General features: G+C 31.7%; 8 protein-coding genes across 18 annotated transcripts in view; 3 read left to right on the forward strand and 5 right to left on the reverse strand.

Moving 5' to 3' along the window:
• Positions 1-438: 438 nt before the first annotated feature.
• Positions 439-5,178, reverse strand: LOC110628116 (probable trehalose-phosphate phosphatase F). Of its 2 annotated transcripts, XM_021774619.2 has the most exons (12): positions 4,935-5,178; positions 2,985-3,074; positions 2,431-2,900; positions 2,183-2,323; positions 1,988-2,059; positions 1,753-1,878; positions 1,624-1,680; positions 1,440-1,541; positions 1,284-1,361; positions 1,117-1,186; positions 928-998; positions 439-832 (listed from the first exon to the last, which is right to left on the reverse strand). In XM_021774619.2, exons 3-12 carry the CDS (start codon positions 2,689-2,691, stop codon positions 656-658), a joined length of 1,155 nt encoding a protein of 384 aa, XP_021630311.1. In that variant the 5' UTR covers positions 2,692-2,900; positions 2,985-3,074; positions 4,935-5,178; the 3' UTR covers positions 439-655. The 2 variants fall into 2 exon arrangements, with proteins under 2 accessions (XP_021630311.1, XP_021630320.1); XM_021774628.2 differs by lacking the exon at positions 1,988-2,059.
• A 14,823-nt stretch (positions 5,179-20,001) lies between these two features.
• On the reverse strand, positions 20,002-21,774 carry LOC110628768 (protein INAPERTURATE POLLEN1). Its single transcript, XM_021775572.2, has one exon. It carries the CDS (start codon positions 21,670-21,672, stop codon positions 20,737-20,739), a length of 936 nt encoding a protein of 311 aa, XP_021631264.2. The 5' UTR covers positions 21,673-21,774; the 3' UTR covers positions 20,002-20,736.
• A 256-nt stretch (positions 21,775-22,030) lies between these two features.
• On the reverse strand, positions 22,031-31,861 carry LOC110628890 (3-oxoacyl-[acyl-carrier-protein] synthase 3 A, chloroplastic). Of its 2 annotated transcripts, XM_043956228.1 has the most exons (9): positions 31,088-31,861; positions 27,520-27,668; positions 26,909-27,045; positions 25,686-25,791; positions 25,497-25,615; positions 23,008-23,072; positions 22,718-22,931; positions 22,302-22,532; positions 22,031-22,142 (listed from the first exon to the last, which is right to left on the reverse strand). In XM_043956228.1, exons 1-8 carry the CDS (start codon positions 31,267-31,269, stop codon positions 22,311-22,313), a joined length of 1,194 nt encoding a protein of 397 aa, XP_043812163.1. In that variant the 5' UTR covers positions 31,270-31,861; the 3' UTR covers positions 22,031-22,142; positions 22,302-22,310. The 2 variants fall into 2 exon arrangements, with proteins under 2 accessions (XP_043812163.1, XP_021631406.1); XM_021775714.2 differs by having other exon boundaries at positions 22,031-22,532; positions 31,088-31,858.
• Positions 27,533-36,072, reverse strand: LOC110628878 (flavin-containing monooxygenase FMO GS-OX-like 4). 2 transcript variants are annotated; one of them, XR_006350547.1, is made up of 8 exons: positions 35,395-36,072; positions 35,102-35,172; positions 34,632-34,784; positions 34,453-34,535; positions 34,183-34,318; positions 33,921-34,094; positions 33,312-33,574; positions 27,533-27,668 (listed from the first exon to the last, which is right to left on the reverse strand). XR_006350547.1 is itself a non-coding variant. In XM_021775705.2 (7 exons), the coding sequence occupies exons 1-7, from the start codon at positions 35,966-35,968 to the stop codon at positions 33,395-33,397; spliced, it is 1,371 nt and encodes a 456-aa protein (XP_021631397.1). In that variant the 5' UTR covers positions 35,969-36,072; the 3' UTR covers positions 33,192-33,394. The 2 variants fall into 2 exon arrangements, 1 of the variants encoding a protein (XP_021631397.1); XM_021775705.2 differs by lacking the exon at positions 27,533-27,668 and having other exon boundaries at positions 33,192-33,574.
• Positions 36,073-45,821: 9,749 nt separating this feature from the next.
• Positions 45,822-48,283, reverse strand: LOC110629472 (flavin-containing monooxygenase FMO GS-OX-like 4). The gene is made up of 7 exons (XM_021776460.2): positions 47,705-48,283; positions 47,498-47,568; positions 47,175-47,327; positions 46,989-47,071; positions 46,742-46,877; positions 46,485-46,658; positions 45,822-46,401 (listed from the first exon to the last, which is right to left on the reverse strand). The coding sequence occupies exons 1-7, from the start codon at positions 48,249-48,251 to the stop codon at positions 46,228-46,230; spliced, it is 1,338 nt and encodes a 445-aa protein (XP_021632152.1). The 5' UTR covers positions 48,252-48,283; the 3' UTR covers positions 45,822-46,227.
• Positions 48,284-52,126: 3,843 nt separating this feature from the next.
• Positions 52,127-57,314, forward strand: LOC110628899. Of its 6 annotated transcripts, none has more exons than XM_021775751.2 (6): positions 52,127-52,458; positions 53,388-53,462; positions 53,957-54,234; positions 54,593-54,772; positions 55,150-55,702; positions 55,821-57,314. In XM_021775751.2, exons 3-6 carry the CDS (start codon positions 54,124-54,126, stop codon positions 57,050-57,052), a joined length of 2,076 nt encoding a protein of 691 aa, XP_021631443.1. In that variant the 5' UTR covers positions 52,127-52,458; positions 53,388-53,462; positions 53,957-54,123; the 3' UTR covers positions 57,053-57,314. The 6 variants fall into 6 exon arrangements, with proteins under 6 accessions (XP_021631443.1, XP_043812173.1, XP_021631427.1 ...); XM_043956238.1 differs by having other exon boundaries at positions 54,000-54,234; XM_021775735.2 differs by lacking the exon at positions 53,388-53,462 and having other exon boundaries at positions 54,000-54,234.
• Positions 57,315-58,421: 1,107 nt separating this feature from the next.
• On the forward strand, positions 58,422-60,123 carry LOC110622917 (probable WRKY transcription factor 11). 2 transcript variants are annotated; one of them, XM_021767660.2, is made up of 3 exons: positions 58,422-59,429; positions 59,504-59,620; positions 59,842-60,123. In XM_021767660.2, the coding sequence occupies exons 1-3, from the start codon at positions 58,768-58,770 to the stop codon at positions 60,005-60,007; spliced, it is 945 nt and encodes a 314-aa protein (XP_021623352.1). In that variant the 5' UTR covers positions 58,422-58,767; the 3' UTR covers positions 60,008-60,123. The 2 variants fall into 2 exon arrangements, with proteins under 2 accessions (XP_021623352.1, XP_021623343.1); XM_021767651.2 differs by having other exon boundaries at positions 58,432-59,429; positions 59,495-59,620.
• A 6,050-nt stretch (positions 60,124-66,173) lies between these two features.
• Positions 66,174-70,013, forward strand: part of LOC110628940 (adenine phosphoribosyltransferase 3) — a 4,428-nt gene continuing 588 nt past the window's right edge. The window contains exons 1-4 of one of the 2 annotated variants that reach the window (XM_021775777.2): positions 66,174-66,616; positions 66,878-66,974; positions 69,257-69,349; positions 69,671-69,820. In XM_021775777.2, the coding sequence (XP_021631469.1) occupies positions 66,569-66,616; positions 66,878-66,974; positions 69,257-69,349; positions 69,671-69,820 (388 nt within the window). In that variant the 5' untranslated portion in view covers positions 66,174-66,568. Of the gene's footprint in view, positions 66,617-66,863; positions 66,975-69,256; positions 69,350-69,670; positions 69,821-70,013 lie in introns of both variants that reach the window. The other variant, XM_021775776.2, reaches the window with a different exon arrangement.

Raw genomic sequence — 70,013 nt, forward strand, 5'->3', positions numbered from 1 at the left:
TAACTTTTGGGGACGATATCAATGTTTCCATGGTATCTCCTAAGTCTATTTTTAATTATCTCAAAATTATTTTTTATTTTTTCACCATAATAACATATAAATCCACTATTATAATTCTATTTAATTTTATTTGATTTTTAAAATTTTTTAAAATATCTCTTAATATTTAATAATATTAATGTCTATAATTAAAAAATTAATAAAAAATTATTTTTCTTAATATGGATAAGTAAAGTGGTAAAAAATTATAAAATGGATGGAATATAGATTTTAATTTTTAAATATTTTTATATCATGCTTATATATCCTTTAGAAATATTTTCAATTTCTATTTATATCAAATATTTTCTGTAATATAATTAATTACAAAACATCAATTTGCTTAAAAAAATTAAAATAATATATATATATGCTTGAACAACAAATAACAGAAATGATAAATTGCAGACAACAAAGCCAATCATTCAACAGAAACAAATTATAGCAAAATTCAAACCTTACAACTGAAGATTTATAAAATGCTAATAAAATAATGTCAGACTCGGGTGAGCAAATGAATCTGCAGTAAAAGTTTGCAAATAATGCAGCTCCACCAAATGCCTAAAGTTTTTCCATATCTGTAAAATTTAACATTAATGTTTATAATAATATGTATTTATATACTCCATCTTTTATTAACGGAGCTTACCCCTTCTCCCAGCTTCTTCCATCTCACTAGCCAACACAGAAATTTCATCACCTCTGATGGATCCCTCAGGGAGTAAAATGCATTGGTTTCTTTTGGTGCTGAAGACACCAGAATTCCATACCCTCTATTTCCTTCTCTCAGAACCTGATGTTCAATCCAAAGTTCATACATATTTAACAATTTGTAGCAGTAAATAATATTACATGAAAAAATTATTTTAATTCCTAATTATTCAATACCTTGAATGCATCTTCGTCAGATCTGTCATCACCAATATAAATTGGGAGCACATCATCACTGTTACCCAGGCCTGCATTGCCATTTTTATAAATCATAATCAAATGATTTCATGAATGCATCTCATAGAGACCGTCTTGGATGTTACATGAATGTCATGTTAGATGTTGTCAAGGAATAAGATTACATACCAAGAGATTCAAGCAGAAATTCAACTGCTTTACCTTTATTCCAGTCAATCTCAGGACGTACCTCTAAAACCTAACAAACACACAAGAAACAAGTTCAGAATGCTATTATTTCAGTTCTACAGTAATAAAAACATTTGTTGTGGAGAAAACAATTATCGGTAGATTACCTTCCGCCCATGAGCCAGACGTAAACGAGGATACAGTTTTAGAACATCATGCACACGTTGTGCAATAATAGGCCAGTTCTGAAATCAATACAAGTAAAACACATCTTAAACTCCATAGCCAAACTTAAAAATGCACGAAGATTCAGCTTTCTTTACCTTCTCATCTACATTGCGGTAATGTACAGAAGCACAAAACTTGTGATTCTCAACTCTTGCGCCTTTGATATCTTTAGTATTCTCAACAAGGGTTGTAAAAACCTGCCAAGTGAATTACTTTACACACTGATAAGTTGGCGAAAGAATTATATCTAAATGAAACAAAACAATCAAACAGTACCACCTCATCGATCATGGGTATAAAATCTCTAGCAGGCTGGAGCAGATTCACCTCCTTGCCCTACAACAACATCACAACAGGCGAGTTAAATGTTATGGGTGTTGCATGACATATGGAATTCTCATCTCGTACCTGTTGGTCAGTAGATTTAATACAATCTGGATGGTTACTGGACACTGCCTCGTTGACAGGGCCCATGATGTCCATCCCATGGCTACCGGCATAATAGAGTTCTGTCAGTCCTACCAACTCAAATACCTGAATACGAAGTTGAGTTAGCATCCCATGAGTAACCAAGTAATTAACAGATTATTAACATATAATAAGGAAATGCAAATGTTTCTCTACGGAGGAGTTCTCCACCTACTTTATCACGGTTTCTTCCTGTAATAATTGCTGTTGGAAAATACTTAGCTACATTTCTTACAGCAGAACGCATCTGGAAATAAAACAATTGATTTTGATTCAATGTGATGGAAATACGAGGTGGTGAAACTGAACATTGAACAGAAAAAAAGGGGAGAAACCTATTAAACAGCTGGAAGATATTGGGAAATCTTACATCATCAGACATGAGGGCCTGATCTGGGTCATCAACTATTGGAGAAAGAGTCCCATCATAATCAAGAAAAATTGCAATCTTCTTGTTTTTTGCAAACTTTGTAATTTGCCCAAACGAGTTTAGAGCTGATGGGTACTTGAGCTGCAGATTCAGAAATAAGATGAAACAAAATTATGAATGGGAATATATAATAAGCAGAAATAATATATAACACCTTATTTATTTATCAAAAATTAGAACAAGCATACCATCCAGGAGAAGTAAGCAATCTCAATCTCAATCTCATCTGCAGCATCTTCAAAGTTGAGATCCTTAATGAGTTTCTTACGAGGAGGAGATGAGGATTTCATGGCATCCAGCCATCCATTGTAGTGAACCTCATCAAGCTTTTCAGGTTTTTTCCTGGGAATGTTGGAGGAAAAAGAAGCTCCAGATTGTGGGTAAGGCAGCAGATTTATTGGTGCCGGGTCAGTGAGAACAGGAGATGAATTATTTGAGTTGATGTCCATTGGATCCAGAATACTAATTGCAAAGCACTTCCAAATTGTAATATATCAAAGCGTTTGATACTAACAGCCACTCAGCCAAAACACAGAGATATGCACCTTAGACTTCCACTGATAAATTTTTATCCTACCATTTTATCAATGGAAAGCCACCTTTTCAATGTTTTCTTGTCGCTACTGATGGGAAAGCAGTTCATCTGAGCATAGGCTTCCTGAAAACTACTAAGCATTAATCTGACGTCTAAAATTGCTTCAAAATAAGAAATAGCTAGACATATTAACAAACATTTGTATACCTTCTCATCCCTAGAGTTCCAACGCATTTATAGCAGGTGGCCCAACATTATTTGCACTATGATTCTTGAGAAAGCGAAGGTGTTTAGCTTCTGTAAAATCCACGAAAAAGAGCCAAGTTTACTGAACTTTGCATTTTCAAGCAAGCAACCTTACTCAGCTAGACGTCATCTTGATATTTTCCAAAATAATGAAGATGATAGTGGTAACGCTAAGAATATTATCAAATCTTAAATAGAGTTGATATTATTAAAAATAAATAATTACTTAATGCAAGATTTTATTATAAAAGCAATGATTCAATTTATTAACAATTGTTATTTACCAAAACAAATAAAATCTTAACAGATTAGAGAATAAATATCAAACTAAAAGTGACAAGCAATACATTCTATGAAAATTTTACAAAAGTTTTGGAGATCAGTATCATTCTACACACATATTGATTATCATAGTTGTGCAACTTAAGAAACTAGCTTGTCCACACCATCTAAGACATCTGGATTCTAACATTTATAATAGATATAGTAATACATCGACAACATAAATATAAACTTATACCGAAAATTAAATTATTCGAAATCCACAAAACTCATTTCGAATCTGATTAAAAATTAATTTAAATCATTTGAATCTGTCACAGATAGTTATTATTATCCGAATAAATCCAAAAAATATTATTATAAAATATATTTTTTATATTAAATTAATTATTTATATAAACGGATTCGGTAGTGGATACCATATACATAAAATTCGAATTCAATCCGAATCTACATCGAGTATTATTTTTTTAAATTTGAACTCACTCCAAATTTAATTATAATTATTTAAATACGTTCTATTAGTGGAAAAGAATTTGATTGGATCGGGTATCCGAAGATAGCTGATAGATTGTCGTACCTATCTTTAATTCTCTTAATAGCTTAATCAATTTAATACTTAATCCAAAATTTAATAATAATTATTAGTAATATTATTTTATCTTGCTCTATTTGTAATTTTTTACAAAACCAATAGCCACTACTTGAAGCAGATGACAGTGAGAGAAATTTGAATTAAAGAATAAAATTTATTTTTAGGTTAAAGTGTATTAAGGCAAAACAAAATTGTAATACTTCATTAAAAAAATCTAAACTTTAATGTATTGGATTTAGTTAATGTAAATGGTGAGATTTCAAATTTAAATTTAAATATTCCTGCAAATTAGATTGCATTAAAAAAATTAAAAGACATTTTAAAATCTCAATATAACTTTAGATTTTTTTTTTCTTTTGTTTGGAAAAATCGAATCCAAAATAATTGGAGATTTCATTATATATATATATATATATACCTTGCAATCTCATTTAAAGGGCTGTCAAAGGATAAAAGACAAAAAAATATATATTTTATTTTGTATAATAAGATAAAATATAAATGGGCTGTCAAAATCAATAGTGTATTAAAACTGTGCATACCTCAAAATCCTTAATATATTCATCAAAATGAAGTCACAGAATCATTTCATCAGAAACCATTGGCTTTCAAAAGTCAAACAACTTCTGGCTATGGTCCCAAGAAAAATCCACAAAATAACAGGTAGACTAGGTCCGTCAAATACTCTTTATCATGCACTCTTTATCATGGGATAACCATACGTAAAGGATCTCTCCATTTACAGATTACAAGAAAAAAAAAAAAAAGGAATTTCATGGTGCAAAAACACAAAAAATTTTCACCTTTATGGATCTAAGAGAAAAAGGGTTCACCTTTAAATCATGGGTTTTGCATGTTTAAACAAAAATTAAGAGCTGGAGTTCAACATGGATCTTAGAAAAGGCTTCACCTTTGTTATTTAAGCTGCGGCTAATAATGAAGATAACAGCAATGCACATGAAACTCGAAAGAAAAAAATTCAGATTCCAGAAGAAAAATGATAACAGATACAAGCAGAAGAAACGTTTGCATACCTAATCGAACGTATTGAAAACGTGACCAGCGTCGTCGATTATCGTTTTCCTATGAACCAAACAGGGAAAATGAACTTTAAAATGCAGTTGTCAGATCAAAAACAGAAAATATAAGTATAGAAAAAAGGAAGATGGAAAGGCTGCAGGCACTGAGATAAACCCTAGTAAAGAAATGAAGAGAAAGGAAGGAGAAACTGAAAATTGAGAAAGCAAAAGAGAAGGGAAGAAAGGAAAAAGAAATGGGTAGGAAGGATGGAAAGGGAGGCAGGATGGAAAGGGAGGCGAAAAGAAAGGTATTTATAGTTATAGACTTAGAGAACCCATAGACTAACGTGCCCAACAAAGTAACCGCCCCTTTCCACTGCCTGGGTGCCAATCAGGAAGCAATAATTTAATTTTCAAAAAAATAAAAAATTATTATTTAGACATTGATGAAGATTTTAAAAATAATATTTACACCTTTCATCATATAATTTATTTTATTACACATATTAAAAAATATAATTTTTATTAATTTTTTAATTATTTCATCTTAAATGTATTAAATTTTATTAAATATATTTTTAAAAAAATTTTAAAATAAATAAAATTAAATAGAATTATAATAATTTATTCATATATTATTATCATTTAAAAAATAAAATGAATAATAATTTTTAAATAATAAAAAAATAATACAAATTATGTGATAAAAAAAGTATTTTAATTAAATTAAAATATTAATTATTATCTAAACCATTACTTACTATTAAAATAATTAATATTATAATAGATAATAGTGTTCAACCGACTTTAATTTTAAAGTATGAAAATTTAAAAATAGAAAACAAAAAGAAGGAGGTGATGATTAGGTGGAGAGTTTACTGGGCCCAGCTGAATTAGACGACAAAAACTAATACGTGTAGCACGATGGTATTTGTGAAGAGTAAAGAGTGATGTGTCTGCATGTCAGCTTGGACATGATTTTGTACAGTCAGATTGCGCACTTCAGTCAGCTTTCTTTCACCGTTGGCATTCTGCTTGCAGTTACAAATTCAAATTTAAAACTGTCATGGTTATTGTAAATGTGTTGTAATTTAGGAAAAATGGTAAAAAAAAATTCTTAACTTTTCATCTTTTAATAACTTTACACCGATTGAATAAAAAGAAAAAACAATCAAACCTTTACATTTATCATAAATTATAACTATCAATTTTATTTTAGTTGTACTAAAATTTTGAATTATTTTTAATGAGATTTAAAATACACACCTAGCACTTCAATTGTCATCTTGCATAATTCATATAATTAACTTTGCAATTGGAGTTAAACTAATAATTAATATCTTAAATCTCTAATGATCTAAAATTTCAATTTAAAGAATTGAATTTCCTATTTATATCTATCAATCTATCATATGCAATCCAAAGAAGAAGATTAGTTCTTCATTCCTCTATAGTTAATTAAGCTTTCATCTCTCTTTATAGCTATCTAATCATCTTGTTCTATAATCTAAATAGCATCCATGTATGGTTATTCATCAAGCAAGACTATGGCAAATGAGTACTATATTATGTGCATCAAATGCATATCCAATTTCTAATCTCTTATATAAAAAAAGAATTTTAAACGAAAATTTTATTATTATCCATTAAAAAAGGTAATAGTTATTAAATGTATGATATTTATTATTTGTGTTTGTGTGGATGGAAATTTGACAACATTGTAACGTAACTTTGTTTTTGCTACAAATTACCAATTGTAACTTTTTCTTTCAGATAGATGATGATATCATATATGATTTAAGAGAAAGGGTTGCGTCAATATGATGATTTTTTTTTCCCATAAATTGATGCTTTAGAAGCAACATTGACTTAGAATGATAATTATGACTATAATATGAAACCGTTGAAAATGGTACAAGAAAAGTTACTGATAAAAAACAAAAAACTCCACAACTTGTTGCTAAGTTCGATTTAAAGAATGTGTCATGTTTAGCTTTAAGTTAAATAACGAATTTTTGTCATTTACCGAAGGTATTAAATTATTTAATCTTAAGTTTAACTCTAGTTAAGCAAAAAATTGATGTGAATTTAAAAAAAATAAAAAAATTGATGTGAATTTAAAAAAAATAAAAATGATGACAACTGGCTATTGACGTATCAAAGTGTGTTATTTTATTATTTGATCAAAACTAATTGAGACTATGTGATCTAAAATTTAAAGATTTGCTTATATAATTATGATTAAACATTAGTTTTGATTTCTTATGTTTATTTTTTAAATAAATTGACCATAGATAATGCCACTTGTTCAAAAATCACATTATTAATGTTTTCTATTAAATGCCCAATAAATTTTCGCAAAAAAAAAGTAAGTCATTCGCAAACCTTATTTGACATTTAATCAAATAAGGGTATTAAATGATTAGTTAAATACTTTATATAGTGCCTCGGTTCAAAAAAATTAATCTTAATAAATCCAAAATCTACTTCTTCACTAATGTAGATTTGAATTTACAGAAACAGATTTGTGAAATGGCTAGTATGGTAAGGTTGAAGGAAATTGGTATGTATCTTGGAGTTCCTATGGTCCAGAGGCATGTCTCCAAGCATATCTTCACCCAAATATTACAAAGAGGTGATGCTTGCCTTGTAGGTTGAAAAGCAAATATGCTTTCTTTCTTTAGTAGGGTAATGACGGCCATTCTTTAGTAGAGTAATGACGGCCAAGTCGGTTCTTTCTTTTCTACTAAATTATTTGATATAGACCTTATATAATACTCACCTAACTTTCGAAGTATAGAATTTCAATTTTCCAACAGAATCTCTAAAGTAGAAATTGTATAAGGGTAAAATGAGTTTTTATAAAAATAACTTTAAGTATATTTGAAAGTATGTTAAAAAAGTGAATTTTAGAAAATTCTAATATTTGGCCGTTAGCAGATCCACATATAAAAAGTTTTTTGCCCGAAAATGGAGAGCATTTTCTCTCTATTTCAGGTAGAGGTGAGTCCAACCTAGCTCTTGATGCTTTTAAGTTTTATTCCTTCAATTCTTTTCAAAAGATCCACAATTTTTTTCATTCGGTTTTGAAATCAAGGTCTTGAGATTAAGAGCTTCAAGTTTAATGTATCCAAAACATCATCCTCCTCCTTTCTCCTTCTTGTTAGAGAAAAACCTATTTAAAGTAGGCTTTTAATTCTGTCCTTTTATATTGTTACCTTATTCTTAGTGTTGCATGTAGCATTTGCTCTTGTATGTGAGTTATGTGGTTGGTTTTAAGTTAAATTTCAGTTTACGAGTTTATTTAAAAAGGAATTATATTTGTATCTCCTTGATAATTGGCTTGCATGTTATAATTTTTGGATGCATGTTGCTGCTAATAGGTTGATTGAGCATTTTGGAACCTGTGATGTTGATATGGTATGGTTTTTAATGTATTGTTAAGTATTAATCTTGTTTTGAGGCTATTGTTAAAGAGCATAATTGGGTTCTACATTATAGAATACTCAGCTTCATCCATCAAACCTGCTGGTGTAGGTTGCCACCTTTGGTAACCTAACCTGTTCAAATGTTTCCAATCCATTTCTACATGTTTTCTATTATACTTTTAGGGATTTGTTGAAGTAATTTTAAGAGTTATAAAAGTTATGTTTAGTCCCTCATTCGGGTCCATCTATATAGGATCGGACTTGTAAGATTGTAGAGGCCAACTGTAAGGTAACTGCTAGAGAGCTAGGCTTGTGTGTACAAGAGGTGAGTAGAACTAAACTAAATCTTATTTTAATCAAATCAAATGTTTTAAGCATACTCATACATTACGAATGTTATGTATATTTGAATAGATTGTTCTATATTAGATTTACAAATATGATGTATTGCCTATTTAACTATTATTATGGATGGATATTAGATAATCTACTAGCTCTTATGACATGATACTATATGTTTATGTATGACAAATATGAGAGTACAGGTCGAGACACATTCTACATTCTTAGCATTACCTAAGAGAAAGATCGAGGTGTTCATTCTATACCCTTGACACTATGAATATATAATATTTATGAGGAAATACTGAGAAACACCAGTTATGGGCCTGACACTATTGGATTTTATAGAAGATTACTTGTGATAAGACCATCTTGTTGTGATTTGTTTATATTATGATCATATATATGAGCATATGTTGTATGAATGTGTTAGGAATAAAGAGCGAGTGAGTAAATAATTGGCGAGAATAGTTATAAAGGGTTAGAGATGCAAGTCATGTGTATTGGAGGATACAATAATATAGATTGTAGCAGGAGAATATTCATTGAATAATATCACAACTAATTCCAATTCTCTATCTCTCTCTATATTATCTTCTCTCCTTCTCTCTTTCTCTCCCTCTTTATCTCTTTTCTTCTAGAACTCTCTTCTCAAATGGAGGTTAGGCCAGGTCTATGAATAAGAGGCCTGACAACTTGGTGTCAGAGCAAATAGATCAGGAAAGTGGGACAACAGTTGTTTTACTTCTTCAGGGATTGCAAGCTGATTAGTAGGTAGTGACTCGTTCTCAGAAACTATATACAAGAAAAATAATTCAGGTATGAACCCTGAGAATGTTAATATGGTTATTATATCTTTGAAATTACTATTTTTCTATATTGCTATTACATATATTTGTAATTACTATGTAAATATCTTTCTCTAATTAGGATTACAGATAGCTAGTCAATTTGTCTATTTAAGGAGTATATGGTTTTTCTTTTGTAGGATAATCTTCTAGCTGATAATTAGGAATGTATAATCAAGTTTATTTCCTATCTAAGGGAAAGACTCTCAATGAAAAAATTCATTCAGCAAAATTATCATGGTATCAAATCCCACTTTCTGAGTTCTTAAGTTCTTTGTTTTGTCTTTTCCTTTGGTTTTATTAATTCTATTTATTGATCAATGTTTGAGGTTCTTTTGGTGTGTGGTTTTTGTGGTTATCTTCATGTCTTTGATCATAAAAGTTTTTTTTTCTTTTAGTTCTTCTTCCTGGTATTTCTTGTGCTCTTCAAGATGGCAACTTCGAATCACTTTGAGTTTTTTAATATCCATTTTACTGGAAAAAATTATTCCTCCTGAGAATTTCAGTTCCAACTATTTGTCATTGGAAAAGATTTATGAGGACATGTGGATGGCAGCAATTCAGCTCCTATGGATTCAAAGGAATTGGTTCAATGGAAAGTTAAGGATGCACGAGTAATGATCTGGATTTTAAGGTTTGTTGACCCTCTTATTGTTCCTAATTTGTGGCCATATAAGACTGCAAAGGCGATGTTGGATTATTTGAAAAAGGTATATAATCAAGTCAATATTGCCAGATATTTTCTCTAAATGTTTTCAATTAGAGAATGATATCGCTAATTACTTTCAGCAAAATCTATCTATCCAGGAATATTTTTCTAGTTTTTAGAACTTATAGGCTGAATTTACTGACATCATTTATGCTTATGTACCTAGAGAATCTCTTTCTATAATTCAAGAAATTCATGAACAAAGCAAGAGAGATCAATTTTTGATGAAATTAAGATCTGAGTTTGAGGTTGTTCGCTCCAATTTAATGAGTCGAGAAACTTCACCATCCTTAGACATTTGTTTTGGTGAATTTCTTCATGAAAAATAGTGTCTTCTTACATAAAATGCTTTTACATTAGAGAATGTTGTTATAATTGTCTTTGCGGCTCAAGGAACAGGGAAGGGTCGGGGTATGAGCAAAATTCAGTGTTATAGCTATAAAGAATATGTCAATATATGTGCCCTAGACCATTAATTTGGACATTTATATTGTTTATTTTTGTTATTAATAAAGAGGTTATGTAAATCAATATCATAGATACTTGTTAGAGAATAAAGTATTGGACAGATCCACACTGAAATCACTACATGGATTAGTGTCATTAGTAAATCTCATAATAGTTATAAATTAATTATTGGACTTGAGATTGTCATAGTTTCCAACATAATGACTATTATAATTTAATATAATCAAATGATATCTTTAATCGGATAATCATAAATATTATAATTGGACATGATATAAATTATGTAAAGGATATTGAACAATTAAAATAGAATTTGTCCCTCTTTCTAAGAGAGATATCTTCTGGACCCCTTGATAAAGCAGACTGAGAAAATGCATGGCCGTGCTCAAATGAATCGATGATGTGATAAATGACATTTGATTTTATCAGTCTACTTGGAGATCGAATAATTATAAGTTTGAACAATATAAGTATGACACTAAACATGACTTATATTCAAAGTAGATATCGTGTGACAACAGAATTAATGCATGTTTTGTTATAAGGCTTTAATTAGACAATCAATCCTTATATTAATTGAGTAGTTATAATGTCTAGCTAGAGGTAACTTATAACTTGCAGGCTTTAATAAAAATTGAGTCTACTATGAATTAATATGGGCCTATCGGACCGCACACCAAGAATGTATTATTGGGCGGAGCATTATGAATGGATTTAATGTGTATTAATCTCATAATAATAATAATAATAATAAATCAATTTGTATTTGATATGGATTGGGATATCAACCGTTTCTCTCTCTATTCTAATTTGAATTGGATAAATATATCAGTATCTGTTTTTTGTTAGACCACGTAACAAAAACACGTTCTTTAAAAGTAAGGGAGTTGAGAACTCACGAATTCTTCAGTAAAAAAGGGAAATAGAGAATCCCTGGCCATTTTCAAGAGCTAGTACTCTAGACGGCAAGCATTCGTGTGGATATCGGCAGAGAGTGTTTGCGAGAAGCAGCACTTAGAGTCCACTTGATATTTTGAAAGCTTCTAAAAGGTTAAAAATCAAACCCTTCTTTTCAAATTAAATGGATTACTTGGTTCCTAAGTGGTAATCTAAAGATCAAAATTTTTATTCTGCTGTGTATTTTGATTTGTTGTGATCTCTAGATTCACTAATAGAATATAGCCATATTGCAGCATTGTAGAAAGAAGTACTGCAATAATTGTAAACAACAAGGACACATTATAAAGGATTGCCCTACATGACCTCAAAATCGTAAAGCCAAAGTTGATAGTTCACAACACCTTGCTACTTCAGCTTTTTCTACTCCTCCTCCTGCTGAAGCTGTGGTTCTTACTCCTGATATGGTGCAGCAAATGATTGTTTCGGCCTTCTTTGCTTTGGGATTACAAGCTAATAATATTTTATCTTCTAAATTTTGGCTTGTTGATTCTGGAGCTTCAAATCACATGACCAACTCATCTACCATGCTTAAAAATGTTCGTAAGTATCATGGTTCTACAGAAATTCAAATTGTTAATGGCAGTACATTGCCTATTACTAAGGTTGGAGATCTTACACCATATCTCAGAAATATTTTTGTATCTTCAAAGCTCACCACTAGGCTTATTTCTGTTGGTTAATTGGTGGATAATAACTATGATGTACACTTTTCTCGTGATGGTTGTCTTGTGCAGGATCAAGTGATGGGACTGTACTTACGAAGGAGCCTAAAGTTGAACGATTGTTCCCATTTATTTTTTCTACTAGGGTATTTCTTCTTTTCTTGTGCTACTATTGTCTGTAAGATTGAAGTTTGACATAAATATTTAGGCCATCCAAATTTTGTTATCTCGTCTCACTTATCCACTTCTGATTTATTGGGCAATAAAGATCAATTTTCTCATATTTCTTATGACTGTTCCCCATGTAAATTGGGCAAAAGTAAAACTCTTCCTTTTCCTTCTACTGGTAATTGTACTGTTAAATGTTTTAATGTTATTCATACCAATGTTTAGGGCATCAATCTTATTATTTCTTATACTTACTGCAAGTATTTTGTTACATTCATTAATGATTATAGTTACTATATTTTGATATATTTTTTTTCATTTCAAATTTGATGTCTTCTCTGTTTTTAAAGATTTTTTGGCGTATGTTAAGACACAATTTTCCACTTGTATTGAAATATTGCAAACTGATTCTGGTGGGGAATATGTCTTATGAATTTCATAATTTTCTATAAGAAAAAGACATTGTCTCGCAAGGCTCATATCCATATACCCCATAACAAAATAGAGTTGCGAAGCATAAAAGTTGTCATCTACTAGATGTCACCAGACCTTACTGCTCGAGTCATCTATTCCATCTAAAATTTAGATTGAAGCATTGGCTACTACAGTCTATTTAATAAATAGATTGTTATTTTATGTATTAAATCTTGCCTCTCCCTATTTTTATCTTTATAATCAGCATTCTAACTATCATAATTTACATCCATTTGGTTGTGTTTGCTTTGTTTACTTGTCTTTTCATGAACACCATAAACTTTTTGCTCAATTTGTTAAATTTGCATTTATGGGTTATAGTCTTTATCGAAAGGGCTTTATTTATTATGATCCCAGAATTAACAAATTTTGTGTTTCTCTCAATGTTATTTTCTTTGAAAATCAATATTTCTTTCCTATGGGTGTTGAGTCTTCTTTTGTCCCTTCTTTTTCGCCTAACTTTGAAGATTTGTCCATTTCTCCTATTCATTTTACTTTTGATTAAATATTTTTCTCTAATTTTTCCAAAAAGAGAAAAAATATGCGTGAATATACAAGTTTCTGGACGTGAACAATAAAAAAAGTGAAAATAAAGAGTATATTGATAAATTCCAAACAATACAATTTTTTTCTATTTATTCTCAAATAATTAAAAAAAATATTTCCCTTCATTATTCAATATTTCATATTTTAATAATTTATTTTTCGATTTTTACCTTTCCCATAAAAAAAATTTTCTACGTTATTGAAATTAATTGTTTTGTATAATTTTCTAAAGGTGGATGTATTTAATATTAGATTAAATATTTATATGCAAATTTATGCAGAATTAATAAATGTTGACATCTTAATGTAAATAAACTTATATTCGTAATAATTTTACTTTTCAAAATTATTAATTAATAAATCATAATGTTTTAAAGACTTTTATATAAGTTTCTTAGAGCATTAACTGAAAAGTAGCTATATTTATTAATATAAATTTTATTTTTATTCAAAAATTTTGTTATGAACTATTGATCTTTATTTATAATTCATTAATTAGTTATAATAATATCATGGTGATCAGAAAAACGCTTATTAAGAAAATCTCATTTCAATGATTCATAATTAAAAAGGATATGCACAAATAAAGTAAGAAAATATCACTAATTATTGTTCACATTTAAAATATAAATAAAATAAATAAAATTTCAAACTCCACATTTCTTCATCTACTTAATATGAGATAATAATTAACTTCTGATCTCTGTTTTTCATAATTTTTTTCTGTTTTATTTTTTACGCCTATTAAAAAATAATTTTTTTATTAATTTTTTAATTATACATTTATTAAAATATTAAATTTTATTAAATACTAAAATATATTTTAAAAATTTTTTTAAAATAAAATAAAATTAAATAAGGTTATACTAGTCTATTTATATATTATTATAATACCCCTCGATCCTATATCTTTTATTCATTTTATTTTTTTACAAATATAAAAATATATAATTTTTTTATTAACTTTTAGATTATACCATTTTAAATATATTAAATTTTATAAATATTAAAAGATATTTTAAAAAATATCTTGAAAATAAAATAAAATAAAATAATATTATAATAATCAATTTATATGTTAGCTGATTGTAGTCTAAAAATAAAAGGATAATAAATTTAAAAAAGATAGATAAAAATTATAGAAAAAAAGAGAGTATAAAAATACAGATTTATTAATATCAATATTACAGTTGATAATCGCTAGGCTTCTATATCCGAGCAGCAGTCTAACTCACGTTCAAAGGTCAATATATAGTCCATCCAAATCCAATATGCAGACCGAACCACTAGCAAGCAGTTCTAAGTTTCATTCGAACATACCAAACCAAATAAGAAACAAGCTTATATGAAGGAGGTCTAAGTCATTAAAAGTGACGGTATACACAGGGGTGAGCATTCGGTCGGTTCGATTTAAAATCAAATCGAACTGAATAAATCGAAAATTGAAATTTTAGTGTTTATGAAAACCGAACCAAATTGATTTTGATCAGAAACCGAATCGAACCGAATCGGTCTGATTCGGTTCGGTTTGATCGGTTTTAATTTTTAATAATTTTTTTTTATTTTTTACACTTTATTTTTAATATTTTAAAATTTAATTAAAATATTTTAATCTTAATATGATTTAATTTCTCTGTATTATTGAAAAAATATATTATTATCACTAATCGGTTCGGTTCGATTTTTTTAGTTTTTTTCTGATCAAAACCGAACCGAACCGAAATAATCTAAATTTCTAAAATTAAAAATCAAACCGAATCGAAATGTATAAAAAACCGAACCAAAATTTTAAATCAATTCAGTTCGAACCGAAAAATTATATACAGAGTAATAGATTTTGAATGTCTGAAATCGTATTTGTATGACACTGAACGATATTAAATAGCCATCTAACTATAAAAAAAAGACGATAGTAAGTTCATAAATACGGCTCTATGTGAAATAACAGAATGTCAAAATATAAAACAACAGTTATATATTGCTAAAAAAAAGAAAAAGGATAAAGAGAGGGAGGAAGAGCAAACAAAACTAAACTCACACATATATGCTAATTCTACTATTTATTGATGATCAACCGTTTTAATAATTATTAATTATTTTAATAATATTAGGCTAATAATTAGCTTGACACTATAAAAAAAATTTTATAATTTATTTTTATTCTCTAAATATTAAATATTTTAATCTGAGTTAAAATACTAAAAATTACAGTTATAATTGTAGAGCTGTTATCTCCAACAGCCAACCTATTTTATATGTTTTTATGGATATCCAGCATCTTATAACGGTAACGTTGTCCCTTGAGGCAACTACAGTATATAAATTTATTTTCTGGTCATATTAAGATTCTTAGCACTATATATTTAAAGATTTTTTTTTTTGAATTTACCATTTTTGTATTAGTTCCCTAAAAATTAAATGCTGTAGATAGTATATAAATTTTCTTCTTAAAATACTAAAATTCTTATATAATAATATAATTTATCTCCTTAAAATGCAAGGATTCCTACTAATAGTAAATTTTTAGCACTATTATAAATAATTTTCCACCTTTTTAGTATTATCTTAAAATACTAAAATTCTCAATTGATATATGTTTATCTCCTTAAGATATTAGTAAATTTAATAAGCAGGAATAAAATTCATAAACAAAATTAATAAAATTATAAAATAATAATTATAAACAGTATTTTATTAATAAATATGTTACTTAATAAAAATTGGATAATCAAATCAAAGGAATAATTAAAAATTATTAATCACGAATTAAATTAAATCGAAATAAATCAAATATATTTTTATTAAAATAATCAAATTTTATCCTTTCGCTTCAAATTGATGGTAAAATATGAGAATTGAAAATTAATATGAAAACCATGGACTAATGTATTTTCTTGTTCCTCGATAAAATGTGACTTGTTAAATGAATATGAGACACTAAAGCCATGTTTGGACTCACCGATTGTAATCGATAATTTATAAATGATGCACGTATATTTTTGATAAATTATATTTAATTATTATAATTAATATGTAAAATAATTAATAAAAATATATATTAATTTTATATAAAATTAATAGTAAAAAATTTAATTATATTTTTTATTTTATTATAATTACACTCAATATTTTTTTGCTAAGTTAATTTTTTAAAATTATTTCATTTATATTTTATAATTATTTGTGCAGTTAAAAATTAACTAACGTGAACAAATAATTGATAATAATTTAAAATTTTAAAATAAAATTATAATAAAATTAAAAGTATAATTTTTTTATAATTATTTATTTTATTAATATTTTTTTAAGAGATGAAAAATAAAACTAAATTTATAATTTTAGATAAATTATATATTATTTTAACTATTTAACCAAGTTAAATTAAATAATTAAATATTTAATTCACAGTAATTTTTTTTTTAAATTTAATCTAAATATTAATATAATTTAAAAAAGTGATGAATTAATATTATATTTAAAATTACAAAAATAATTTAAAAAAATATTTTATTATTTTTAATACTCTGAATTATATTAAATATTATTTTAAATTATTTTTTATTATTTTTATAGCTAATGTATTTAATAAAATTATTTTTTTAGATTAATGCTAAATAATAAATATATTAGATAAATTTAAAAAAATTGATTGATAATAATTTTAATTAAAATAAATTATTATTATAAAATTATTGATAATAATTAAAAAATTAAAAAATAAATTTTAAATATATTTAATAATAAAAAATTAACATGATAATTTTATAAATTTTTTACTTTACTATTAACGATATATTGGGTTAAATATTAAAATATAAAATTTAATTAATAAAAAATAAAAATATAAAGTAAAACTGTAATAAAAATAAAATATAAATTTTTCTAATTAATTTTAAATTTTATTAGCGTGATGTAATAACTTATAAATAACGTGATAATTTTATTAATTTTTTAATGATATAAATAATAATATAATATAATTAAAATAATTTTAAAAAATTTTAAGTTTTAATTAAAAAGAATTATAGAATATAATTATAATAAAATAAATATACATACTTTTTATCATTAATTTTTTTATATATTAATAAAATGAATATAAAAATATTAATTTATTATACATCACGCATGATAATTAAAAATATTTTTTAAAATATAATTATTTTTTATGTATATACATAAAAATATTTTTTGAAAATATAAGTCTCCTTGGGTCCCAAGACCCTAGAAGGCTATGAATACTGATATTTTTTGAAAAAATGTGAAGCATTACCAATTAACAACCAAAAAATTACTATTATTTTCCATAAATATATTTTGCATAGAACCATAAAAATAATTATAATAATAATTATTTCCTCTACATTATTAATGTTTTGGATTTAATTATAAGGTTTTTATTTATTTATTTGAATTTATAAAAATAGCATTACCATATTAAATTGAGTTAATTTAGAAAGTAAAAACTCAGGAGAAGCACGACCCATGCAGAGCCACGTCGGATACACTGCTCAAACCTTGTCCCCATTGTAGAAGACAATACAGTTACATATTTATATATAAAAAAATTATTAAAAAAAAATCTGAACTTTTGCCCCAATACATATTTATATTCAAAATAAATATTTTTATTTATTATAATTATAATAAACAAACTATTAATTAAATAAACTTTAGAAATTAATTTAATTTATTATTAATTTTTTAAATTCAATTTAGTAGATAAATTAAAAATATTTAACTTTAATTATAAAATTTTAAATTTTAAACATAAATGTAAATTAATACAAATATTTAAACATTTTTTCCCAACATACCTTATAAAAGCTAGGTTAAATTATTATTCAAAATTAGTAACACTTTACTTTCTTTTTTAGTTATTTTTAAATAATAATTTATTTCTTAAAATATTAATATTTTAATATCTCTATTTAGTATCTAGTAAAATAAAATTATTAATTTTAACATATATAATTTAGTAATATAAATTATTTAATTTGGAAAGTTTGCTGACCGATGAGGTGGCAATGACAGGATAAGCAAACTCATGAGTTGGTTCTAACGGGAAGTTATTTGTTTCTAGTTTTATATATATATATATATATATATATATATATAATGTCTAAATAGTAAGATCAAGGATTTGATCCGTTTGATTAAAAATTAAATTAAAAATAAAATTTAATATTTATAAAAATTAAATTAATTATTTTTAATAAAAATTAAATTAAATTAATTTTTAACATAAATTAAATTAAATCGAATCGATTTAATTTAATTTATTTAATTTGAATTAATCGATTAAACTTTTTAATAAAATTTTATTTTTAAAATATTATTTTTAATATTTTAATTCTAATTGAATTATTTTAATTTTATTTATAATTTAATCTCTTTAAATCATTAAAAATAATATTTACTATTTATTAATTGGTTGGATTTAATTTTATCGATTTATTTTTTATTAAAATTAAATTAAATCAAATTAAAATAATTAAAATGTTTGAGCAAAGCAAAAGCTTAAGAAAGCAGTAGGGAGAAGGAAAATCTTTGGGAGTCTTTGAATGGAAGGTGGTATTGAGCAAAAGCAGCTCGTAAAGAAACTTTAATAAGAAAGAGTGATTTGCAATAACTATGCAAATTTCAAATCAAACAAATAAAAAGCAAAAGTAGACAAGTCGGTGCCCAAGTATCAACCATCTTCAATTCGTGAAGTAGTCGGTTTGAAATTCTAAAGAATTTGTTTTGATTAAGATCAAATTCAAAGCACATGGAATTTTTTTTTTTTTAAAAAAAGAGCAATGAATTTTTATTTATTTGGTTTATATAGGATAATTATTAACTATAGCTCATTATGACTTCACAATTCTAAAAATGGCTCCAATTCTCTTGTGTTGGTGCTTTTCTTGAGTTATTTGCATATGGAAGACTATCAACTTCCTAATTAGTCTCCCAATTTGTCTGGTGAAAAACAGTTTGATAATGTGCTTGAGTTATCAAAGAGCATCTTCTATTGTCTCAGTTTACATATTCTAGGCTATTCTTGAAGTCTCCTTAGGAGTTTTGCCAAAGGTGACCATGACAGACGATTTCTTCCTAGCAATGGCGGTTTGCTGTTACATGTATGTTAATGGAGTTTCTTTGGTCCTCTCTCTCATTGGAGTTGCCAATTTGCTTGAGTTTTTAATTTTTTTCTCCTGAACCTTAATGGGTTTTTTTGGATTTAGGGTTCAGGATTCTTTTCTCATAGATTATGGGATGTGTTTTTATTTATTTTTGGGCCTTAGAATTTATTTTGATTTTTAGATATATGGACGCCCCTTTGGTAATCAGGCCTTCGGCCTCAATCTTTTGGTACTTACGTATAAGGAGAGCTTTATTTTAATTAATGATTGTAGAGAAGAATCTCCTTTTGCAATACAATAACTGAATGCAGCATTAAACAATCAATGTTTAGATAAAACCTACCCATGGCATTCATGTTAGCTTGCTTACTGAACACACTACAATAGCCTTCCAATTACTTGTATATAGCTTTTAATCCAGCCAAAAGGCCCAGAAGCAACTAAAAGGTGAATGTGTGGGCTAATACAAAACTACAAAAACCCTTTTGATGGATGGGGTTATGGACTATTGGACTTTACGTGAAAAGGAATTTCATGATATCTAATAATAATAGTAAGTCACCAATATAATTGAAACCTAACATAATTTTAATATAGTTTGAGTGTACACACCTGGGTGCCATGCAGAATTTCTAATCTAATCTTGTGATTGTACCAAAAGAGCCGGACCCAAGCCTAACTTTAATGCCTAAACGACATCTCAACAGCAACTATCAGAGATTTTGTTGTTCAAGGCTTGAAGCCACTTAACTATATTTTACAAGTAACCAAGATCATTTAGCATTCACTAAATATCAAGTTGTACAGCTTTTTCTAATCCGATCAAAAAACTCAAGTTCTAATGCTACCCATGACACAGAAATTTAACACATTAGTATTCATATTTCCTGCAGCTTTAACCCAAATTTGCTGAATTGTTCCTCTTCTTTAATTGCCAAGGATCAATGTCCTCGTGCCAACAAGATCCTCTAGCTAAATGTACGGTTCCAGCAGAACCAATAACAAACTAAGAAACTGGAATTAGCAGCCATTCAGCAATACTGCAAAATTCCTGACAAAAGAATCTAAAGAATGATGGTAAATCGACTCAAAAACCATTGCTACGAACTTCCTCATTGATGGGAGTCTTGCACCTTTCGAATTCACGAAGAAAAACAGGGTCCTTAAACCCAATAAGAAACTGGGCCAAAGCTTCAAGAAACAGAGCTCCCTGATATATGCTCAATGCACCAACAATCTCTGATATTATACTCCTCCTCAACCGATTAGCATCCATAAAAACACTTACCAATTCCTCCATTTCTACCTTCATTAACTCGCCAACCTCTATCTTTTCTTTCTTTCCCTTATAACTTACCCAATCCTCTGCAACTCTCCTCACAAATCCTACCTGTGCCCTTTTCATCCTATCCACAAGATCAGGCACCATCAACCTCAACCCGCGCTCAATCTGCTCAATCTTGATTATCAAACTCTCTGAAGGGTCCTTCCACGACATCGTAGCCTGCCAGGGGCTATCAAGAACAACGCTTCTTACCCTATTTTCAAAATCATCATCATAGTTGTTTTCTTTATCGAGGAATGAGCGGAGGAGGTTGGTGAAGATATAGGGGTGGAGATCGCCGAGAAAGAGGAAGGGCTTTTCGAGGGAGTTCCTCCATGAAGGGTAAAGAAGGTAAGGGAGATTGTTGAAGTCGTTGGTAACGGCGAGGTCGAGGGAGTCGTAGTAGGAGAGGAAGTGGTGGAGGAGGAGGTTGAGGTGGGAGGAGAGGAGAGCCGGAGATGTGGGAGAGGAGAGGGATTGGTGGAGGAGTGGGAGGAGGGAGTTCTTGAGAGTGGTGAACCAATTGGCGTAGTAATCTTTGAAAGGGATTGTTGAGGGTTTGCCGCTGCGAGAGAAGAGGGAGAAAGCTCTAAACATCTTGGAAAAAAAATGTATTCGACGAAGGTGCAAGGAATGGTTTTGGGAGGGAAATGGAAGGCCCGTGCTATTCATGCTGGAAATAAATAAAAATAATGCCATGTTTGGATTACACAATATTAGGAATTGATGATTTGAATGTAGTTTTTAATAAAAGATTGTTAGTAAATTATTAATATAAATTGCATTATACCAACGGTAAGGTACCAATGTAGCATTATAATATAATTTAAAAAACATATAATAATTTTAATTATAATATAATAATATATATTTTATTATAAAATAATAAATATTAAATTAACTATTAAATATAAAATAATAATAAAAATATGAATAAATATAAATCAAATTTTAATATAATTCGCAAACAATATTTCTCTAATATTTTTAAATTTTTATATTAAAAATAACTTATATTTTATGATGTATTAAAAAAAGTAATTAATTTAAAAATAACTGATATAATGAAATGCCATTTCTAAAGCTTACAATGGTGTATCAAATTCAAAATACAAGGAGTTTTGAAACTTCAAATAAAAAGAATAAAGTTTACTAGAGGTCAAAAATAAACACGCCCACAAAGATCAAGCAAACAAAAGGGTATTCCTACATTTTGCATTCGCAATACCTCTGATTACCAGGAATACATGTAGAAATGGAGGCAAGAACAGTACAATTGCACCAAATTCTCTTTTCGCTTTTTATATTTATGATTAGTCAGTAGGAAATGAAAATATTTAGCCCCATCTAATAATTGCAGAACCCCAGGTTAGGCCAGCTCCAAAACCTGCAGTTGCAATAGTGTGACCTTGCTTCACCTTCCCACTTCGAACAGCTTCGTCCAAAGCCAATGGAATAGAAGCAGCACTTGTGTTACCATAATTTGCTAAATTTGATATGATCCTTTCTCGTGGGACTTCTAAACGTGTCGCAACTGCGTCAAGGATCCTCTGATTTGCCTGCAAAAATTAAATCTTTGTTATTCCTACATCGCCATAAGTACATGCTCACAATGTCAGGCATATCATTTAAACAGTAAGACAAATTTGGGAATGTTAGAGATGATAATCAATCTGGCATTCTATGTATGTCAATTTACCAGCACATTAAGTTAAGGTGTATTATGCGACTCTGTGATTCATACCTGGTGGAGCAGTAACCAGTCAATGCTAGACCCAGTGAGACCAGCCTTTTCAAGAGCAGACTCTATAGATTTTGGCACATACCGCACGGCAAAACGAAAAACCTCTTTTCCATTCATCTGAATGCAAGAATATGCGGGCCGCCTGGGAGGGAAGCCTGAAACTGTAGATCCCAATGCGTCCACTTCATTTGCTTTGATGTTGGCATTCAAATGTCTGCATAAAGGGAGTATACGTGATCTATCACAATGGAAGATGCGAATGTTTCACCAGGAACATAAGAAACACATACCTTTGGCCATCACCATCACTATGCAAGTCAAAACTAAAGAAACCATCATCTTCACTGTCACATGCCTGTAAAATTATACAGTTCAAAACTTAGCAGCAACAAAAAGATTGCTTATCTATAAATAAATAAACAAAACAAAAAAGAAGGGGTGCCCAGCAGGGGAACTAAAGTTCACAGAGATCTTAATAAAGATTTAGTTTGTAAGGAATGTCAAAATTCCAACAATTACAACAAAAATAGAATCAATAAACACAAGAAAAATTTCCAATAATTACCCAATAAATTCCTGATTTACAGTAAATCCAGCAAATAAAGTAGAAAAATCCAATAAACAACAAATGCAATCTATTGCACTTGTGCACTCCTAATTAATCCCTCATTAAAACCCACATTATAGGAGAAACCCAGTTCCCATATTCAGTAATTCCACCACATAAGACCAAAAAATCATCAAAAAATAAAAGAAAATCATATGAATTTAGAGATGTAAGCATAAGACTGAATCAACAAAATTCACTGTAACAGTTCAATGTATTACAGATATTTCTCACCCAAAAAGAGAAGAGAAAATATCATGGAAAATCAATTGCTCATGCTGTTGGAGTGGATGTTTTGATTGACGAGGGCACTAATGAAGTGCTACAGAAATCGGAAAATCTAGGACTTTAAACATGAAACTACTGAGGAGGAAGCTCGGGTATGAGCTGTAGCAGAAATTGTCAACTCCATGTCCATGGTGAAACTCTTTTGAAAGCTCAACGCTATCAAATACACCGCCTGCTGCAAGTACTGTCTTAAGTGAGCCCCAAGTTCATGTAGATAATCGCAGCAGTTCCCAAGTCTGAGCAGGACTCGGTACTTCCCATGCTCCATGCCAAGCCACCTCCGGAATCATGGTCATGGCCTTCACGTCAATTGAAGGATGGAAAATGTTAGTGATTGCATGGATGGCAAGGGAGAAATGGGCGCATGTAAAGGTGAAAAGGGCAAGTTGAGATGGTTGAAGTTGGACTTTCGAGACTGGAGAGAAAAGAGAACAGAGAAAAGGGTGAGCTTACTGCTTAGAGTTATATAGAGTTGACCAGTGTTGCAGATCCATGGCATTGGTATTGGTAGTTGGTGATGGTGGTCAGCAAGAAATGAAGATAAAGGTAGGATTTGGGTATTTAGGATTGTCCTAGAGAGTGAATTAGCCTAAGGGTAGTTTAGTCCTTGATATTTTTCTCTCTCAATGGACTATAAGAATTAACTTTGACTAACAGAAAACTCCTTTTAAACGGATGGAGGGACCTTTTAATTTTAAGAGAACTAAAATTCAGGTACTAAATCATTTAATTTCCAAAATCAAAGGATCATTTTTATGAGTTTTACTCAGGAACGATATTTAGTTAGAATATTTATGAATGATATTTACATTGTAAATTTAGTTAATATATTATTAATTAAATATATGTATTTTATTATTTATTTCATTATATTTTGTTATTTTATTACAGTTACTAAAACCATTACTATCATTGTTGAGTAAAAATCATTATTAAAATATATTACATTAATATTATTTTTAATAAAATATAGCATTAAAAATAATAATTTTAGTGATACAGTGCATTCAAATTTTACATGTTCCTATATATTTAATTTTCAGATTATTTTATATGAATCTTATAAATGTATTATGAATTATATATTTAATATAAAAATAATTTTAATATTTAATTCACATAAAGAATTAAAAATGCATAAAAATTTAAAATTCATTAGTAGTTAGCAGTGGATTAGGCACTCTGCATGTTTTATATTGCAGGTGGCATCTTTGCATGTTAAACGTCAGAGCTGCAGTAAACTCTAGAAGCAAAAACAGTGTATCACTTGCTGAGCTGAGAGTCAAGCAGAGGAGGAAATACGCCTTCAAAAATTAGAAAAATAGAACAACAGAATTTCTTCGAAGAGTGGACGTCGGAGGGGCAAGAAGAAAGAGAAGTCAAGAAGAAAGAACGAAGAAAGGGAGAAGAAGAAAAAATCAAGATGATGTCTTCAGAAGAAGAAAAAGAGATGATGATGAAATCGAAGAAAGAACCTGGAATTTCGTCTACCCATCCCTAGAGTTTGGATTGCTTCTTCTCTTTCTTCCTTTTCTTCGTCTTTTTTCTTCGTGTTCTCATAAGTTGAATCGCCTGGTATAGCTGAGGCGCGCCTAGGGGTCGCCTTGTGCTTGGGTGCACTTTGGCCGCCTGGGCTCGCCTCATGAAAGTTGTCCGCTTGGAGGGTGTTGAGGCGCTGTGCCGAGAGCCTGATGCGCCTTGCGCCTGGGGCGCGCCTCAGGCGCGCCTTTAATAACCATTTGGTACATTAACCCCAACACAAGGGAAAAAAAATCCACCAATGATATGAAGAAAATTAAATCACGAAGTACAATGAGGCATATCTAAGATAATACAATTACTATGCAGATGTACAATTTAAAAGATATGGACAAAAGAGCACACCTGTACAAGCACAGCACCTGCAGCATCCCCAAAGAGAATACAAGTTCCTCTATCCGTCCAGTCAACAAATCGAGAAAGAGAATCAGCACCAATTACCAATACATTCTGAAACGCACCTCCTGCGGTCAACAGCTATTCAAACCTTGATCAACTCATCAATCGTCACAGTGAAAGCAAACATTTTCTTACCCCTAATGTGACAAGCAGCTGACACCAGACCCAGTACGAATCCACTACATGCAGCAGTAATATCATAAGCTAAAGGATTTGTTTTGCAGCCAAGAGCCTTTTGGATCTGCAATTTTAGAAAAATAATATATAAGTTTCTTGTGATGAAAAGCTAATATAGGGTTGGAGTAATTGAGGTACTAGTGCCAAAAGCTAGGAATTTGTTACCCAAGAATCAGAAGCTAAAATCATCCACAAGTGAATTATGAGCTTTAAATTTTTAATGGTTTAGAGACACAAAAACAGGATAACACTCATTTTTTTGCAACACTGATAAACCAAAATTATTAACTAACTTCCCATGCAAAAACATATTTTATCAAGCACACAAATCTAAGGCAATATGGAAAAAGAAGAAAATGGAACACAAGATTTTAAAAGGTTTGAGAGTAAAGTCTATGTCCATAAGCAAGATACGGAAAGAAAATTTCATTATGATGAAAATAACAAGTTATGATTGCTCAAACCTTTCCAAACACTAATCCCAGTAGGTTTATCCAAACCCTCACAGTTTGCAGTAATAGGGAAGTTTTACAATATTTATCTTGGTCCATACATGCACCACCAACAAAGTGGTGGGCTTTGGGCTTAGGCTGAATATTCTATATGGGGCACACGGCGCACCAAATCATGCCATAATTCAGACCCATGAAAAAATATATAATGGAAATTTCAACCACATCATAACAAAACATTTCAATGTGTGATCTGAAAATATGAGTCACTGAATTCTCAAAATGCGGCTCGAATAGAGCTCTTCTGAAATCTGAATATGCATTTAGAATAAACTAGCATGGCAGCTAATAAAATAATGAAACATCTAGATTATGCTTAGCAAATAAAAAAACAAAGCATTAAGCAATATAACAGCAAAATACATCAAACTTTATATATATATATATATATATATATATATATATATAGAGAGAGAGAGAGAGAGAGAGAGAGAGAGAGAGAAAGAGAGAGATTCACAAAAAGTACAACTGTGCATGGCTATTCAAATGTATGGAAACCCCCCTTTTGGATTCCATAGTCTTACACATACACAGCATTACTCGGACAAAAAGAAAAGAAAAAAAAAAGTGAAAGAAACAGTGAATCCATACTGCCACTCTTCAAATATGAGAACCGTTGTATATTCATCTACATCAAATTTATTGCTAAGTCCACTTGTAGCCACATACCTGAGGAGCACTACCAAAGAGATTCTCTGGTGTAGATGTGCACATCAAGATTAGGTCCACATCATCAGGCTCCACCTCTGCCATCTGAAGAGCCTTCTTAGCTGCCTCCACAGCTAGAGAAACCAAGCTATCTTTGCCTGTAACAATGGTGCTGAAATTAAATTAATCACCACCTCAAAAGCAAGAGAATTGAACAAAACATCTGCACCTCGCACTTTGTAAACAACTACCATAGATAAGGTTACCAATAATGCTCATGGAAACACAAATCATCCATTGAACGCTACCATACTACAAAATCAATATTTGGAGATATAGCAACCACTATATGTTTTGGAGACACTTTACCCTAATAGGAGATGCCCAATTTGTATAAAGAGATATCATAAAGCAAGAAACAGGAAATGGCTATCGTGTGATTACATGTCAACCAAGACAAGTACAACTTCACATGGCCCAAAGCCCTAAGTCATCTAGATGGATGCCCTTCACCAAGGATCAAGCTCAGCTTTCAAGAATTTTGATTGAGAGACTAAGTTACAAGCCTAGATGTTACACTGCTCATAGCCATCACAGATACAACATATATGCACACCCAAGTAAGGAGTAACCTGTGAGCACTCTTCGATTTCGAATCCCAGTTTGAACTGATATCCATTCATCATTTGTATCAACTATTTTTGCAAGATCATCATTTGAAACCTGAAGGGTGGGTACTGCAGAGCCACTTCCTAGTAACTTGCAGCCTTTACTAATGAGTCTGTGCAAATATAGAGATTGAATTTATAAGAGTGTAAGAGAACTGTAGTAAATAAGATTAACATTTTAAAAACACAAAATCTCAATCCATTGGTTTATTTGAGACATCTATCCCCAGGGTGCCTCATGCACAAACGGGACACAAGTACAAAACACACAGGTGAGCACGAGAGCCAGAAATGCTCAATTTAGAAAGCACAAACTGCAATAGACCTAGATGATGCAGTCAAAGAAGATTTATTTAGGAGTTATGTTAGCTCAATTTTTCATCTAAAATTTAGAAGTTTAGATTTCTACCATGTAGGAATTAATTTATTATTCAGGATGTTTTATTTTATTTTATTTTTTAGTATGCGTGAATTTGTTTAGTATTCCCAATTAGTGTTGGTTTATTATTTGCTTATTTAGAGATTCCTAATCCTAGTATTCTTAGGACTAGCTGTTTAGGTATTCACTAGAGAATTTAATATGATTATTGTTCATTTTGAGAATTAATGCAAAAATTGAAAATTGTTTCTTATCCTTATTGAGTATTCTACATCAATTTGGTATATTCAGATGTTTCCAAGGATGTCAAGACAAGAATGGAGTAACTTGTTTCAATCTTATTGCTACCACCTAAGAAGATAGATTTGCTTATTCTTCAAATTCTGTTTTTGATCTTCAATGCTTTAAAACTCAAGGTTGAATTTTCTCCATAGTCCAACAGAAGAGAACGATGCAGTCAAGAAAGATTCAAATAGAACAATGTTGATTTAGTTTTTCCTTGTAAAATTAAGAAAATTAGATTTCTTTTATTTAGGAATTCTGTTATTATTTAGGGATTAATATTTTCATTTTGTTTTGGTTAAAAAGTTCAAATTTGTTTAATATTGCTAATTAGTATTGATTTAGTATTTTCTTATTGTAAGGTTCCTAATCCCAGTACTAGTATTTTCTTAATTTAGCAGAAAGTTTGTTATTATTATTATTGATTTTGAGAATTAGTACAAAAATTGAGAATTGTTTTTTATCCACTTTGAGCATTATATTGTGTTTCTAAATTACCATATCTTGTGCTAAAATCAAATGCCAGACTAGACAATACTCCACCACATAAAAGGAAACATTCCAAGTTCCTAATTGCACTTGTATAGATAAATAATGTAATAAACCTCAAAACTATTTTTGCCAAAACCCCAGTATCATCTTAAACCAAAGCTTGGTACCTAATGGATTAGAGGAGCTTCATGACTGTGATGAATTAAAAGAGGAGCAAGGGGGCTGTGATCTCCATTGACTTTAGTTGGCTAGTGTTAGAATTGATGATGAGATTACAATTTACAATTAAGGGGGAATGTCATGGAAAGTTGAATTTATTTAACATGGGATTTGTATTTCTAAATAGATAGAATAATTATGTCTATATGTTCCTATGATCATAGGATTTGATATATTCCTATTATAGTTGGAGAATCCCATCATTTATAATATCATACCATATATGTCTTGGATCTTTCGTTATAAAAGGGAACTTTTTATATTATTGAGATAACCCAATTCAATAAAGGTGTAACCCTTTGAGGTTTGTGTCCGTGGATGTCGAACCACGTAAATCTTCTTATATTATTATCTTCTATTTTTTATTCTAAATTTAATATGGTATTAAAGCCTTCAAATTTTTATGATTTTTGTTTGGGTACTGTTTATCAGTACTATTCACGAGTACTATTCATCATCACTATTGGCACTATTCATTAATACTATTTATGGGCATTGTTCATACCTATGTTTGTGTTCGATTGTTATGTTTTGTTCAATTCTAAGAGTTGTTTTGCAGTGATGTTTTCTCCCCAGTATTACCTTTGGAGAGGAATTTTGTGTTGATGTTCCTTTTCGATATTGCCTTTGGAGAGGAAAGTGCAATTCTGAAGATTATTTTGTATTTTGATATTTTTTGTAAGTGCCTTTGTATGAATAGTTTTGAATATGCTCATGAGTTACTAGTCGGAAGCTGTTATGAGAAAGTCTTTGGCTTTTACTTAGAATCTCATTAAGGGGGAGTGTTAGAATTGATGATGAGATTCCAAGTTATAATTAAGGGAAATATTATGGAAAGTTGAATTTATTTAATATAGCATTTGTATTCCTAAATAGATAAAATAATTATATCTATATATTCCTATGATCATGGAATTTGATATATTCCTACTATAGTCGAGAATCCCTTCATTTATAGTATCATACCGTATATGTTTTGGATCTTCCATTATAAATAGGAAACCTTTTGTATTAGTGAGATAAGCCAATAAAGATGTAGTCCTTTGAGGTTTTGTATCCATGGATGTAGGCTCTCACGGTCAAACCACGTAAATCTTCTTGTATTATTGTCTTTCTCTCTCTTTTATTGGCTAGTAAAGATGTAGTTCTTTGAGGTTTTGTATCCGTGGATGTAGGCTCTCACGGTCAAACAACGTAAATCTTCTTGTGTTATTGTCTTTCTCTCTCTTTTATTGGCTAGTAAGCTTCATCTCAAGTCGGAACACCGAGGACTCCAATTTTTAATCTTCCCTGCTCGTCAATAGGCCAACTCTTATTAAGCATGTATTTACAACTTGAAGCCAGCATAAGGTTGTTGAGTTCATGAAGCTAGCAAGCATCCATTTTGCCTACCGAGGGACAATAAAATATATTTAGAAGCTTGTTCCTATACTCATGAAACTTCACCACTGAGAAACATCTCATCCAGCTATTTTTTTACCATTAAACTAGTCCTCCAAGAAACTAGAATCCCAAAATAAGACGTCATTAACATGCCTAGGAGCTAAGACAACTGAAGAATGTTAAACAAATTGGAATAATTTTTGTTCTGTCAGCAATTCAAATTGGTTTCAGCATCAGATTAATCTAAAAGAAATATGATACCATGAATAAGTAGAGCCCCTCATAACTGTTAATCACTTACATGAATTATAAATAATCAATAATAAGCAAGTCCAATATATAGTTTATTACGTTCTCAACTTTCTAGGACCTGCTTAAACCTACTTCAGAATGAAAGTTTAAAGATTTGGAGAGCTGTTCTATAGGATATTGACCTCAACAGAATCCGTATATCTTTACAGTATCCAATCTCAACCTAACAAGACTAAACCCTTTTGTTTAACTTAAAAATTACCGTACATGATATTTGTTCTCCATGTCTTTTACACACACATATATAAATATATGTATGATTGCTTTCAATTCTAAGTGTCAAATTGTATAAATTTCATTACATTCGACGAGCAAAGCAGAACAACCAGGAAAGATCCGCCATCAAAGAAATTTAGTCCAATTAACCATTCAAACAATCAAGTGGAGCTAATGCAATCGAAACCCAAGCAAAGACCCATTTGCAAAGATACAACAAAGAAGTTGTTCAATCACCAAATTACTTACCTGGGAACTTGACATTGAGAATTAGAAAGCTTCTCTGCACCTTCAATGGAGCTGGAGCAAAACACCCTCTTGGATATATTCCCAGAGGAGAAAAACCCAGATGCAGTAATCCTTATCGAAGGTTTAATTCTCCTCCTAAGGCTTGGAACTGAAGGAGCAAAGAAACCAGATGCATTTGCCATCTATTCTACAAAAAGCCTATACCAAGAAACTCAAAATATCTATTCTAGCGAGAGAAAAATGAATGATCTTTATCTTCAGCTCATAGATGAGATAGCAGGAACGACAAGACAACTGTATATAGACGCATAGCCCATAAGACTAGAAAGAGCACAAAATAACCCCAAAAAAAAAAAAAAGAAGGATTGAAATTAATAGATATGCCGGAGATTGACACAGGAATTGGAAGCTTGATTGTTTGGTTACTACTTCGGAAGAGCCGAGGATTAAAGAAGAAACGAGGAGATTGTCTGCAAATCCGAATTTGAGGAAACTCCAAAGCTCCTTCCTCTTTCTCAAACTCCTTCACTGTTTCTCTGCGTAAGATCAGTCATAAAGTGCTTTTGCTAATTTTCGAGATTTAATTTTTGTCGATACTAACTAAGTTTTGAGCATTGCCTGCACTTGGCACATGAGCAGTGTTTTGGGTCACGTGGCTGGTTCTCATTGGTGGAATGCTAAGAGTTCTATACAGTGCCTCATGGGAGAGTGAGGACAAAGCAGACATTGGGGTAAAAAGTGACATTAAAATTTTAATTTTTATTAATTGAATTTAAAATTTCTTGTTAAATTTAGTTATTTATAATATTTAGAAATAATTTTTAAAATTTTATATATAAAAATTAAAATTTAGTTACTAATCATAATGTCGAAATTAAATAAAAACAAAACCTTGTAAGTTTTCATTACTTATTTCAAAATTAGATGAAAAAATTTCGATTTAAATTGTTTTTCTATTTTATGTTCATGTATAAAATTTAAATTAATTAACTAAAATATATATTTATTTTATACATGTTATTAAGTTTTTGCTGTTTTAACTTTATTTTGTAGTATCCTAATCTGTAATTTTGATGTATTAATTTAGTTAGATGGTGATTGTTATTTTTAAAGCATAATTTTAAAATAATAAAAAAATAAGGTTTGATGATATAATCTAAAAGTTTAAAATTTGTACGATTGCTCAAATTGTTAAAATTAATTAAAGTTGTATTAATTAAGTTTTAAATTTAAATTTTATTCAAAATCTCTAATAAAAAGAGACTCTCATCCTTGGCATTTTCATTATTTCATTTTAATAACTTTTGGTTATTAAATAATGAGAGAGACTGCAATTCCTCAACCTTCACAAGCCTTGCTTTAATGGAGATTTTGTGTTCTGCTGGTTCCATCTGATAACCTCCGGATCTTTCCTAACCCAGGAATAAGGGTAGATCTAAAAAAAGGCCACAAGTCCAAAATCCATCAGATTGTACGCTCGAAAGACGGCCCGACTTCACGAGCCTGGGCCAAATGACCCAAGACAATCCGGGTCAGATACGAGCACAAGCCCAATAGAGGAGTAGGCCCAATCACTCACCAACCTTGTTCGCATGCGTGTCCGGGTGAATTAAATGGCCGTTATGCATGGAGCAGGTGTCTGACACATCTGTAGATACGGAGCTGAGTGACAAGGAAAGGAAGCACTATTCTTTCAAGGGGTAGACCCGCCGCCAGGGAGCCCAAAAAAGAATCAGATCCATATCATAGGGGACGAGGGAGGACCAGATCTAGCATATTTGCTAGATCTGAAGCCCAAGAAGATTTAGAGTTATCACCATCCATAAAATCTTGTGCTCTGTGATAATTGATTTCATTTCTCGCTTCAATTCAAAGCTCGAAGGTTGATTTAGACGAGTTCGAATGACTGTCAAATTTGTGGAATAATTCTTCTCTATTGAGAATTTACAAAAACCCAATGATTCATAGGTATGAGAACTGGAACCGACAAACCATCAAAGACCCAGAATTTTCATCCCAACTCCGACATTGTTAATGCCGCCCGCATCCACACAATAACAAGTTCGACATTTTAAAATGAATATATTTCTAGCAAAACTTCCCATTTACGAGATCAATTATGATATAAAGATTTATTGGTGCAAAATATTTACTGTGGAATCATCCATTTTTCAACTTTTTTGTCCAACTGGTGGTTTAATACAAGTAGTAGAAGATTTGATACCTGCTGAGTGCAGAAAGCTTATTATGCAAGGATTCGTTTGACTCCCTTCACTTAGGGTTGCAAATTTTGTTATTATCTCCACTTCAGGCATATTTCTTGAAGTCCTCATAGGCTTGAAAGATCAGGTGGTCATCTTCCCATTTGTCGCGATATGTCTTCGGCCGGACGGTAATGTTCTTCATAGCAAAGTAGTACATTTGGTTTCTCCATTCTTCAAAGCCTGGACATTGGCACTGTGCAGCAAGCCAATTGCTGTATTCAGCCTGCAATGACAAACCAAATTAACAGAATATCAGGTAATATAAGCATAATATGTTTAATGGTTGCTAAGGTGGCATCTCCGCAACCGCATTAACTAAATCTAAGTTCTCATTTGAATCCAAGTATGTTATTTCTGGGTGAAAAACGAAAAAAGAATGTAATCACCGGCCCCTAGATCAAGGAGAGATGACATTAAAAGCCTTTGTATTCTGATCGATACAAAGCCTCTAGGCTAAGCAGGAGATAGAAAATCAGGTTCTAGCAATGAGGTTGGTGTCAAGAACTACTTAACAGGATTGGTACAAAAACCAAAAGAGGGGGCAAAATTTTGCCAAGCACGAAGCCTACCTGATAATTAAACAAGTTATGGGTGTATCGCTTAGGTATGCCAGAAGATTCAAGTGTTGAGTAGAAATCCTTGACATCTTCCATCATCTCCTCTTGAGAGGGAAGCAAAATTCTACCAGATAAAACACCAGCGATCCACTTGCTTTGAAATTCAAACGTAAGGAAAGGGGCGATCTACCACAAATGATATGCAAAAAGATTATGTCCAGCAATAAAACCTAATAAACAATCAAAATGAAGGGAAATAATCACAGAGATCAACCTTCCATGGTATCCCAACAAATGAAAGCCATGGGGCCAAAACAGGGGGGAAAACATGCTTGTACAGTGGCCCTACACGATTGTCATTCACAGTCACAATGCCATGGGTTTTGAGGAAAGGGAAGTGATACTTGTACCTTAAAACAGAACAATTGTCATTTTAATGTTCAGCAGTTTGTGCTTACTCTCGTCTATTCGTGTTATTCAGCAAGCAAACATATATACATGACACCACTGGTTCTAAACAAAGCAAAATTGAGTGAAAATATACCCAGTGCAATGTAGAATCACGTCTGCAAGGATAGTACTTCCATCTCGGAAAACCACAGAACCATCTTCATGAGAACTTTCAATCTGCATGATTTTGAAAAATAAGAACCATCTTAGATCAAGCTGTCTCCATTCAAGCATCGGACTTTAACCGCCATTTTCATGGATCAATAATTTTACCATAGAATGAAGATAAATATTATCAAATCCGGGCTTTTTCTCATATGTACCATCTTGAACTGATCTGGATGCAACGTGGACCTCTTTGGCAACTCCAGCTATCTCAGTGGATAAATCAGCAGCACTCCAGGCATTGCCTATTATAATTACCATCTGCCCATGGAGATGATTTGTTTAACAAAAGAGTACAATTAATTACAAAAGAATGACAGACATACAGAAGAGATGCAACTGTTAGAAGGCGCAACAGAAGTAACTTTTTACTGCCATGGCTTCCATAGCATAACTCTTCAAAGCTTGAGGTACTTCAAAGCTTTGTAATTGTATAGAAACTATCCTTCACACAGACCACATTGGGGTGCTGATACATTTGTTCGCATTTAAACCAGTATAGAAAAATCCATGCAACTAACACCAGAAGAGAAATTTGCACATCAAATATAACAACCAACGAGAATGCTCACGCATACCTGATCCCTAAAAGGTTCTGGAGTACGATAGTTGTGGCTGTGTATTTGCCTTCCAGGCCACAAATTAACGCCTGAAAAGAAAATCAGAAGAGATAAAACACAGTTAATACAACTGCATAATAATGAGAAGAGAACAATAAGAACCTAACTTTACTGGCCTACACTCTGGAAAGGCTTTTCTTCCAGAACTTTTAAGTCGAATTCATAAGGCAGACAGGCATTGGTTTAAGAAAATCGGGGGAAAATGAGAGATACATCAGAGTAAAATTAACCAAGCTATACGCAAAAAATACCTGGAATTTCAGCTATACGAGGCTCTGTGTGATGTCCATTGCAAACAACCACAGCATCAAAAATCTCATCAAGGAAACCAACATGCCCATACTTATCTCCATCACCCTCGACTCTCTTCTTGTGTGACTTCACTTTCCATTTGAAATCATCAATCAGCTCCACGCTAACCACCTCAGAGTGAAACCTAATCAACTCTTCAATCCTAAACTTCCTAGCAAAGTCTTGCAAATACAGCAAGACTTCTCTGTGACCTGGAAACCTTCTCGCGTCTCTCGTTTCACCCTGTCCTCGGGCCACAAACGGGAAGTCCATAAATCCCATCAACTCTCTCGGCAAGTTGGTTCGGAGGGACTCGTAGAGGCTGGAGTGAATAATGGGTCGGAAGGGGTCGAGACCGAGAAGGTCAGTTTCCACATGGGGAGTGTACACCCAGGTACCACCGATTTGGTCATCTTTCTCGAACACTACCACTTGATGACCCTCCCTGCGAAGCTCTCGGGCAGCCACTAGACCGGCGGCACCAGCGCCGATCACGGCTACTCGGCAACCGCGGGGCCTAAATGACGGCGCCATATTTTGTGGGCATTTGAGGAGCGATTTACGCTTTGCTCGGAAGAAATGTGGACGGACAAGAAAAATAAAAGAATCTTTGTTTTCGATTCATATGTTTGGATAAGCCAAAAATATAGGGCGACAAAGAAAATAAAGTTTGTTTTTCTTTGGAAAGGATAATCTAAATTTTACCATAATTCACATATTAATCTTTATACTTTTAAAATCAAATACCCTTATATTTCTATATATATATATTTTTTAAGTCGGTAATTATATTAGAAAAAGAACAAAAAACAAAATAAAAAACATAAAGGATCCACTAAATCCGAGCCAATAAATTTCTTTCATTCTATTACTTTTACAATCAAAATAAAACTCATTTATAATAAAAGTAGGCGGAGATAATTAACATGAGGACAAATATAAAAAAAAAAAAAAAAAAAAAAAATACTTTAGCAAGCAAGTGAATCACCCTATTTATTTAACACTTAATTCAAAAAAAAAATTATTAAAAACACGGCCATCGGTCTTTTAATTTAAAAGAAGACATGTGGGTGTAGATTTATTATTAAATATTTGAAAAGATAAATTTCTTTTTAAATTATTTCGTATTTTATTCATATAAATTATCAAGAAGTATTTTAATAAATTATAATTCAACGGCAAAAGTTTTTAAATTTAGTAAAATTTAATGTTTAGATTACAATTAATGTTATGATACTAATATCATCAGGATTTGTAGTTTATTATATAATAATAGATGAAGAAATTGTTTTGAACTGAAATGTATGATAAGAGGATAATTGAAAAATTAAAATACTTAATAAAAATTGTAGTTGTAGTTAATATATTAAATTTAGAAGAGACATCAAAGATGTTTTAATCCATATATCAATACCTAATAGATTACAATATTATAATATAATTTATTTTATTAATTTTTAAATTGATGTGGCCGAAAAAAATATTATGCTGCAATTGGTTAATTTATAAGAAAAAGAAATGTGAGATGGTTACCATCTACGATACTCACTCGACACTCAAATTAGTAAATTAAAGATAAGGACGAATGTAATATAATATTTTGAACTTAATAGTAGTTATGTAAGAATTGTGTATCTTGATCTCTGTATCCATCTGCTTTTATACTATCGGAAAATGGAGTTAGTTATTACATCTCCTAAAAATCCGACTGGTATCAACCAGTGGATAGAGGATTCCATGATTATAGGTGTAATGGGGATCTATTGGATTGTATTTCTTAATGGTAACTTCTCATGGAGTCTTGCCTTGTAGTTGAGAGAGCGGGTCTTGATAAAGAGCTGAGACATGCGGTGTTCGGATCTTTTTTCCTTCGGTGGGACCGAGTATCATCTAATCAGATCCTTGCCATATAACTCTGTCTTGAGTGCTAGCTCATGGCTTGCCTTGAGCAATTATTGTGCTATATCAGAAGTCTCTCCACAGGTTTTTGATTCTTTAGATTCGAAGGGAACAATTATTTTCACGATCTGGAGCATGTGACCTATATCCTTTATCATTATTTTCGCTAAGTGCTTATATACTCGGTACTCGACCATAACCCTTGTCCGACTATAGCCAAATAGTAGTTTCTAAAAAATTGCTAAGGGGTTACCACTCGACCAAAAGAGAACTTAGTAATATTGCCTTTATTAGAAAGCGACTAAAACAGGCTTGCTAATTGAACATATCACCCAATCACTGGCCTAACTAGTATAAATAACTTAAAAAATTAGAAGAACAGGTCCGACACCTGAACATGTGGTCTTAGACTTTTTGTGGAATGGGATTAACACCCAGTTGCATGGCCTGCCTAATACCCGCTTTGTGACCTGGACATAAAATGCATTAGAAACTTTTTACAAAACGGAACTAATGTTCTGTTGCGTGACCTAGCTGATACTCGCCTTGTGGCCTTAGCATAAAACGTTTTTTAAACTTTTTGTGAAGCGGAACTAACACTCGATCATGTGGCCTAGCAAGTATCCGCCTTGTGACCTTAGCATAAAATACCTTTTAAACCTTTTGTGAAGCAAGACTAACACTCAATCATGTGGCCTGGCGGATACCCACCTTGTGCCCTTGGCATAAAATGCCTTTTAAACCTTTTGTGAAGCGGGACTAACACCCAGTCATGTGGTCTGGCGGATCCCGCTTTGTGGCCTAGGCATAAAATACCTTAGAAACTTTTTGTGAAATGGGACTAACGCCCAGTCATATGGCCTGGTGGATACCTGCCTTATGGCCTTGGTATAAAATGTCTTAGAATTTTTTTTTAAAATTGGACTAATGCCCGGTTGCATGGTTTGGCGGATACTCATCTTGTGGCCTTGGTATGAAATGCCTTATTTAGTGGGATTAACACCAGAATTATGTGGCATGGCGGAACTCGCCTTATGGCCTGACATAAGATGCCTTATTTAGCGGAACTAATACCCGGATTAGGTGGCCTGGTGAAACTCGTCTCATGGCCTTGGTATGAGATGCCTTATTTAGCGGGACTAACATCCAAATTAGGTGGATTAGCGGAACCTGCCTTATGGCCTGGTATAAGATGTCTTGTTTAGCGGGACTAACACCCAGATTAGATGGCCTAGTGGAATCTGTCTTGTGATCTTACATAAGATGCCTTATTTAGTAGGACTAATAACCGGATTAGGTGGCCTAGCGAAACCTGCATTGTGGCCCTCTTCTCGTCTCCACATATACCTGCCTCTTTGGCTTTTGATTTTGCTTTTGACTCGTCCTTTTGTTCTCTCTCAATACTTGGACTTCATCATCCAGCTTGATGTATTTTTAGGCTTTATACATTAACTGTTGATACATAACGGCTGAGTTTTTTATTAGAGAATCCCTGAACTTGATGTTGCACATTCTTTTTTTCAATACTTCACATACTACCTCATAATTTAATTCTTCCACCTATATTACTTCTGCATTGAAACGTGAGATAAAACTCCTTAAAGACTCTCCATCTCCTTAGCGAATTTTTGGCAAGTCAAAGGAGAGCTTTTTATGAGCTATATAAGTAATAAACCTAGATTTAAATAACATAGCAAATTATATAAAGTTCTGAATTGAACCTGCCTCAGATGTTAGTACCATTTATGAGCCAAACTTGTGAGTGTTGATAGAAACTCTCGGTACAACACAATGTCGTTGGCATTTTGAAGTTACATTGTTGTTCTAAAGATCACCAGGTGATTTCTGAGATCTGTTGTTCCATCATATTTATCCAAGTTTGAGAGTTTGAACTTGGTAGGAAAAGTCTCTGCTAAAATCTCTTCTGAAAAGGGTGAGGCATCGCCGAGCCTATAATCCTCCTCCTGCTCCTGGTACCTTTACACAGCCCGTATCAACTTTCAATCGACGTACTTTGGAGCCTCGTCCGACGATTCTTTATCCTACGGCTTGGCCTTTCCTTTAGACTATGCTTGGGTCACTTCTGTCCAAGTGCTTGAGGTATCAACGGAGGCGTTCTCCCTTCCCCTAGGAGCCATAAATGAGGTCTCCTCTCGAGCCTTATACTACCTGAGAGTGGCAACCTTTTTATGTATTGAAGTATTTGCTCATTATTTAGATTGCTCATATCAGCCTCATTGACCATCGATGGGGTGTTTTGTCTACTATCAAAAGTAAAGGAAATGATTATGCCCTTGTTGGCAAGAGCTTGTGAATTGTCAGCTATTTTAGAGAATAAAAAAGAAAAAAAGTTCATTTTTAAAAGGAAAATAAATGAAAGATCGATTTCTACTCCAATTGAATAGAGACAATCCAATGGAATGTTCCCGGCAACAGAACTAAATGATGTGGCTGAAAAAGAAGTTGTGCTGCAATTGGTCAATATACAAGAAAAAGAAATGTGAGTTGGTTGGCGTCTACAGCAACCACTCTAATGCTCAAGTTAATAAATTAAAGACGATGGCGAATGTAATGTAATGCTTGAACTTAATAAGAATTGCGTATCTTGATTTTTGTATTTGTAACGACCCGGAAACCGGACCGCTACCGGCGCTAGGATTCAGGTCGGCTTAAGGCCGCCAGAACCCGTAGCAAGCCAAACATACATCTTGTGAACCTGTTCAATCCCATACATGAACCAAAACATACATAAAAATTAAAACTTTTCTTTCATTCAAACATTTCTTTACCCAGCCTAGCCTGTGCATGCATAAACATAACATAAACCCCTCATTGGAGCCCTCAACAAAAACTCCAATGGGATACATAACATATAGCAGGCTTGGGTTACATAAACATCATAAAACATTTATCTCATGTATTTAAGGGATTACAACAGACTCTAGTCAAGCACACTATAAAATTTACATTACATTACATAACATACTTTTACATTATGAATAAACCATGTCCACAGCTATGCTATTACATAAACTTCTCTTACTCTTCTGACTTCTCTATCTACACGGTACCTGCAAGACTGGGGTTAGGGGAGAGGGGTGAGCTAAAAAGCCCAGTGAGCAAAAAGTAAAAACATGATATTAATTCCTCCATTTTTAGGTATTTTATTCTCCATTTTATTATTATCATTTGCTTTAATTCCACACTTTTTAGGTATATTATTATTCATTTTATTAATAACATTAAATAACATAACTTTTACTTTACATGCTTTCATGAAATGCAACACATCACATTTAATCACATAAAGGATGGTATTGTCACCATTAGTCCTCAACATCTCCAAATTCCAGGGGCGTAGAATGGGCCTCACTGGACTTTCTCTTACATAACATAACATAACATTCCAAAGTGCCAGGGGCGTAGAATGGGCCTCACTGGACTTTCTCTTACATAGTACCAGGGGCGTAGAATGGGCCTCGCTGGTCGTCCATAACATATCATCATAACATAACATCAGAGGACTATGGATCATCCAACAACCATCCACATCAACATCAAATTATGCAATGCAACATATTCGTGAATTTCTAATGCAAACATCCTGGAACATCGCATGGCATTAATGATGCATGAGTATGCTATCAGATTCATTCATTTGTTCATTTATTCATTACTTAAAAACTTAGGGAAATAATCCCACTCACCTGGTGACCGAAGCTTTAACGACGGACTCTGAAAGACTATCTCACAACCGGGGGTCTCGGGTCCTCGGGTCCGAACCTACACAGGTGGACTCAAATGAGGCACCAAACAACAAGAACATAACTCTAAACATACCCCCAAAAACCTCCTAGAAACACCTCAAAACAATCCTAGAAAACATGCAAGAAAAGGCTGGGAAGGGCACTTTCGGCGGCACCTTCGGCGGCCGAAAGTCCCTCCAGAGCCGAAAGTCAGGCAGGTTCGGCGGCACCTTCGGCGGCCGAAACTCCCAGACAGAGACGAAACTCATGCATGTTCGGCGGCACCTTCGGCGGCCGAAAGTCTCGGACAGAGCCGAAACTCCAACTTTCGGGGGCAAGCTTCGGCAGCCTAAAGCTGCCTCACAAGCCATGTTCGGCGGCCGAAACTCCCTTCGGCTGCCGAACCTGGTTTCTGCCAAAGGGCAGAAACTTGGTTCCTCTTGCCTCCAAGTTCCCCAAACTTCCTAATCATGCATAAAACTCTTCTATAACACTCATACACAAGCATGCAAGCTCCTAGGGGCCTCCAACAAGCTTAAACCCCAACTACAACACACAAGCAAGCCACATTGCACATAAACACACATTAAAACCATGGATTTCTCATAAAAACTCATCAAGCCCACTCATGCATTTCTACCCCAAAAACTTGCATAAAACTTACTTAAAACACATATAGAACTAGAGATCGGCTCTTACCTCTTGAAGATCGAGAGAGAAACGATCCTAGCTCGAAGGTGGGGAGATTCGAGTTCTTGAACCTCAAAGCTCCAAAACTTGCTTAAACTTTAAAACTCTTCAAAAACAAGATGTAACTTGTTAAGATCTAAAGGATTTGAGGGAAAACACTTAAAATGACCAAAAGAGAGCTAGAACTTACCGCCGGACGGAAGGGGAGAGAAAACCTCGCCCATTTCGGTCACGGGGCCTCTTATAGGGCTGGTTCTGCCACCTTTCGGCGGCCTAACGTGCCCCCACATCTCATGCATGTTCGGCGGCCGAACATGAGGTTCGGCGGCCGAACCTTGAGTCTTTCAAACAAGGCTTTCGGAGGCCTAAAGCGCTCCCAAAACCCCACCATGTTCGGCGGCCGAACTTAACTTTCGGCGGCCGAACCTGGCAAAGTCTCCTTGGTCTATTTCATTTAAATCTCAATTTCTTTTTGCTTAAAAACATAAAATACATTAAAAACATTTCTTAAAACATGGTTTTACCCTTCTAGAGGTTTCCGACATCCGAGATTCCACCGGACGGTAGGAATTCCGATACCGGAGTCTAGCCGGGTATTACAGTATTCATCTGTTTTTATATTGTTAGAAGATGGAGTTTGTTATCACAACTTCTAAAAATTCGATTGGTACCTGCCAGTGGATAGGGAATCCTATGATTATAAATGTAAAGGGATCTGCTGTATTGTATCCACTAACAGTAACTTTTCATAAAGTCTCGCCTTATAATTGAAAGGGCGAATTTTGATGAAAAGCTGAGACCTGTAGTGTTCAGGTCTTTTTTTCTTCAGTGGGATCAAATATAATCTGATCAGACTCTTAAAATAAATTTTATTAAATATTAAAAAATATTTTAAAAATAAAATAAGATTATAATAGTTAATTTATATGTTATAATAGTTTAAAAAAAGAAATAAAAAAATATAATATTTATATTATTTATAACATTTATATAAATTTAAAAATCATAAACTTTTTGGACTTTGATTCTTTTAATTAAGTTTTTATTTTATTATACTTTAATTAAACTAGAAAGGTGCTTTTGCTTTATAAACCTGAAAAATTAAAATAATGAATTTAATATGCAGCGTAACATTAATTATATTTAAAATATATATATATATATATATATATATATATATATATATATATATGTTTTTCTCCTTTTAAATTGATTTGTATTAAAATTAATTTTAAAAAATTAAAAAAATTATGAAAAGTTTCTTTCACCTTATAAATTAAAATAATAATTTTAATATGTGATGTACACTTACATATTTTTTAAAAAAAAATAAAATAAAAATATTTTTCCTTTTAAATTGACTTTTATAAAAAATATTGAAAATAAAAAATTAACAAAACCTTTAGAAATATAAGTTATAAAATAAGAAATACGAGTAAAGTTGAAAAAATGTTAGTTGCATGGATTTATTTAGAAAGTTTTTAATTTTTTATATATTTATTTTGTTAATTTGTCATAAATAAAATTACATTATATTTTTCTTTTTTGAAATAGGGGGTTGGGGGAGTCGAACCTTAGACCTTTTAAGGCTACAGGATGCACTTTCCACCAGGCTAAGCCTTGGATTGCAATTACATTATATTTTTGTAACTATCTTTCTAATTTTAGTTCCATTGTTTGCGTAGTGAGTTTTTTTTATGTTTTTAGTTTAATATTTTGTATACTAATGCCTTATTTGGATAAATTAAAAAAGTGGAATGAAGATATCAAGAGGAAAATAAAAAAGTAAATAAATTTATTTTTTTATTTGAAAAGAGAAGAATATTTTTTTTAAAAGCAAAACTACTAATTGTATTAATAAAATTCCATCAAATAAAAAGAGATATGATCTCAAACAGAGAGACGATTATACCTAATAGATTCTCTAGTCAAAGTATGAGCAGTTAGAATAGTATTACGACAAACCCATCTAACAGAAATATCAATTTTAGAGTATAACAAAGATTTACAATCATTCAAAATCAAACTCCTATATAAGATAATTTGTCAAAAATGCTCATCAAGTGTCTGTTTAAACCTCTGTATAAGATAATTTGGCAAAGATGCTCCTCCTTCTTTCTTATCTCTCGAGTATAAATTATTAAAGTCTCCCGAACAAAGTTACGGAAGAGAGCTTCTACGAGATAAAACTTAAATAAGGTTCCGAGACTGACGTCGTCGTTGTGATTCCGGAAACTCATAATGACTAATAAACCTCCATTGAACATTACCTTCCCAAACAACCGAATCAATAAAATTTAAAGAAAAGTCAACCACAGAAACAGATACATGACTCTTACATATTAACGAAAGGCTTCATTCCAATCATTGTCTATTGATTGAGAAGCAACCATCAAAATGTAAAAAGTTACGAAAAAATTCTATACGAGAACTAAGAGCTTTTGTTTCCATCAAAAATAAAATTTTCGGTTTGTAACTAGTAACCAAATCCTTCAATGCATTAACTGTCCGAGGATTGCCGAGTTATCGGAAGTTCCAACACAGGACGATCATTGCTTTCGGCTATCTCGACCTTTTATGGGATGAGCCGCTTTACTGTTGCCTGTCAAATTAAAATTCGCAGGGGTGTTGTTAGAGGCATCCTGTTGAGAGAAAGAAAAACCTGTAACAATATTATGTTTAGTGTTTCTTAACCTTTTTTTAGCGTTATTATTTATTCGGACTGCAATCTCCTCATCGAGCTTATCAGAACTACCTTGCCCCACAGAATTCTTGTCCATGTCCATAATATGGTCCTCAGTCTCCTTATTTACAATGGGTTGACTTTTGCCAAATAAGGAGTATTGCCTATTATGTGCTGCCAAATTAATGTTTTGAAAATTGCTAGTTGATGCCAATCTTGCCACAAATCCCGGCGGAGTAGAATTGCCGGAATCATACAGCCACAGGCTTGTCGGTCTCTGGTTCCGACGAACAGGTGCTCTGAGGAAATCACCCCAACTAAACTTGATATCTTCTTTCTTCAACCTCAGCCGCAAATTACAGAAAGTCTCCACATGACCCAGTTTCCCACATAGATAGTAAAAAATAGTCAGCTTTTCGTATTGAAACTTCACAGTAAACACAATACCATCATCTCCAATAAACTTCTTCTGCCGTTTCAAAGGTTGCCAAATATCCAAACAAACTTTAACTCTCATAAGACACCCGGCGACATAGCTGAAACATTTTTCATATCATACTCTTTATAGTGACCAACAAAATCCACAACCAATTTAGTCAACGTCTCGTTATAATAACCAGAAAGGAGGTCTTTAATCAGAACCCAAAAATCAGAATGAGTTAGAGGGATATGGAGAGGATTTTCATTACTTTGTATCTCCTTTCAAACAAGAAGGAATCGATTGTACTACCAAGAGCCCTCATTCCCTATATTTTCAAAATCAACATTATTAAAAAACTGAAATAGATATCTTTTGCCTCTAATTCCATAATAGATACCCCTCTAAAGGATGTCATAAATCTGCCAAAGAGGTCTGCATATTCTGAAAATTGATTGGATTATATGTGAGAAACATCCACACCATACAGAAATCATAAGTGACGATCAGAATATCTCTAGAGCTCTTAATGGGGACAACAATATCTTCTTTTTCATCGATAGTCAATTGACGCAGATCATGTTCCATGGGGAAGGAGAAAAAAGAAATTAAGTTTAAGGAAGTGAAAAATGCGAGAATATCGAACCACAAAAGGATCACTAAGGGAAATTTACATGGAAAGTTGAAAAGAGAAGAATAGTTTAAAATTACTATTTTCTTCTTATTTTACAAATTATAATTTACTATATGAATAGAAATTCATAATAATAATATAGTATTTATAAATTTTAGCATATATCACATACAAAAAATTGTAATCATAAATTTTTTAAGCCTAGGCTGCTGCCATGAGAAAAAATGTAATAAAATAAAGGACAAATATGTAATTTTTCAAATTAGAAATCACTTTTTCACTTTGATTTTTTATTTTATCTCCGATCGACGTACGCCCCCACTCAGACCCAACTTCGACGAATGCAATCTCCACGACGCCACCAAATGTTATTGCACTGTCATTGATACTCTTGGACGTCGTCGCTTTATCAAGAACAGGATCGCTGGCACCTTTAAGGCTGACTGTGCAGTGCTCATTATCGACTCCACCGTTGGTGGTTTTGAAGCTAATGTTTACAACGAACGTGAAGCCGTGACGATGGAGCTTTTTTAAGATTCACGTGGAAAGAAAAAAAAAAAAAATTCATCATCGTTTGGAAAATATTTATAATGTTGGCTTAAATTCCACAGTAATATTGGCCCAAGCTCAAATTTGACAGTAAAAATAGTAAAATAAAATTAATTATTTGTTATTTCTCTTTATTTAGATGGAACCAATAAAATCAGATAACTGCTAGTGAATTTATTTTATTTGATGAATCTCCAAGACCAGGTGGTGGTCATCTTCCTCTTCATGGTCACGATAAGTATCCGGCCTAAGGCGCCTGCCGATGCCACTCGCATAATACTTTTGGATTCTCCATTCTTCAAACCCTTCACATCCGCATTGAGCTCCAAGCCAGTTGCTATAATCAAACTGCAACAACATGTGCAAGATTAGAGAAGATAAATAATAACACAATATATATCTAAGCAAAGGTCCTAATTTACAAGGGTTACCTGAGAATCACCCATGTTATGGGTGTATCTTTTGGGAACGTTAGAAGCTTCAAGTGACAGGTAGAAGGCTTCAATATCTTCCATCATCTCCTCTTGAGATGGAAGCTCAATCCTGCCTGATAACACATCAGCAATCCACTTGCTTTGAAGTTCAAAAATTGGGAAAGGGGCAATCTAGCACCAATCACAGGCAGAGTATTATATCAACTTAATCATCATATTAAAACAAAGCTTTGTGAGTTGAAACAGATTAGAACCTTCCGTTGTAAACCAACAAAAGAAAGCCATGGTGCCAAAGCTGGTGGAAAAACATGCTTGAATAATGGTCCCACACGATTATCGTCCACAGTCACAATGCCATTGGTTTCAAGAAAAGGGAAGTGATACTTGTACCTTCAAGATAAGCGCAATTAATTGCAGCTATATTTAAGTTCAGTTTTCTTTCTTTCTATCGACTCCTTAGTCCGTGTGTGTGTGATTTCTGAAATGAACTACAAAAAGTACCCTGTGCAATGTAGAATGATATCAGCTACAACAACTCTCCCATTTCGGAATATCACAGAACCATTTTCATGAACACTTTCAATCTGCATTACACCCAGCAAGCATCAGGATCAATTTGAAATCTAGCTATATGTACAAACTTTTATATAGTATATAGACCCCTCACTCTTAATCTGGGTGTCTTACCATAGAATGAATCCACATATTGTCATATCCAGACTGTTGTTCATATGTTTCGTCTCTGACTGATCTTGAAGTGACATGGATCTCCTTGGCAACCCCAGCAATTTCTCTGCTTATCTCATTAGCACTTAATGAACTCCCGATCAAAATTACCACCTATTATCTTAAAAAAGTGAGATTTCAACTAATGGAGTAACATACCAGATTAGCACCAAGAAGCTGGTGAAGAATTGACTTTGATACCACATTGTGGAATAAGAAAAGAAACAGTCTTAAATTAAAGAATTCGTATGGTTTAAAGGCGATGTATAGATCTTGGCACATACTTGATCTTGGAAGAGATCCGGAATACGGTAATTGTGGCTATGCATTTGCTTCCCTGGCCAAGAACTGATGCCTGAAATGTAAAGATTATATATTTATCATCATTCTTTTTAAAGAATCTATAGGCACTAACACAAGCCTTAAACATCATGAGCTGAATTGCAGCCAATAATACTAAGTACAACATATGAATATGATTATACAACCACCTGGTATTTGAGCAACACAAGGTTCCGTGTAATGTCCATTGCAAACCACAACAGCATCGTAAATCTCATCTTCAAACTCATCATTATTCTCTCTCTTCTTTTTAGACCTCACTTTCCACTTGTTAGTCTCCTCTACTAACCCAACGTAAACCACCTCAGTCTGTAACCTCACCATATCCTCAATCCCAAACTCCCTCGCAAAATCTTGCAAGTATAGTAACACCTCCCGGTGACCTGGGTACCTTCTCGGGTCTCTCGTGTGATCGTCTTTGGGTATGAATGGGTAGTCTATGAAACCCATCACTTCTCTTTGGAGGTTGGTGCGAAGGGAGCAGTAAAGGCTCGAGTGAATTATACTTCGGCTTGGATCCAGGCTCAACGGGTCTGATTCCACCCTTGGATCGTAGACCCAGGTGCCGCCGATTTGGATTTCTCGTTCAAATACTACAACGTTGTGGCCCTCGCGTTGGAGCTCATGCGCAGCAGCAAGGCCTGCTGCGCCGGCGCCGATCACTGCAACTCGACGGGAGATGAGAGGAGTTGGCATTAGTCAACTTTTGAGTATCGTTGAGGATGATCGGTGCGAGAGGTGATTACCATACGTGATGAAATACTTTTTTGTTTTTTCCTACGCATCTGATCTACCTGGCGCACGTGACAAAAAAAATTATTTAGACATATATTAATTATAAAATACTAAAATTTAAAATTAAATTTATAATATATTTTAATTAAATAAAATTTAAATATATCTCCCAAATTTTTACTAAAGTTCAAATAAATTTAACATTTTTAATATATTATAATTTAATTGAATTTAAACATAAATTTAGAGTTTTATTTAAATTAAAAAATAACTTAAGACTATTAAATACCATGATAATAAACTCTTTACTTTTATATATTTTAATTAATAATTACATACAAATATTTTTATTTAATGATGATTTGTATTTAAATTTAATTGTATTATAAAATATTTAATTTTACTTTAAAATAAAAAAATATACATATGTGATTATTATGATGAGGCTTCAATAAATAAAATTAAAATTTAATTTATATTCATCTTGAATATTATTTTTTAATCTCATGTAAATTAATTACTCATATGTTACTTAAAACTCATTTGAACAAAATTTAATCAAACGGGATATTTAAAAATACCTCGAATCTTATCATTCATGTAAATGACTACCAAATACAATACTAAATATATAGTTATATTTCTATATTATTTGTCATTAATCAGTTTTTTTTGAAAATAAAAAAAATATTATTAACTCAAAGCGATCAAAAGAAACTATAAGGAGGAGGGACATGAACCCAAATTTAAACATTTAAAAATATTGTAATCCATTAAACATTAAGATTTAAAAAAAATCATAATAATCAACATATATTAGTTATGTGATTTTTAATTTACTAAAATATATATATCATTATACTTTTATTAATTATATATGAATTTTATTCTTTTAAATTTTGATTTGATTAAAATTTCTTCCACGAAAAGGACGGTGAAGTTTATATAGAGAAAACTAAATTTAATTTTAAAACATTAAAAATAAACTAAATCTTGAAGTGTCAAATAAGGCTAGCTGAATTAAAAACTTATAAGGTAGTACACTAAAAATAAAAAAATTAAGTCCAAATAATTAAATTAACAATATTAAAGTAAATAAATAATAACAATTTAACCTAAACAAATGGGTTTGCAAAATATATCATTAAGATCTAAATAACATATATAACACGTTTTTCAAAACTATCTATGAGTTGTGCACATGGTTTACAAATATTCTTTAAGTTGCAAATGCATTATATATGTTTTTTCAAATTTATCAACTTAATTTTAGAGACTTGTACAGCTTCTAATTAGGCCAAATGAATTTAAACTTTTATAAAAAATTTTCTTCATCTTTACTTTAAACTTCTCTTTGTGATTATACTCCTTAAGTCCGTAGTTGCAATTGTTGCATTTGCCCTATATAAATTAAAACACACTCCAAGTGAATTTGATTTATATAAATATTATTTAAAATTTCTTTCAGACTCATTTGAATGATATAAAATTACTCCAAATCATTATTGAGAATCTGCTTTATTGGATCTGTATCAGGAGTTACAGTTATGGTTGATGATAGGCGGAGCCAGTGAGGGACCAAGAGGACCATGGGCCCTGCTGAAAATTTTCAAAAATTTTTAAAAGTATTTAGATAATTTTACCTTAAAGCAAGAAAAACTATGATTAGATCCCTATAAATTTTAAAAATCTATTAATTACTCTTTATTTCAAAATTATCTATTTAAAATATTTTATACTTTGTAAATTTGAACTTTTTAATCCTTCTATCGAATAAATCCTTAGTGACCTTTAATATTCATACTATTTAATTTATGTATTTTAGCTATATTATAATATTTAATTTTCAATTGTTTTTCAATTTAAAATATTTACTTAGTTATGATTGGTTTTGAATTAAAATTCTTTAATGCAACATCTGAAATAAATTATATAAAATTAAATGAGTTAAATTTTAATCTCTCGAACTTATTTTATTTCTCATTTTATTATATTAAACATAAGAAAGGTTAATAGAATAATATTTAACTTTATCCTTAATCAAATATCATGAAAGAATATTTTTTGGGATTAATTATTATTCTAGGAAAAAATACACCACTAACCATTAAACTTATTTTTATTAACCCATATCAAATAAATTCTAAAAAAGTATAATTTTTTCTTATTTAGTCGAGAGTCTGTTTATGTGATTAAAATTATATATTAAATTATTTAAAAATAAATTTTATTTTTTAGTAATAAAAGATTTTATGAGTAATATTAAATTATTTAATATATTTTATATACTATTTAAATTTTAAAAATAAAATTTAAATTTAAAAATTAAAAATTTAATAGATAATAAATTAAATATTTAAATTTTAATCAACAAACAATAAATAAAAATCATTATAATTTTATTATATTATTATTAAATTTTTTAAATAAAAAATCTTTTAATATATAATTATTTTATTTTCTTTTGATTACTTATTTAAATTGATCTCTGCTGATTTAAATTTCTGCAAAACTACGCAGCTATGTACAGATTGTGAACTCTGCCTTGTCCATTCTCTTTGCTTGGTGTTGGATTCAATGCCTTCTAGATTTGTTGTATTGATTTTTGACTGTTGATGGATTTTTTTTTTTTTTTTGGTGTTCTACCTGGCGCTTTCGATTTTTTTTTAATTATTTTCTGTATTTTTTACCTTTTGCACGTCCTCTGTGCTTGATTGTAAACTTATTTTTGTGACTTTCTTTTTGTACGTGTAGTGGTTTTTTTGTTTTCATTCTCTTCTCCGACGATGTTGTTGTTTGGCGGTGGAGATGATGGATAGTAACCAGGTGGCATTGCTTTGAGGCTGATCTATGGCTTTTGTTGGGTTGGCCTGTAGTTTCTTTAGATTTATCTTTTTGGGTTTAGGTTCGGGCTTCTATTTACGGATTGTTTCGGCTTGGTCTCCTTTAGACGTGTTTGATTCAATGGGCCTTTAAATATAATCAGCTTTATATGTTTAAAAAAAATAAAAAAATCAATCTATGGACTGGGGAGTTGCATACAATGAAAACAACAATGGGAGAAATTTATATAAGAAACATAGAAGTGGGAACATCATCAAAGAGCAACTGTCACAAACTCACAAATTGCTAATTAGCTGGTATAGGATGTCTCTTTGTCCACCTAGGCATAGCTAGTATAGGATGTCTCATAAATTATTATACTTCTATTTAATATATATTAAAAAATAAAAAAAATTAATTTTAAAAATAATTCAGCAATAGCACTCCGAGATTTAGCCTGGCGAAAAGTGCATCCTTGTAACCTTGTGAGGTCAAAGGTTTGACTCCCCACCCCTATTTCAAAAAAAAAAAAATAATTCAACATTAGAACAATATAACTAGAGGGTGTATTAGAAAAAACAATATAAAATTCATTATTTTAACTATATTAACCATATTTTATTAATTAACCTGAAACTAGCTTCATCTATTGTTGTGAAATGGAAAAAATAGTATTTATTTTTTATAAAAATTAAAAAATATATATCAAGGGTATTTGTCAATTATTTTTTAAAATAAAAAGAAATTATCTAATATTTAGTCAATTAATTTTTAAAACAAAAATGAAATTATTTTTTTAATTATATATATTTTACGTAACTGAAGAAAATATCTATATAATGAATTATTAAATTTTATTTATACACGTAAATTGATATGGAAAGAAATGAAGAATGCAGAGACAGTAGGGACAAATAAGTAAATTGAGAGAGGAAAAGGACATATTAAATAACCACCATATTGCTTTTGCAGTTGAAACTGTCATCACTTTTCCAAAAATCTATTTAGCATAGAAAAAAAAAAAAAAAAAAAAAAAACAAGAGAGAGAGAGAGAGAGAGAGGTTCCATAAAAAGAAATGATGATCCCACTCTCTCAGCTCATCTCCCTCTCCTCTCCTCTCTCCCCTAGAGAGAGATTTTTGCTTTCTTATGCCTTCTTTTTTCTTTGCCCACTCATCTGATTCCTTTTTCTTTTCTTTTCTTTTCTTTTCTCGCTCCCTTTCTATCTTTGACTCAACTTGTCTCTCTCTACATAGATAATATCATTTGCATTCTTCTTCCTCCTGGGATTGTCAAGACAAGAGGCAGCGGCGGCCGATTTAGTTTCTGGGTTCTTTGCCTCTTGGTGCTTTCTCTGTCCTTTTTCTTCTACACTTTTTCTTTTTTGGGATTTGGGATTTTAATGTTTTGGCATATGTAGTTTGTTTTATGTGCGTCTTCGTTTGCTACCTCAGTATCTTTTATGTATTAGTTGGAAATGGAATTTGATCTGATTAAATGTCATTGTATCGTTTTAGAATTCTTCATGTCATGCCAAACAAAACAAGTTAAGATTCCTGTTTTGCAGTTGCTTATCACGAGGTTCATGGTTTTTTTTTCCCTCTTTATCCTATTGTTTGTTTATTTTTATGGTCGTTTTCAGAGCTATTTATCCTCTTAGCTTGTGTGTTTCATGTGCCGTAGGACCTTTAGAAGCTCTGTATGTTTTAGGTGGTTATCCCTGTTGTTTGTTAGTCTATTGGGAAGATATCTTTAGCAAGTCTTTTTCCACATTTTGGACGAAAGGTTGCTAATGCAAGGGCAAAAAGAAAAAAATAATCTTGAATTATGCGCTGGGGAAGCAAAGAATAAAGGTTCATTTCCAAAAGTTTTAACTTTGAACCTAAACCTTTAAGAATTTGAATGGGCTGGCTAAATAAATCCTGTTGAGTCCTAGAATGAATTGGTATGGCAGCATTTCTGCATTGTGCACAATCATACTTTTGTGGTGATATGATAGTGGAGTTTGTATATTCTTTCAGTGGCTGTACCTGGGTTTTCTTTACCACCTCTTATGCCTGTCACAATATTTAGAGATGAAACTTGTTCGGATTGACTTCAGCAAATTTGAACTTTGTTTTATAGTCAGTGATCAAGGAGTTGCCGAAGACATTCATTGTTTGTAGTGAAACCAAGACGTTTGGCATTTTAACAGATGGCAGAACTCAGAAAAAAATTGAATTGTTGAAATTATTTGCGTAATTGTTTGTGATCGTGTTATACCTTGGCTTGCAGAGTAGTAATAGGCAGCATAGTCAAAAACAGATCATCTTCAGGAAGTGCAAGGAAAGAGAGGAGATTATTTCTACTGTTAAGTGTTGATTTGATCATTCATTTGACCTTGAATTCTTCTTATAGATAGCTTCAGTCCTTGATTTTTTTATGCAAATGATTGGTGCAGCATAGTGTCAATGTTGATTTATTGACTGCTTCAAATTGTTTGGAAACCTTAGAAGGTCTATTTTTGTTGTAAACTAATATTATTCAAATTGTTAAAATAATTTTTTTGTCCCTATTAAAGAAAAAGAAATTGGAAATTCTGGTGAAAACATGAGAATAAGGAGGCAAAATGTGAAAGAGAATTTGTATTCCTGAAGTTACCCTTGATGTTTGAATCATTGTGGCTTTAAGTTCGTATAATTTTTGTTGCTGTTATTTAAAGTTGTTTATGTTATAGATTTTATGCTTACTATTTGAATTATATATTTTTGTTTGGAAAATATTTGCATTATTTGAATGCTTACCTAATTGTGTAATGCATGAAATGTTTGGGCTGACAACATTTTACTGAATATCTTTCCCAGATTGACCAATTTCCCAAGATGCCTTTTTCGTATCTGGCAACAGTTTTTTCATATGCTGTGGAAGGATGGACCATCAACTATGGGGAGAATTCCTCATGGAGGTTATGTCTCTAGGGATGCAAGATGTGATGTAACTTGATGAAAATTTTCAATTTTGCCAAGGAGAAATGATGATGCAAGGAGATTTTGATTTGAATCCAGTTCAAATGCATACAGATCCACTTAAAGAAGTTCTAAAGCAGACAATACTTGATCAGGATGTTGTATTTAAGAATCAGGTATAATCTCACCCTGGCACTACAATATGTTTTTAGCTAGATTTGAGGTCAAATAATTCCTTTGATAGATTAAATCTTTTGGCCACTTCCTGAAATTTATAGCTTATCTGAATACTTTTGGATATCTGAGCTTTTTGGTTACATTTATCGAATATGGCTCTTGACTCGAGGGTGAACCATGACATGGATGTTGGAATAGAAGTGACAGAACTGCACAAACCATAGCTTTGCCTCCATCTTTTCAACTCTGACTTATAATTTCTTAAGTCTATGAAATCCATTGGTCTTGGATGATACAAATTTCACTAAATGAAGGGCTTTAGTAGTGGGGACTTAATTTGTTATGTCATTTGCTTAGGTCCATGAACTCCATCGGCTATACCGAGTGCAAGAATCATTAATGAAGGATTTTGGATGGAAAGAGTGTAATAGATACAATTCATGGGATCCAAAAGCTCAGTCATCTCCTCTTCCTCTTATACATCCTACAAGATATCAATCATCGACAAAAGAAAATGGATTCTCCTCTACTGTCAAAGTAAGTCTTCCAGTCTTAAGAATTCTATTGTAAGCAGTCCTTTCTGGAGGAAGACACATGCAGGCATTTGTTAATGCTTAATCTATTATTGCTTCTTTTTTTTTTCCTCTTTTTCTATAGTCTTTTGGGATGTATCATATGAACAACAACATGAGAAGTTGGCAACACCATCACTAGTGCTCTGATTAGAATTTCATTTCAAAGGTTCTTTTGTTTTAGAAATATACTTGGAATTTTTTTTTTCCTCAAGGGAACAAGTAACTTCTGTATGGTCAAAGAGCAGGCTGACATGCCATATAATATCTATCCCCCATTGATGACTTTGCTAAGTAACATATCCCATTTTTCAGTTTAAATTGACTAGTCTTGTCTTTCAGGTGGACGCAAGTACAATAAGCCAAGAGTTGTTAAAGGATTGCCAAGTTACATATCCTAAGCTGCAGCACAGGCCTCTTGATCTTCAACTTTCTGCTGATGAATTCATTAACCATGTTGAGGAGGATCTTCCAAAGAAAGGCAATTTTCAGAATTGTTTATATGGTCTTAGAGACTTTCAGCTTCCCCTTTCTTGCAGTAACTTTTCAGATGCAGAGGAATTGAAGCTTTCCCTTAGCATTGTAGGGAATGATAGACCAATTGAAGGTACTATGAGGACTTGTTTTATGAAGAAATCTTATTCCTATTCTCAAAATGTGATTGATTTGGAAGAATCATTTGAGAGGATACAAGATGGGTATGGAAAATCGCCACCTCCTCATGGCTGTGCCTTTCTGGGAACTCATTCTGAATGCATGCATGAATCACAAGGTTCTCCTTTTATTGATCCAACCATTTCAACCATTGTGAAGAAAGATCTATCTCATGTGATTGCAGAAATTAGTATTCAAGAACATAGTGAATGTTGTCAAGAGGAGACATTTTCTTGTGAAGGTATCTTTAAATCACCTGTACTCTTTACAGGCATGAAATTTGGGTTTCTGGTTTTGTCTTGTGAAAAGCATATGCTTAGCTCTAATGATTAGCTCTCTTTTATTGATCTCTTATGCAGGATTTAGAGAGTGTCATGATGATTTCCCATCTGACAATCTTTCCACTAAAAGACAATTATTCACTTCAGATTTTGGAGGGCAGTTGGATCTCAACAAAGTTAACTTGGATGACTCATCTTGTTGCTCAGATGATCATATGCTTGCCTATCCTTCAACAAGCTCAAGGGGCAGTTCTGATGGACTTACTGGCAGCATGCAGGATGGAACTTGTCCAAGAACATTCAAGAAAAATGAAGCCACTGATTGCTTAAATGAACCTTCTGAATTGCTCAAAAAAGATAATGCTGTGAATCTCACTTTCATCGATTTCAACAGCAAAAATAAGGGCACAGACATTTGGGCAATAAATAATAATATTGTGGGGAGCTTTGTTGGTCCAGAATCCATGCTTAGCCCCACAATAGGCATTTCTGAAGAACTTTGTTGCTGCAGTAGAGATCACAAGAATGACAGTGTTGAACTAAAGCCAAAACTTGCTAGTGAAGTAAGTTGTGACAAGAGTGAGATAGGGAATGCTAATTTTTCATGTACTGCTCAAAGTCAAAATACAATAGATAGACATGGCAACAAATCTCCTGCTTCCTGCAAGTCCTGCATCTCTGATAATGATTCAAGCAGTGCAAAGACGAAACATTACTTAGGATCTCAAGTTGCTGATGTCTTAACAGGCAAGCCTGACCAAAGAGCTTCTGACAGTGGCGACTTAAAAATAGGCTGCTACAAGAGGAAAGAAGAATCAGCTGAAGTAGATGTTCTGATGCAACAAGCAGCTGAATTGCTTATCCATTTATCCTCAGAGCGTTCAGCTTGTGATGAGGACTCTTCTGAAAAAGTGGGATCCAAAGAGATGGAAGATTGCAAGAGAGAGCGACCAGAATGTTCCTTTGATTCTTTTGAGTTAATCACTCTAAATCTAGAAGAAACCAACATGGATGACAATTCTGTATCATCAAAGCCATTTGAAGTAAATGACATGGAGATGAAGGATTTCGGGCTTAAGTTGAGACGGGGAAGAAGAATGAAAGATTTCCAGAGGGAGATATTACCGAGCCTTGCATCCCTTTCAAGACATGAAATTCTTGAAGATGTTAACATTATGGAGGGAGTTTTAAGATCCAGAGAGTACCGTAAGTACAGAGCCAAGATGGCAACTCAAGGAGAGAAATGGTCTGCACCAGTGAGAAGTAGAAGGTCGAGACTTCGTTATGCAGGAAGAAGAAATTTTTCATGAAAGTTCATTAGAATTTGATAATAGATTTAGCGCATTTGAACGTAAACCCATTATGGTTCTGTACACCATGATTGCAAATATTGTGTTGAGTCATTTACATGGTTTAGATATTAGAATCATTCACTTTCAGAAAGATAATGGATTTTCATTTCTTGTTTTCGTTCCTGCTGCTCCTCTGATTTTTTTGCCAGGGGAGGATCAGAAAGGTGCCATTACGATTTTATTGGGTCAATTTCATCGATTTTCCTCGATTTTATTGAAATTTTTATAATTTATTAATTTATTTTCTATTTATTCAAATTTATAATTAACTTAAAATTTTATAATTGGATTTTAAGTTATTGTATAAAAAAAATCATTACATCCAATTCCAATTCGCATACTATTTAACCTCTGAAACAACAGAAGTCAGAGCAAAGATGGCTCAGAAAGAGAGCAGATTTTGGATCTATAAGAAGCATTTCCTAGAAATCAAGAACCCTTTAGTGAACTTTTCATTGCAAAAATGTAATAATTAAACAAGATTTTGCAAGAGTCATTTCTGGATCTGTGGTAAGAGAGAACTTTTTTACACTAGTTTTTATGACAATTCACAAACTTTGAGACACTTGGCTTGCATAAGTGGTCCCATAGGCAAATCCATGTGCTAAATCTCATTTTTCAACTTTCCTTCAGGAATACAACTTTATTTATTTCTTGTCTGAACCATAGTATTTCATTGTTAAATGTTCAAGTGGTCCAGCTTAGCAAAGCAACACTAGAGATCTGTTCATTTTTGTCATGTTAGACAGCAAATTCATTTGTAAAAAAATTACCAAATTCTACCCTTGGGAGCTTGTATGATTCTTGACTTGAAATCTGCTCTATCTTTCCTTGTCGAAAGTATCTTAGTGCTGTTGTTGTACGATGGTAGATGTCTTAAATCAGACCGCACTTTGTAGGTAAGGTTTCTATGGCGGATGTGGTCTCTTAAGTGTATGTGTGATGAGTACAGGGAAATAAACAATTCAATAATGGGAAGAGTGGAGGCAAAGCCACTAATAGCCACCCTTCGGGAACAAGCATGCTTCAACAGGAACCAAGAAAGAGATGGGAAATTCTTCCATCGCCCAATAATAAATAAATGATATACTAATTAAAATTATAATAAATTCCACATCGAAATTTAAATTAATAATATTTTATTTGTTGGATATTCTTACATTCAAATGTGTCTAAGAAATTTCAAAAGAATGAATGCTGGCACAGAGTAAGACATTTTCAAATGTAGATTTAAGAATTTTATTAGTTTTTTTTAATTAAAAATTAAATTGGAGATTTTATAGTTTTAGAAATTCATTAGTTGAACAAGATGACCTTTTGCAAAAAGAAATCAACTTCAGCATGATATTTTACCACCACTTTCATTTCTGCTCCATTTCTCTCATTTTTTCTCTCTCTTTCTTTTTTTTTTTTTTTAATTCCTATTTGTTATTATTCGGATTTTTATAATGTAATCCTGATGCAAGCTACCATTGATTACCTAGACAGATTGTTGGGTTTGATCAGTTCACATCCCCAAAAGGACAAAGAGGAAAAATAAAAAAGAATGCTTGTTTTCTCTTATATGGGTATCATCAGAAACTACAAGAAACATGACCATCTAAATTCTTAGCTTTTGCCACCTTTGAGTCTTTTGTCAGACGGATTTAGTTAGAACAAGGCATTACTAAAGCATGAAGGAAACTTCAGGAGTCCCAAGTTGGAACTTCAAAGTTCTTGAGGTTGCAGAGAAGAGTTTCAGCCAAGCTTACCATCTGTTCAGCTGTATTTCTGATAAAAATCGAAAGAGAAACATTCAAGAAGTGAACCTAATTGCTCAAGCTACAGTCAATGAATTCAGAATTCTACTCAATCTCCTTGATGGATCATCACAGTCGGATCCTAAAAGGATTAAGAGAGGTCCTTTGCCAATTTCCCATGACATAAACCCAGCTGAATTGATGGAGAGTCCTAGTTCTGTACCCCAGAATTCAGGACGCAACTTGACTACACAACCCCAACTACTCCCTTTTCATAGTATTCAAACAACCAACTCGTTGATCCCCATTAAGAGTTTCAGCTTTGACAGGAATACAAACATGTCTAAAACCAATGTGGATGTGACTGACCGTTTGATCATATCAAACCTCTCTTTATCACAGCCAATCACTTCTTTTTTAAGCTTGGATGCAAGAGGTGGCACTGACAAGCTATTAGTTCATGATTCACCATCTGAAGCTCTGGCATCTCCAGATGGTTCCTCTATGTTTTCGAAAAGCAAGAGTGGGGTTCTTAGTGAAGAGACCAGTGCCAAGTGCCTGGCCTCAACCGGTGGATGCCACTGTTCCAGGCGAAGGTAAATCCTTCTGTACTATGTTGTTTTCCCATCTGCTTTTAGCCAGTAATCTTTATTATCTACAGGAAATCAAGAATCAAGAAAACAATTCAAGTGCCAGCTTTAAGTGGCAAATTAGCCGAGATACCACCAGATGATTACACTTGGAGAAAATATGGACAGAAACCCATAAAAGGGTCCCCTTATCCCAGGTATTTTTTTTTTGTTACTTCTCTTGAGAAGCTGAAATCCTGGATTAAGGACACAATTAAAGTTCAGGTTAAATTCAATGAGCTGAATAGCTGGATAAATCACTGCTGCCAGCTTCACCAGATGTGGACTGCAATTTCTGCAGTCATTCAAAATGTCGATATGATGAATTCTTGATTTTCGAACAACAGTTCTGACATATGTTCCTTTTTTGTTGTGGAAGGAACTATTACAAGTGTAGCAGCATGAGGGGATGCCCTGCAAGAAAGCATGTGGAAAGATGTTTGCAGGATCCTTCTATGTTAGTTGTCACCTATGAAGGCGACCATAATCACTCCCAAGTTTACATTTCAATAACCCAACATCTTGATTCAGGTTTAATCTGTTAGTTAAGCCTGCTCTACAAATGGTTGTCTCTTTTATGTAATAATAACTTCAATGCTGATTTGTATTTGCAATTTGCTTCATACACATGCCGTAGATTCTACTTTGGATTTCGATTTCAGTAATCTGGACACTCTCTTTTTCTTTTCATTACTTAGAAAATTTTTCTTGATTTATAGACCACTTGTACAAATTAAATCTATGCTATGTCTATATGGCCTTTCCCATTAGAATATCCGTAGACAATAGTGGGCTCCAATTCTTTCCCATTAGGCTAAAAGGCATTTCGATTCTAAATGGTTTGAATTAAAAAATAATTATGGTTTAAAATTATATTGATTACAGCTAACTCTAATTTAATTTTTTTAAACTACAATAATATTAACTTCACATTAAAATACATAAATTTATAAATTTTTTTTTTTTTGAAATAGGGGGTTGGGGGAGTTGAATCTTAGACCTTTCAAGGCTACAGGATGCACTTTCCACCAGTCTAAGCCTTGAAGTGCATAAATTTATAAAATTTGAATTTATAATATATCATTTATTTATATTTGATATAAAAATTAAAAAAAAAATCAAATCAATTAATATAAATTAAAAAAAAATCGGACTGATTCTAATTTGAACCGAAAGAAACCTGAATTGGCTCCTTAATATGCGGTTTCAGCCCGATCGGATTCAATACTAATTGGACCAACTTCAATCTAATTCAAGATTTGGATTTAACTTGGCTAGGAATACTTTCTCCCATAACACTAGTTCTTGGAAGATAAATAAAAACACATGTAAGCTTAATTACTTACTGATCACAATTAACACTAGGATTAAAATGGAGAACCAGAAATGACCATTGATGGCATGGAGATGCTCGTAGATTGAATTTTTGCGAGTAATTAATCCAATTAAATATTAATAAAATAAATTTAAATAATATATAATAAATTTAAATTTTATAAATAATAATACTCTATTCGAATGTATATTGAATATTCATTGTCGTAATTATCATATGTAAGTAAATAACTAAATACAATTTATATATCGAAAACGTATGAGATATAAAACTCTCTATATCAGGATAAAGACATGTATTTATAGTTCGATAGATTTTTGACAACTGAAAAGAACTAATTTTGATAAAAATTGAGCGTGATCTTATCCATTCAAAAAATACCTATAAATCTCAGTAAAAATAGTCGGCTTTACCGACTCTTGCTTTAATTTTAAATATGGGTATTAAGAGACGGACTAATGTAATATGGAAAAAAAAATATAAGTTAATCAGTTTCGCATTTATTAATCGACTGTCTATCATTAATGAACGGTTTGACACACGAATATCACTATCTAATCTGATGAGGTTTAATATAAAGAGTGCAACATACCATTAAATCAATTTTAGTTGAAGTATCACTTGATTTCTCATAAAAACTTCACACTCAGTCGATTTTAAAAAAAACTTTAATTAATTCTATTTAACTCTTTAATTATCAATTTAAATTTATTGATTTTACGTATGAGATAGAATTTTAATTCAAATGTTTTGTACTCATAAGATTTCATGATATATTTTTGTAATAACATTTATACTTTTTTAAGTATATTAAATTAAAAACTTTTTGTTAAATTAACGAACTCATTACTCACCTAACAAGTATTGTTTGAAATAAATTTAGGTATTAAATTTATTAAACAAATTCGAGTTGGAATTTGCCGACACCATATAGATTGGACTAAGAAATATAAATTGAAATGTTTACTCGTGTCAGAGAAAGAAGGATTGCAACCAGCTTATCTTCTGAGATCTGTGTACAAAACCTGACATGAAAATGGGGATAGAATTATACAAGAAAGGTGATAAAAGAACAGGAAGCCTTGTTCTAACAAGTACACATTCAATTTTTCATGAATATAGCAAGAAATAATAGTAAAGGACTTTGCCCTCCGCTGAAATCATTCACACTCTCTTCCAATTTTCTAAAATCATTAATTTTATGGTTAGACTGAGTTGTCAAGTTTGGTCTCTTTGTTTTTATATAAAATTACATTATACACATTAATTATAACGTGGATTCTACCATTTAAATTTGTAATAACGATTTTCATTAATAATTTTTGAGGACCACAGACAGCACAAATAAATGTAGAATAATTTAAAGTCCATGATGGTTTTGTCAGCATATGCGAGACATTGCTATCTTTCACAAAAACACAACCATCCTTGTCCATACAAAATCTCCAAAAATGAGACTCTCTGCAAAGATAGGGACATTAGCCCAGCACTGCACAATCCAGGAATCTGCATCTACTGCTACTCCATCCAAATGCCACTGGCTACTTTTGATCTTGGCTGCAGCCAGGTTTTGAGCTGGAACAGTTGGTTCTATAGACTTTAGGGTTCAAATTGATTCCGATTTGAAATGACTATGATGCGAACTGATGTTTTTCCCCTCAAAAGATATGAATATATTCAAGGAAAAAGCCATAATAAACTTTAATTACAATCACATGAATATAAGCCTTAATAAACAATCCGAACCAAAGGATTTTAAAGCGTAAAAAATTAAAAAACTCAAGATACATCATAAACCCTATAATCTAAGAAGAACGAAAACTTGATTGTTGATCCAATGTGCTATTCAAAGTAATGCTGCTCCACTCTCTCCCTAATATCTCAGAAGCTTCTACCGCTAATAACCTGGTCGGAAAAGGAGCTCCACCGATAAAAGCCAAACAAATTGAAGTCGGGGGAGATATTTTAAGTCAACAAGTCAGTAATTGGATATATAGGGAGATGACTGAAATAGCGTAAATAAACCATTTAAGAAACTCATATGCAATTATCGGAATAAGAAGAAACGATGGAGCTAGATTCTAATAAAAGTGAAGGAATTTCTTTTAAAATCAATTTATAATATTTATCAACACCTGAATCGAAAAAGATAAATTTAAAAAGAGGGAGACTAACAACAGAAATCAAGAGATCGAATCTCTCCCATTACCATTGCCAGATAAACGAACATCACAAACACAGATATGAAAATTCCAAGAAAAAAAAAAACATTGAAATCAAGAATTTTTCTACAAATAACTCCAACAATAATAATAAAAATTTATTTATATCCTCACCAAAAAAAGTAAAAAGAGGAATCCAATCCGAACAAAGTGAAAGGAGTCACTACTGTCCACTGGAGACAAGAGCAACTATAAATCCGATAAGAAGAGAGGTCTATTGCCTCACAAACACCACACCATAAACTAGAGAGGTTTTCTCTCTAAGAACCTTAAAGAAATTAAGTCTAATTTCTTACATTCAAGTGATCTCAATTTCAATTTCGATTCCATTTCAGTTTACATTCGAGATGTTCAAAATTATGATGATATGAATATTTTCTACATTATTATACATCAGTTTATAAGATTTATGTTTATAATAATTTTTATTTAATTTCTATATTAAAAAATTAAAATGAATCAGTGTAATTTACTTTTACAAAAGAAATGATTGAATCGAACCAATTTAGGTTCAAAACTTTATGCTTCGAAATAGCCAATTTCAATAAGGCTTCAACTAATAATTGGCCCTTAACAAACGACTTCAATCTGGTTCATGAATCAAAATTATTTAATTAAGTTTGACTCTGGATCGAACCGGGGCTCTGGGCATTATTTGCCTTCTTCTCTTTCTGCATTAAAATGCTTGGATCTCCCTATTCATATGCCCATAGTGCTGCTAAGATAACTTATTCCCAGTCAATCTCTAAGAGTGGGTCCTATCTATTAGGATCCTAAAATTTGAGGAATTAAACATATTCTATAAGTCATATAAATTTCAGTTTAAAAATCTTATCAAAATCTTTATATATAAATTTATTAAATATATTTTATTATTTTTAAAATTAAAATTAAATAATATAAATAAATTATTTTATGTTTTATGAAATAAATACAATGTCTATTTATAAATATCTGTAATATAGATATTTTCCAAAATATGACATTCACTTTTTTATGGAACAATTAAATCCTGACGGTTGATGGTGATATTAAATAAGGATTAATTCCTAAGAAGAACTAATCTTTTTTACTTTTTAAATATTGGAAAAATGGATAATTTTTTTTTAAAAAATATTTGCATTAATTTATAGTTAGATCTCAACTTATATTTATTAGATAATTAGTTATGGTAAAAAATTAAATTAAAAAATTTACAGTGAGTTATTATATAGTTCTTGAACTTTTTATTAATAAAATATATAATTTTTTAATTTAAATTTTATATTGAAAAGTAAATTTAAATTATGTACAGTAAAAAATATATTATTTGTAATAAATATTTATTATAAATAAATTTCTATTTATATAAAATATTATATATTAAAACATTTCGTGCATATTATGTATATATATATATATATAACTTTTATTTTATATCACTAATATTAAGTAAATTAATTTAAGAAGCTATGTTGTTAAAGGTAGGGGTGAGTATTCGGTCGGTTCGGTTCAAAATCGAACTGAACTGAATAAACCGTAAATTAAAATTTTAGTGTTTATGAAAATCGAACCGAACCGATTTTGGTCAGAAACCGAACCGAATCGAACCGGTCTGATTCGGTTCGGTTCGGTTCGGTTTGATCGGTTTCGATTTTTAATAAATTTTTTTTATTTTTTACACTTTATTTTTAATATTTTAAAATTTAATTAAAATATTTTAACCTTAATATGATTTAATTTCTCAATATTATTGAAAAATATATTATTATCACTAATCGGTTCGGTTCGATTTTTTTGGTTTTTTTTCTGATCAAAACCGAACCGAACCGAAATAATTGAAATTTCTAAAATTAAAAATTGAATCGAACCGAAATGTATAAAAAACCGAATCAAATTTTCAAATCGATTTAGTTCGATCGATTTTTTCGATTTGAATCGAATACTGCTCACCCCTCTAATTAAAGCGTTCAAAAAATAGATTTGATTTTGGTAAAATTAAAAAAAAAAAAGGAACAAAATCTTTAGAAATGTGGATTTTATATATTCTGGCTGTATATATGTAGAGGGTCCATTATCTATAATTAGCACTAGATTTTATATATTCTGGCTGTATAATCTTTCAAATAAATTATTATTCCTTTGTAATTTAGCATATGATATCAAAACATTTCTTAATTGAAAAGCAACATAACACAAAAATTAAATAAATATTTGCTTCAATTCCTTAATTATTTTTTGACATAATTCATGCACTTGTAAATTAATTTTAGCGTCCAGTTTGATTTTTTATTCCAAAAGATTAAAATTAAATATATTTTTTTAAAATTAAAATTAAAAATTGAGAGGATAAAATTTAATATCTTTCGTATTTATTTAAATATATTTATTATCATACTAAACCTGTGAGTGAATTCTAGGGGATGAGCAGTATTCGGTTCAAATCGAAAAAATCGACCGAATCAAATCGAATTAAAAATTTGGTTCGGTTTTTTATATATTTCAGTTTGGTTCGGTTTTTAATTTCAGAAATTTTGGTTATTTCGGTTCGGTTCGGTTTTGATCAGAAAAAAATCGAAAAAATCAAACCGAACCGATTAGTGATAATAATATGTTTTTTCAATAATATAGAGAAATTAAATTATATTAAGATTAAAATATTTTAATTAAATTTTAAAATACTAAAAATAAAGTGTAAAAAATAAAAAAATTATTAAAAATCGAAACAGATCAAATCGAACTGAATTAAATCTGTTTAATTTGATTCGGTTTTTGATCAAAATCGATTCGATTCGGTTTTTATAAACACTAAAATTTCAATTTTCGGTTTATTTAGTTCGATTCGATTTTGAATCGAACCGACCGAATGCTCACCGTACTGGAGTGAATTCAACGATTTTCTTTTTTATATAAATTTTTATTTTTATATATTATAATTATTTTTTAAAAAAATTTATAAAATATTTCAACCATTTTATAATTTTTATTCGTATTTATTTTAAAAATATGATTGCACCTTGCTAACTTGCATATATGGAACATTGAATAATCTTTCCATAAACACAACGTTGAAAAAAAAGGAAAAAGAAAAAGAAGAGACCAAGTCGATAAAACCGCGCGAAATCCCTACCTACCAAAACGACAAGCCGCGCGGCTTCTTAACGAGATAATGAGTGAGTGAATTGGAGAGTAAAAACTGAAAAATGGTTAAAGACGAAAAGTGGAATCACGAGGCTCTCTTCTTTTAATTCTCCAAAAGATATCACTTCCATTTCTCTCTTTCTCTCGTTTTCCTTCTTGTGCAGAGAGCTCTCCCTCCATAACTACGTCTCTTTATGCGTTTCCCTCTGCTTTCGCTTTTATTTATCTATTTACAATCTCTGGGCTCCCTCTCTTTAGCTTTCGTTTTTTGAACCGAGACAAGTAGCGAGAGGGGAGGGAGGAAAGATTATTATTTTTATATTTTGTTGTCTCTGTTGCTGTTTCGCTATTATATACACAACATACATACTAGTAAGATATATAAACAGATACAATGTCGGCCTTCAGAGACCAAGATCCTCGTATCCATGGCATCCAAACTAAGATTCGCGTTGTCCCCAATTTCCCCAGAGAAGGTTTCCTTCCATTTCTGCCTTTTCTTTTTTAGCCTGTTGTATTTTCTGTTTGCTGAAAAAATGCAGGCAATAAAATTATAAAGTACCCATTTTTTTTCTTCCCTTTATGATCCCGACCACAAAGAACAAGTCTTTAGCCTTTTGGGTTTTCTATGTCTTTATATAACGAGACACTGCTAAGCTCCTCTTTGATATTAAATTCTGCATGACTTGTGATAAATGTTTTACGACTAATGGCAATTGGCAGGTATCATGTTTCAGGATATCACGACTCTGTTACTGGATCCCAAAGCGTTCAAGGACACGATCGATTTGTTCGTTGAGCGATACAAAGGGGAAAACATTTCAGTTGTTGCAGGTAGACCACACAAGACGAGCCCATTTCTCTTATTATTATTATTATTATTATTATTATTATTTTCGGTTTCAAGTTTCAGTTTTGAGGTGTTAAAGATTTGATTTAAGGCATTTTAACATTTTTTTTTCTCTTTGATTTGAGATTGAAGGTGGTGGGGTCTGTTTGCTCACTGAGCAAACTGCACCAGGGCATAAGTTTCTGGTTCCCCTTTTTTTATGAATGACTTTTTAAGAAAACTTTATGCAAATTGGTATTTACTGTGCATTTCTGTGCTATCTCACCGTCTTTTTAAGAATTATTATTATTATTTAATGGTGGGTTGTAATAGAGTATTTCTTGTTTGACTAATGGCCTCAGTTAGTGGGATGTGCCATTGATTGCTTTCTCTGTTCCATTTTCCTTTTGAGCGGCTATAAGCTGCCCTCTCTCTCCTCCCTCTGTTGTTGCTGTATTGGCGTTATGGTCATGTGGTAGGATCTGATTTGGGTGGATTTACGGTGGTTGGTGATGAATATGACCACCTTGTTGAAAAGGATGTGGACCCAAATAATGAGAGTTAACACTGGGCGGATTCATTTTGACTCCACTATAATTGGGAACTTCGCGTATTTATCTCATGCCTCATGTTTATACTCTTTTTCTTTACCATGTCTATTCAAGATTTATGAATTCCTGTGTTCGCCATGGAAGGTCTTGTTTTTTGGCATTTCCTCCATAGATAACCTCCTTGTGTTTAACTGTTCCAGAGAAAATAGTGGCTGTGTTGTTAGTTAATGAAGGAGTGATTGTGATGAATAAATTTCTGTATTAAAGGATTATATAGCAAAACTCCAAATACAGATGATGTGCTGTTCCTCCCACAAACTTGTGCAGAGGTGAAAAGTTTTCATGCTCTCGTCAATCTGGTGGCACTGGTCCTCATTTTAATTATATTTTTGGATCACAAAGGATTTGGTCAACATTTAGTATATACGTGCTTTGTCTTAATGTGTGGCATTAGAATCTGTCTCTTTATGTGCTCGTCTGGACGTCCGTTGTCTTCTTGTGTCAGTGAGAAACTTTATACGTTTGTGGAATCTTCTTTCAAATTATAGTCTCACATGGAAAAATTGTGGCATTTTCTTCTTTGAGATAAAGATTTCTGCAACTTCTTATCTTTTGCCTGCCTAGTTGATGTTATCCGCTAGATTAGGTCTTGGGCATGTGATCATGGTGTTGGTCAGTGGAAGGCCTAGTTCAGAGAATGCAGCATAGATGTGTGTCACACTCCACCATTACAGATAGACCATTAAGTTTAAAATAATCACATTCGACATAATATCCGTCTTTTGCAAACCCCAGTTTATTATTATTTTTTTCAAAATAACTTTTTTTCCTGACTAAGTTTTGATAAAAGCAGTTCTTTGGTTAGAAGCTTGTGGTTGCTGATTTGGTTAAGCTTTTATCATTCAATCATTTGTTTGCTGTGTCTGAACTCATGTCTGACTTCCAAGTAACTTTGAAAGATTAATCATTTGAAGTGATTCATCTTTGTTCTGTCATGAAAACTCTGTGTTTCTTATGACAATCTGTTCTGCAATGATAATATGGACATTTGGTGGTGGAGATTAATTTTTCCCTTCTATAGTTCACAACTCTCATTGGAGCATGAATGAGTTACAGATATTGCTCTGGTTCAATTGTTACAAATTCCTGAATTTATCCTGAAATAGGGTGCTGCAAATATGCCCGTTGTTTTCTAGTCATTACAATATTTTTCCTTGCTAAAATGCCCTGCCATTTAATGCATTTTGATATATGTTTGTTCTTGAGTTAATATCCTGGAAGAATAAGCTTTGGTTGTAGCTCTCTTCTTTCCTTGGCTGTTGCACAATGCACTCTAACTCGTTTGCATACGAGTTGAATGCATATTTGATGAGCGAATATTATATATGTTATGATGACCTTGTCTTCTAAGACAAAAAATCTATGTTATGATGTTTCTAGAGATGTATAGTTGCGTAGTTGTTTCATTGGTTTGTCACTATTTCTTTAGAAGTTTCTGTTATTTAGTCAATTGTAAGGACAGCCACCCCTCTCCCCTTCCAATAAAAAAGAAGAAAAAAAAATCCCTTAGGAAAATTCACTGTTTAACATGAGAGTGTTCAATGTTGGAAAATTAAATCATTCTAACTTGTCTTGCATTCTGCTACATAATGTAGTTAACTTTTTTGTAATTAAGAAAGTCTTTTGAAGTTATTTGAGGTATGTACTTCTGAAATATGATGGATTTTATTTTGCAGGAATAGAGGCACGAGGTTTTATATTTGGACCTCCCATTGCATTGGCAATTGGAGCAAAGTTTGTTCCATTGAGAAAACCAAAGAAATTGCCTGGTACTTACTTCATCCCTTTGTACATTTTCAGCTCAGAAACTAAAGAAAGTGCTTCAATGAAATATCCTCCATGGTCTATTTTGAGTGTGGCTAGTCAAGAGTGATGGTTTATTAGTTATGATCGTTAAGCTTTTGCATGCATATTAACAATGCATAGGTCATCCGACTATGCGCAAATCTGTCTGACTGCATTAAGTGCTTACGCCGTTTACATCTTCTATGGCTTACTTGAACTTGTTAACTCAACTTCAGAGCTAGCAGGTGTTATATGCAGATGAACAACTCCTATGGCCTGTTAAATAATAGCTTCTGTTATTGCAGGTGAAGTTATCAGAGAAGAGTATGTTCTGGAATATGGAAGTGACTGCCTTGAGATGCATGTTGGAGCAGTCAATTCAGGGGAACGTGCTTTGGTGGTTGATGACTTGATTGCCACTGGTGGCACCCTGCGAGCAGCTATGAATTTACTTGGTAACTACATCATAATTAAATCTTCTAAGTTAAGACATATACTTGTTCTTTTCTTCATGGTGAGTTTCAAATTTTTCTTTTTATTATAAATTTTGATGCATGGATGTTCTTGTTGGTGTATGATGTTTACATGTATTACGATTCATGCTTTGCTTATGATATTATCTGATCTTTCTTAAATGTTGTATGGCAC

Source organism: Manihot esculenta, chromosome 1, assembly GCF_001659605.2.
Source record: "Manihot esculenta cultivar AM560-2 chromosome 1, M.esculenta_v8, whole genome shotgun sequence".
NCBI classification, from domain to species: domain Eukaryota; kingdom Viridiplantae; phylum Streptophyta; class Magnoliopsida; order Malpighiales; family Euphorbiaceae; genus Manihot; species Manihot esculenta.

Excerpts from the sequence above, each read along its gene's own strand:
- LOC110628116 (XM_021774619.2), bottom strand. The coding sequence starts at position 2,691 with ATGGACATCAACTCAAATAATTCATCTCCTGTTCTCACTGACCCGGCA. Across the intron at positions 2,060-2,182 it reads AGGCCCTCATGTCTGATGAT|ATGCGTTCTGCTGTAAGAAA; the intron begins GTAAGATTTCCC and ends TTTTATTTCCAG. Across the intron at positions 1,681-1,752 it reads TTAAATCTACTGACCAACAG|GGCAAGGAGGTGAATCTGCT; the intron begins GTACGAGATGAG and ends ATGTTGTTGTAG.
- LOC110628768 (XM_021775572.2), bottom strand. The coding sequence starts at position 21,672 with ATGGCATTATTTTTATTTATTTCCAGCATGAATAGCACGGGCCTTCCA.
- LOC110628890 (XM_043956228.1), bottom strand. The coding sequence starts at position 31,269 with ATGGCAAATGCATCTGGTTTCTTTGCTCCTTCAGTTCCAAGCCTTAGG. Across the intron at positions 23,073-25,496 it reads CAGGTGCTGTGCTTGTACAG|GCATGTGACAGTGAAGATGA; the intron begins GTGTGCTCTTTT and ends ATAATTTTACAG. Across the intron at positions 22,533-22,717 it reads ACTGGTTACTGCTCCACCAG|GCAAATCAGAGGATCCTTGA; the intron begins GTATGAATCACA and ends TAATTTTTGCAG.
- LOC110628878 (XM_021775705.2), bottom strand. The coding sequence starts at position 35,968 with ATGGCGCCGTCATTTAGGCCCCGCGGTTGCCGAGTAGCCGTGATCGGC. Across the intron at positions 34,319-34,452 it reads GTGATTCTACATTGCACTGG|GTACAAGTATCACTTCCCTT; the intron begins GTATATTTTCAC and ends TTCTGTTTTAAG. Across the intron at positions 33,575-33,920 it reads ATAACTTGTTTAATTATCAG|GCTGAATACAGCAATTGGCT; the intron begins GTAGGCTTCGTG and ends TTGTCATTGCAG.
- LOC110629472 (XM_021776460.2), bottom strand. The coding sequence starts at position 48,251 with ATGCCAACTCCTCTCATCTCCCGTCGAGTTGCAGTGATCGGCGCCGGC. Across the intron at positions 47,569-47,704 it reads TTGTGTTGCTCAAATACCAG|GCATCAGTTCTTGGCCAGGG; the intron begins GTGGTTGTATAA and ends TTTACATTTCAG. Across the intron at positions 46,878-46,988 it reads ATCATTCTACATTGCACAGG|GTACAAGTATCACTTCCCTT; the intron begins GTACTTTTTGTA and ends CTTATCTTGAAG.
- LOC110628899 (XM_021775751.2), top strand. The coding sequence starts at position 54,124 with ATGATGATGCAAGGAGATTTTGATTTGAATCCAGTTCAAATGCATACA. Across the intron at positions 54,235-54,592 it reads ATGTTGTATTTAAGAATCAG|GTCCATGAACTCCATCGGCT; the intron begins GTATAATCTCAC and ends TCATTTGCTTAG. Across the intron at positions 54,773-55,149 it reads GATTCTCCTCTACTGTCAAA|GTGGACGCAAGTACAATAAG; the intron begins GTAAGTCTTCCA and ends CTTGTCTTTCAG.
- LOC110622917 (XM_021767651.2), top strand. The coding sequence starts at position 58,768 with ATGAAGGAAACTTCAGGAGTCCCAAGTTGGAACTTCAAAGTTCTTGAG. Across the intron at positions 59,430-59,494 it reads TGCCACTGTTCCAGGCGAAG|GAAATCAAGAATCAAGAAAA; the intron begins GTAAATCCTTCT and ends TATTATCTACAG. Across the intron at positions 59,621-59,841 it reads AAAGGGTCCCCTTATCCCAG|GAACTATTACAAGTGTAGCA; the intron begins GTATTTTTTTTT and ends TTGTTGTGGAAG.